This window comes from Vitis vinifera, chromosome 1, assembly GCF_030704535.1.
Source record: "Vitis vinifera cultivar Pinot Noir 40024 chromosome 1, ASM3070453v1".
Classification (NCBI taxonomy): domain Eukaryota; kingdom Viridiplantae; phylum Streptophyta; class Magnoliopsida; order Vitales; family Vitaceae; genus Vitis; species Vitis vinifera.
In genome coordinates, this window is record NC_081805.1 from 10455711 (window position 1) to 10516891 (window position 61181).

General features: G+C 32.5%; 4 protein-coding genes and 1 non-coding gene across 6 annotated transcripts in view; 4 read left to right on the forward strand and 1 right to left on the reverse strand.

Annotated features, from left to right (window-relative positions):
- The window catches only part of LOC100241580 (disease resistance protein RPV1), a 9404-nt gene extending 1091 nt beyond the window's left edge, over nt 1-8313 (forward strand). The window contains exons 2-5 of one of the 2 annotated variants that reach the window (XM_010654472.3): nt 705-1845; nt 2489-2890; nt 3937-5541; nt 7572-8313. In XM_010654472.3, the coding sequence (XP_010652774.1) occupies nt 705-1845; nt 2489-2890; nt 3937-5541; nt 7572-8093 (3670 nt within the window). In that variant the 3' untranslated portion in view covers nt 8094-8313. The remainder of the gene's footprint in view (nt 1-704; nt 1846-2488; nt 2891-3936; nt 5542-7571) is intronic. The other variant, XM_010654475.3, reaches the window with a different exon arrangement.
- Nucleotides 8314-18248: 9935 nt separating this feature from the next.
- Nucleotides 18249-26508, forward strand: LOC100263854 (disease resistance protein RPV1). The gene is made up of 5 exons (XM_010654467.3): nt 18249-18995; nt 19597-20713; nt 20870-21292; nt 23939-25555; nt 25660-26508. Exons 1-5 carry the CDS (start codon nt 18514-18516, stop codon nt 26356-26358), a joined length of 4338 nt encoding a protein of 1445 aa, XP_010652769.1. The 5' UTR covers nt 18249-18513; the 3' UTR covers nt 26359-26508.
- A 3947-nt stretch (nt 26509-30455) lies between these two features.
- Nucleotides 30456-30528, forward strand: TRNAA-UGC (transfer RNA alanine (anticodon UGC)). The gene has a single exon. It is a non-coding gene; the product is annotated as a tRNA-Ala (tRNA).
- A 46-nt stretch (nt 30529-30574) lies between these two features.
- On the forward strand, nt 30575-34063 carry LOC100243345 (protein SHORT HYPOCOTYL IN WHITE LIGHT 1). The gene is made up of 4 exons (XM_002272707.4): nt 30575-30852; nt 31296-31502; nt 32341-32406; nt 33816-34063. Exons 1-4 carry the CDS (start codon nt 30673-30675, stop codon nt 33957-33959), a joined length of 597 nt encoding a protein of 198 aa, XP_002272743.1. The 5' UTR covers nt 30575-30672; the 3' UTR covers nt 33960-34063.
- A 2369-nt stretch (nt 34064-36432) lies between these two features.
- On the reverse strand, nt 36433-40124 carry LOC100265665 (transcription factor BHLH089). The gene is made up of 6 exons (XM_002272740.4): nt 39276-40124; nt 38702-38896; nt 38406-38471; nt 38110-38178; nt 37945-38016; nt 36433-36793 (listed from the first exon to the last, which is right to left on the reverse strand). The coding sequence occupies exons 1-6, from the start codon at nt 39579-39581 to the stop codon at nt 36668-36670; spliced, it is 834 nt and encodes a 277-aa protein (XP_002272776.1). The 5' UTR covers nt 39582-40124; the 3' UTR covers nt 36433-36667.
- Nucleotides 40125-61181: the final 21057 nt, after the last annotated feature.

A 61181-nucleotide genomic window follows, 5' to 3' on the forward strand; every position in this document is an offset into this window, starting at 1 on the left:
CAGTGTTTATTGAAAAACAAGCCCTGAATTTGGCATTCAAAATAGAGGGAGCGGGAATGGTCCTCTATGGTTGAGATTCATTCTCTTTCAACTGTGTTTATTGTTTGAAAATTCCAAAGTTATCTTTAATATTTCTTTTGGGAAGAGGAATCAGTATGGCATTCGAAATATAAATATGACCCAGGAATCTTTGAAACTTCATATTAAATAAATTTGTCTTGAAAGATGCTCCCCTATGTGCACTTTGCTGCTCTTTAATGGCTCCTCAATTTTGTTCATCCATATTTGGAGTATTTTTAGTCTAAAGATAGCTTCCATCTATGTTAACTTCCTTAGTTGGGGGAGTTTTTTAGTCCCACTATCCTTATCATTTAGTATGCTTTATTAGAGAAATAATGTTCTTCTTTTATTTTTTTGTTTGATATTTTTTTGCTGGTTGTCAATATTTGTTATCAATTGATGTTACCTCCACCTGTATTTGACCAGGCTGTGTTCAAAGAAATTGAAAATGTGCAGTTAATTTAGGTAATAATGACCATTATCTAAATGACTGGTATAGATGAATGCCATGAAGTTTGTAGCATTTAGATGGCAATGCAAACATCTTATCTGAGTCATCATCATACTTGTGCCATTTGAGCAAAGTTATGTAATTCCCTTCCCTATGTCAATTTGAACTCTAATGAACTTATAATCATGTTCAGTGATGGCAGGTCCAGTGATGAAGAACCAAATTTGATCCAGACTTTAGTCAAAAGGGTTTTGGCTGAATTGAACAACACTCCATTGAGTGTGGCTGCATATACTGTTGGACTTGATTCTCGTATAGAAGAATTGTTGAATTTGTTAGACCTTAAATCCAACTGCACCAGAGTTTTGGGATTTCATGGAATGGGTGGGGTTGGGAAAACAACTCTTGCCAAGGCTCTTTATAATAAACTTGTTGCTCACTTTGAATGTCGCAGTTTCATTTCAAATGTTAAAGAAACTTTGGCTCAACAAGATGAAGATAGTTTACTCTCTCTCCATAACAAACTTATCAATGATCTTTCCATGAGTGAGGCTTCACCAGTCAGTGAGGTTAATGCTGGTCTTGTTGCAATCAGAAGGATAATGCATGAGAAGCGAGTTCTTCTTGTTATGGATGATGTTGATGATGCAAGTCAACTAGAGGTAGTAATTGGCAGAAGAAAATGGAGACAATTCTTTTATGGAGGAAGTCGAATTATTATCACCACAAGAGATAGAGGAGTCCTACGTGACCTTCATGAGAATGAGCTCTTTGAGGTGCAAGGTTTGAATTTCTCTGAGTCCCTACAACTTTTTAGTTATCATGCATTAAGGAGAGAGAAACCAACAGAGGACTTTTGGAATCTGTCAAATGAAATTGTGTCTCTTACGGGAGGACTACCTTTGGCATTGGAAGTTTTTGGCTCCTTTCTGTATGATAAAAGGATAATAAAGGAATGGGAAGATGCTTTGCAAAAATTAAAACAGATACGCCCAAGTAATCTTCAGGATGTGTTAAAGATAAGTTTTGATGGGCTAGATGAACAGGAGAAGGATATATTCCTTGACATTGCATGTTTTTTTGTTAAAATGCGATTGAAAAGAGAAGATGCAATCGACATATTGAAGGGCTGTGGTTTCAGGGCGGATATAACAATCAAGGTCCTTACAGAAAAATCTCTCATTAAGACATATGAGGATGGTATTCTGTGGATGCATGATCAGCTTAGGGACATGGGAAAACAGATTGTTCAACATGAAAACCCTTCAGATCCTGGAAGCCGTAGTAGACTGTGGGACCACAATGAAGTTATGAGTGTTTTGCAGGATCAGACGGTAAGAGTTGTATCATCATACCTCATCTTTTTATTTATATTTTTCTCCTGCAACTTTTACTTTTCTAGTCTATGCGAAGGTTTATAAATATGTCCAATAGGTGAAGTTTTGCTTCATTCCTGGAGATGCACTTTTTTATTGCTGTATAAGACCAATCACCCCCCACAGCCACACCCTCATCTATACCCACATCCACATGGCCCCAATAGATGGGGCACTAACTGCACCGTAATTTTTGCAGCATGCTCTCCTACAATGCTATCACAAATTAAAAAATGAAAAATCTGTTAAGGTATTTTGTATGTGCATGGTTTGGAATTTGGGATACATCAAGAGAAGGTGAGCTGGTGAAAACCTGATCTTTCAGGCTATATATAAGTTATCATAGATTGAAAAGAAAAAAAGAAAAAAAAAGGAAGGGCAGCATGTGTTCAGGCCTCCTTTCTTGCATTATAGGTTCAGGGAATGATTAATGAAACCTCTCTCTCATGAAACAGCATTGGTACATACATGCACATAGATGTACACATACAAACACTGAGACTTGTGTTTGGACAGGATGTCTAAAGTTGTCTTGTACTCTAAACTTTCCTTTCAATTGGCCCCATTTCAGCTTTTAAAATATTTTTCACATGACTAGTAGGGAACAAGAAGCATTCAAGGTATTGTCCCAGAATTTAAGAAGAAGGATGCTAGTCCTGAAAGTTCTTCTCAGAATAGCCTTCAAACAAAACACAAATTCACCAGGGCAATTTTGCCCCTGAAGAAAACAATCAAGGAACGTTTTCACCCCAAAGCAGACAAAGAGAGGGTAATGTTACTCTGCACAAAATCATTTCAACCCATGGTTACTCTAAGACTGCTTCAAATTAATCATGTTCAATTGGGAGGGAATTTCAAAAATATACCCTCTGAGCTGAAGTGGCTACAATGGAAGGGATGTCCTTTGAAAACTCTTCCTTCTACTTTCTGTCCTCGGAAACTTACTGTCCTTGATCTTTCAGAAAGTAAGATTGAACGAGTGTGGGGCTGCCACAATAAAAAGGTATGTTTCAGTAGTAAGGCTCATTTAAATTATTGTTTTGTTTGTTACTTTTCAATGGCATGACTCAGTATTGATTTGAAATTAATCATGTGAGGTTTTAAATTTTCTGCAACCATTGCAATCCCAGAATCACAGGGCAAAATCAAGTTTTCTGTGACTAAATTAGCCATACTTATAATCCATAAATACAAGTTGTAATGTGATTGGTGACTGCAATAGTTGTAGAAAAAGTAACCATAAATGACTTGACAGGGGCCAACCTGGTATCTTCTTTTGTAACATTGCGTGATGCTTGTCCTAAATCAGAATTCCAGGAAATTTTTATTGGGGCTTGTGTTCAATCACAAAGGGTTATGTTTTTCTTTAAGGTACTAACGGCAGCTATGAAGTCAATGTGAATGATTGAACCACCGCATATAGCTCAGTTTTTCCTTAACTGAAAATAAATTTTTTAATGGCAGCTATACTCCATCTCTTTAAATTTCGACAAATTTTTATTTAGAACTTTTAATACCTACTCTAATTATTGTAGTGATCCACAAAATGTCTAGTGATTTCGAAAAATTTTTGGGATTTCATTTTGATTCTGACCAGGAAGGAACCATGGTTGGTTATGTGAACCTTTATGTGAACCTTTCTTGAACCCTCCGTGTGCCTGAAAATACCTGTAACCATGATAGATGATGAGTCTAGGTACGTCAATGCGGGTTGATCACCACAGGAGAGTGCTGAAAGACCTGATTTTATCCTGTACTCATCACACTGCCCAGATCAGGTTAGAGGTCAATTATGCCATTTGCTTTTATGTTGACATATTTTCTTTTTCTCATACCTATAGTTGGTAACTGCAAGGATATGATAGTTGCTTGCTCACTATAAGTGATCTGTTTGGTCTGCCCTTTACAGCCAGATACTTTTTAATAATTTCCCTTCTATCGTGGTCTTTTCTTTTCATGTTTATCCAACTTCACAGAACTGCTTAGATTGCATTTTTTTTTCATTAATGATTCTTTTGTTTACCATAAGAAAATAATGTTCCTTGGCAGGTGGCTGAGAACTTGATGGTTATGAATCTCAGTGGATGCAATAGTCTGACTGATCTTCCTGATGTATCTGGTCATCAGACATTGGAAAAGTTGATTCTTGAGCGTTGTTTATCTCTGGTTACAATTCATAAATCAGTTGGAGACCTTAGGACATTGCTCCACTTGAATCTGATGGGCTGCTCGAACCTCCTGGAATTTCCAAGTGACGTTTCTGGATTGAGACATCTTGAGATCTTTAACCTCTCAGGTTGCACAAAACTGAAAGAATTACCAGAGGACATGAGCAGTATGACATCTTTGAGAGAGCTTCTTGTTGATAAAACAGCAATAGTGAATCTACCTGATTCAATCTTCCGTCTCAAGAAACTCGAAAAATTCAGTTTAGATTCTTGCTCATCATTGAAGCAACTACCTGATTGCATAGGGAGGCTAAGTTCCCTGAGAGAGCTTTCTCTTAATGGTTCTGGTTTAGAAGAACTACCTGATTCTATTGGCTCTCTGACAAACCTTGAGAGACTAAGTTTAATGAGGTGTAGATTGCTCTCTGCAATTCCTGATTCTGTTGGCAGGCTCAGATCATTAATAGAACTTTTTATTTGTAATAGTTCTATCAAAGAACTTCCAGCTTCAATTGGTTCACTATCCCAGTTGAGATACCTTTCATTAAGTCATTGTCGATCTCTGATCAAGTTGCCTGATTCCATTGAAGGGTTAGTGTCTTTGGCAAGGTTTCAGCTAGATGGGACGTTACTCACTGGAGTACCAGACCAGGTTGGCTCCTTGAACATGCTAGAGACACTTGAGATGCGGAATTGCGAAATTTTCAGTTCTTTTCCTGAGATCAATAATATGTCGAGTTTAACTACTTTGATCCTGGATAATTCTCTAATAACGGAGTTGCCGGAGTCTATAGGAAAGTTGGAAAGACTTAACATGTTAATGCTGAACAACTGCAAGCAGCTTCAGAGACTACCAGCTTCAATTAGAAAATTAAAAAATTTGTGCTCCTTGCTAATGACAAGAACTGCTGTGACAGAATTGCCTGAAAATTTTGGGATGCTCTCAAACTTAAGAACATTAAAGATGGCTAAACATCCAGATCCTGAAGCCACTGGAGAACATACGGAGCTGACAAATCTAATACTACAAGAGAACCCTAAGCCTGTTGTTCTTCTAATGTCTTTCTCAAATCTTTTCATGCTAAAAGAACTGGATGCTCGTGCTTGGAAAATATCTGGCAGTATTTCTGATTTTGAGAAGTTGTCTTCATTAGAAGATTTAAATCTTGGTCATAATAATTTTTGCAGCCTCCCATCTAGTTTGCAGGGCCTTTCAGTTCTCAAAAATCTGTTTTTACCCCACTGTAAGGAGATCAATTCTCTCCCTCCACTTCCCTCAAGTTTGATTAAGTTGAATGTTTCAAATTGTTGTGCATTGCAAAGTGTGTCGGACCTGTCAAATTTGAAGAGTTTAGAGGACCTGAACCTCACAAACTGCAAGAAAATAATGGATATTCCTGGCCTTCAATGCTTGAAGTCATTGAAAAGGTTTTATGCAAGTGGTTGCAATGCATGTCTTCCAGCGCTAAAGAGTAGGATCACTAAGGTATGTTCTTTCCTCCCTCCCTCCTCCTCCTCCATGCACACGCACATTGCATGTAATTGTATCTGGATTCTACTAAAAATGGTTTAGTTAATAGTCAAGTCTTGTAATAAGAAGGTTACTAATATCTCTATAATCCCTAAAACTTCTAGGATTTCCAATTTTCTTTACATATCATTGTAATATAAGTATGAAAAGTGGGGTTCCTTGTGTGTGTGTGTGTGTGTGTTTTGTTTTGACATGATGTAAGAGCAGTAGTAAGATCCTTCCCTTTGCTGCTGCCAAGACCCAGATTTCTCCCCTTCCTTCTCCTTAACTACTGTTGTACTCCTCTTCTCTGAGCCACGATCATACCCTCTTTCAGTGGTTACTGCAGTTTTCTGAGGTTGTGGTAGTTTTGTTTCTGCTATGATCAATCTGGATTTTGATTCGTTTCTCTTGGTGTGTGGCACTGATTTCAATTTGTGCTGTTTTGTAAGCCATGATCTCAATGTCATGGTGCTTGTCCATCTGTCTGAATTGCTGTGTGCTGAAATTAGTACCAAATGTTAAGATTACTGTTCTCTAACCCCCTTCAGTGTTAAAGTTCAGAATATGTTGTTTCATTATCTAGTTGGTGATTATGTCCACAATTGATGCAAACAAAACTGCAGGAACACAGCATTCCTGTTCAGATAACTTGCCCTAAAATTGAATGCCTTATCAATTTATTTTAGGCTACCGTTTTAATGGTGCACATTAGACCAATGGGAAAGTTGAATCACTTGTTAAAAGATCCCCCTGCACAAGAATCCGCATTAAGCGTGAATGTTATATTTCTAAAAACCGCACAGGAGGTTTAAGAGGCTGCTAAAGACACTTATTCACAAGATAAGAATATCTCTAAAGCTTATAATTTATTTGCGAAGATTTTTGAAAACAAACAAAACAGAAGGCCCTTGTATAAGTATTACAGTTCCTTAGCACCCTCCCTCACTTGCGGCTAGAGAGGTGGCTCGAACATGAGACCTCCTGCCAAATCAAACTCTAATACCATGTTGAATAACCAATTTTCCTAAAAGTTTAGACTTGCAAGATTTGGGTTCAATATACATATCATGCTCCTTAACATATATATATATATATATATATTAGATATTGTTTTTTTCCTGTTTCAAAGGGTCCAAGAGATACAAAGAAAGCCACACCTTATGTTCAATCTTCTGGATTCTTGTTAATTAGCTGTAGTTACATAGCTTTGTCAAACCTCTAGGAAAATCACATGGCATAGTCTTGAGATGCTAGATGTGAATCTGTTTACAAATGAGCTAGTGATACATCGGGAATGAATCCTTCTCTCTTTCATTAATGTTAAGATGTTCAATGTTTCCTTCTCTTCATCTTAATACTTGACACATGCCATTTGCATTGCATATTGGCTCACCCTATATTATCCGCCATCTTCAGTGGGAGCTTGAAACAGTGAAAGTGAAAAATCCACCATCTCGATCTTCTTTTCCACAGCATGAAGAGTTAATGGCTAATGGGATTTATGTGAGGGGCATGGTAATTGAGTTAGCCAAATTTGAATTTCCTGAATTACCCTTTGTTCTCATCAACTAAGAAAAGGTGGCATGAATATTTTGGGATCTTTCATGTTAAGCTAGTCATTTTGATAGGATACATGACGAGATAAGCCTATGATAGGGTGCCCTTTGTACACTCCCACAGAGTCTCATCTTAATACGTATATTCAAATAGCTAGTTCTTTTGCGTTTAGATACGTCTCTGGCTCGAAGTTCATTTCTCAGGCTCTAGTGTACGGGTTCCCCATTTTCATCTTCCTAATATCTCAACTCCGTTGGGATCTTCTATAGTGATTTTGCCCTGAAGCATGAGAAGATCAACCACGCATTATACTAGTTATGTTTCATTTTTCTAGCATTGTCATATATGCAAAGTAGTTCTTATGTTTGATATGTGTTGACAGAATCTTCTCCCGCGTGCACTTATAGAAAAGGTCATTTATTCATGGGTTTTCTTTGAAAATACAGGTTGCATTGAAGCATTTATACAATTTGAGCGTCCCAGGGAGTGAAATCCCAAATTGGTTTGTCCAAGAAATCCCTTGCTTTTCTAGTCACAGAAACCTTAAAGTTACAGGTGTGGTCATCGGTGTCGTGGTCTGTGTCTCTGTCAACCCTCAAATGCATAATGCTTACAGTGATAAGGTCCCAGTAATAGTGGATGTTCAAGCAAAGCTCTTCAGACGTAACGAGGACAAACCAGTACATTCTACTACACTGAAGTTAGAGGGAGTTGCTGACACAAATGAAGATCAGCTCTACTTGTGCCGTTTTCTGGACTTCAAATCACTAGTCCTTATGTTGAAAGATGGTGATAAGATACAAGTGGCTGTGCGAGACAAACCACGTTATAATGGACTTGTGCTGAAGAAGTATGGGATCCATCTGATTTTTGAAAATGACGATGATGAAGATGAAGATGAAGAAGGGTTGGATGAATCCCAACAATCGATATCAGAGAGACTAGTCAAATTTCTCAAAAACATGTGATGGTGGAGTTCATTCTGTTACTTATTCTCTACTGTCTTCAGAACTTTCAGTTATTTTTCCTTTTTCCTTTGCGTTCAGTGCATGATATACAATATCTAATAACCCAACATCATGCTCAATGCCACATGTATGCCGAACCATCCATATGCATTGAAGACATTAGCATGAATGATACTACAATAACATAACTAATAAACACAACCTTATAACTTTCATGAAGTAATCGAAACACATCTTAACAAAATAATACGAAATGATTCACATACCCCCCATTTGCCAAAATTGCAATTCAAATTTGATTTTAATTCCAATGACCAAGAGCCAAAGTACAGACTATGTAAATTACAATAAAATACCAAATATGATCACCAATCCAAGAAAATTCACCTACATGTTCCACAAGTTAAGAAATGAGCAAGTAATCTTCAAGCTTGAGTATTCTCTAAGTACATCTTCATTCTCTAAAGGAGAAGAGGGGGTGAGCATTTTGCACTGTCCTTGAACAGGAGTATTTTACCCAAGGAAAACCATATAAGAATAATTAATATATTCAGAAAACTTATATGATAGATACATGTATGTATAATACAAAATGTAGGAACACCATATAACTGCATAGTATTAGCAAGATACAAATCCAAAGCATCAACATTCATCAAAAAATATTTTTAAAACTTAAATAAGTCAAGCAATAGAAGAAGAAACATGAGATTTACAAAAGAACAAAACATGGGTTCTTGTTCTACTACTAAGAAGAAAGAAGATAGTAGGGTGCAAATAGGTCTTCTTTATTAAACATAAGGCAGATGGGAATATTGAAAGACGCAAAGCAAGACTTGTGGTGAAAGGTTATATACAAGTGTATGTCATGGACTATCGGAAGACTTTTTCACCAGTAGCAAAACTAAATACTGTTAGAGTTTGTTATCTCTTATAGCAAATTTAGATTGAACATTGCATCAGTTTGACGTTAAAGATGCCTTTCTCATGAAAATCTTGAGAAGAAAGTTTACATGGATATGCATCCTAAAAAACAGATGTTATATGCAAGTTGCAGTAGGCATTGTATAGGCTTAAAAAATCACCTCGTGCCTACTTTGGGCATTTTGGCATGGCTATGAAATTCAAGCAAAGCAACTTAGATCACTTTCTATTTTTGAAACATCGAATGGGAAAGGTGTCAATTTTAATAATCTATGTAGATGACATGATTATTACAAAGGATGACATACAAGAGATTGATAGACTCTAGGTGCAATTGGCGACTAAATTTGAAATGAAGAATTATTGGATAACAAGTAGTTTCAAATTTCAGGATTTATTCGAAATATTTAGTAACTTGATTTATAATAATGGGACAAATTTGTTATTTGTGTGCTTTATTCTTATTTGTCGGTTTGGTTGCTAAATTGACTCAATTTCCCCTTCGTGTATGGTTACCCGATGCAATGGAAGGGCCTACTCCTATTTCGGCTCTTATAAATGTTGCTACTATGGTAGCAACGGGAATATTTCTTGTAGCTCGCTTTTTTTCTCTTTTCATAGTCATACCTTACATGATGAATGTAATATCTCAAATATTTTCTAGGAATAGAGGTAGCTAGATCGAGAAAATAAATATTCTTTTCTCAAAGAAGATATGTGCTAGATTTGTTGTTAGAAGTGTGACTATTGGACTATAAGCCAATCAATACTCCAACTATTCAAAATCAAAAACTTAGAGAGCGTTCAAATCAGGTACCAACCAACAATGAGAGGTATCAAAGTTAGTTGGCAAGCTAATCTATTTATCCCATACTTGCCCCGATATTGCTTATGTTATAAGCATAGCAAGTCAATTTATGCATTATCCTAGTAAAGACCATATGAATATAGTAATTCGAATTCTTTATTATCTAAAGTATTCCCCTAAAAAAGGCTCATGTTTTCCAAGAATAATCACCTCAATATCAATGCCTATACCGATGTGGATTGGGTAGGAGATATTTCTAATAGAAAGTCCACATTAGGCAACTTTATCTTTGTGAGAGGTAACCTAGTCTCTTAGAGGAATAAGAAGCAAAAAGTAGTGAAATTGTCTAGCGTTGAAGCTAAGTTAAGAAGAATGGCTAAAGGTCTCTACGAGCTTCTATGGCTTAAGAGGTTACTAATCGAGATTGGTTTTGCTCCTAGCTTTAAGATGAACTTGCTTTGTGATAATAAAGCAACCATTAATATTTCCCATAACCCAATTAGCATGATTGTACTAAACATATTAAGGTAGATCGACACTTCATTAAGTAGAACCTAGAAGCCAAGATAATTTGATTCTCATTTGTTAAGTTGAAAGACCAATTGGCGAATATACTCATAAAGGTTTTTTCCAATAAAATCTTTTACCACTCGCTTGACAAGTTGGGCATAAAAGATATTTATGCACCAACTTGAGGGGGAATGTTGGTATGAGTTATACCTATGGGAGAAATTGTAGGATCGGTTTTTTCTTTATTTGTTATCAGATCCCTTCCTTCAAGGGTTAACCGAGATTTTAGTCTTAGAAAGTGTTTAGCATAATATAGTTTCAATATATATATATAGACACACACACACACACACTTATCATTCCTATAAAAAAATTGAATGAGAAAATGTTCTCATTTTATCACTATTGTACAACTTCGAATAAAATTCAATCCTAAGATAAAGTTATTGTTATGTTTTATTTGTGTACACCAAGTTTGAGGTAAATGATAATATGCCTAATTTATGTTTAATTTTAAAAATGTTATAAAAGCACCCTTAATAAAATATTTGCTAATAATAGGTGTATCATCCATTTGATTGCTAATACAAGGATTACTAAACTTGATTAAACAATAGTACAAATGTCCTCATTATATCTTCTTCTTCCTCTTTCTCTTCCTTTTCCGTTTCATCTTTTGTTACTTTTTTCTACTAGTACTATAAATAGTGGTATCATTGATGTATATTGGAGTTTGTATTTTGAATTGCATGTAGCCCATGGGTTTAATTTCCTCGTTTGTAAATATTGGTACTATAAATAGTGGTATCATTGATGGATATTGGAGTTTGTATTTTGAGTTTCATGTAGCCCATGGGTGGGTTGGATGCATAAGGCTTAAGTGAAAATCACGCATCAAATTGGTTTTTCAAATTTAGATATGAAGAAAATCATTTGTTTCTTTTAATTTTCATGCTTTAATTATTTTCAAAACTTTTTCCATTATATGATGCTTGTAAGTGAAAAAAGAGAGAAAAAAAAAAAACTATTTGAATGTAAGAAATGGCAATCTGGGGTCAAATTTTTTTATACCACAGGACTAATATTGATTTTGGTGCCAATTATGGAGAAATGAGGTTTTTTTATATATTGGATTTAGTATAGGATTAGGTATTGGAGACATGTTTGATGTTAGTTTTAGTGCCACATTTGAGATCAATCTTGGTACAATATCATATAAGGTATTATTCTATTGTTTTCTTTTGTTTATATGTTACATCGGGGGTTCTTTTCCTTTCTTGTGTGGTATCATATTGGACGTGAAATTTGTTGTCAGTTTCACCATAATATCGAATTGGGGGTTAAGTCTTGCTCCAACTAGTTCTCCCTTGCCTAATGTTGTATTTGTTAATGCTAAATTTGGCACTGATTTGTATGAGTTTGTATTTCACCTCCGTTTAGGCATCAAATCTTATATTTATTCTTCACTTTGGGTCATTATCAGATTTGTGTGTTGATGTTGGATTAGACATCATATTTGGTATGAGATTGCATCCAATTTCATATCTCATATCAAAGTTGACATCATTTGTATTCCAAAATGAAGCAATTTTAAACCTTGGCCCTAACAATCGCAAGAGAATAACAACATCCAAGTCATAATTCCACACTTCTTCAAATTAGTAAATAATTTATATCAATTAGGTGATACCTCCTTTGTAGATATATGTTTTGAAAATAATTATAAATCTTTCAACTAATTTAGCATGTCATCTAAACGTTAAATGCTTTTATTTATGGCATAATTGTAACACCCCAAAAATTTACTCTATGAGCAAAATAGTAAATTACAAGTAATTAATTAATTAATTAAACTCATTAAGGGTGAAAGAGTCTTTTTACAATTAATAATCATAGGTATAAATTAGATTTTCTTCTTGCCTTCTTCATTCAAAAAACCCTATCAACCAAAATTAGAGAATTGGAGATCGTAGGGTTTAAGAGTTAGAGGTTTAAAGTTTGAAGTTCAGATTTTCTAGGTAAGATTCTACTCTAAATTAATATATTATATTCGTTAGTTAATTTTGAACACACTAAATATTCTTTAAAAATTTTAAATTTAGATTAGGATTAGTTTTTTTTTTAATTCATTTTAATATTAAAATATTGGAAATTTAAAATTATGGGTTGATTCATTGTGGCAATTGGGAAATCTTAAGTTTTTAGGTGAAAAAAAAATTTATTTGGAAGATTTCGATTTAGGCTATGGTTAATCTATTTAAAAATTTTAGTTCAAAATATTGAAATTATGAATATAGGTTGTTCCATTAATGAAAATATGGAAATTCAAAATTTCTTAGATGAATAGATCTAAGTAATGAAATTTCAAAAATTAAATGAGTAAATAAATATATGATTATATGTGACTTAAGGGATTGGAAAATATTAAGAAGAAAAAAATTATAAGATTTCAATGTATTGGGTGATTTATAAAAGTATATAATAATAATAAACAAGTTTTGAGACAGTGTGTACAGTGGCCATAAAAAATAAAATAAATAAAAAGCGTGCGTGTGGAAGAATGAAGGATGATGAAAATACTAATATGAATAATAATAAGAGGCATGCACGTGGGGTGTGTGAGTGAGTGGATGAAAATAATAATATTAATAATAATAAGAGACATACACGTGGAGTATGTGAGTAGGTGGGTGAATGGTATATACATATTTATATATATTACATTGGTAATTGTATGAGTGTTATGGTAGTTGCGTTTGGAAAATATGATATTTATACATATTACATTGGTAGTTGTGTGAGTGGTATGGTAGTTGTGTTTGGAAATATGAAAGTGATAGAATAAATTATATATAAATAAACAAGGTAAAGTACAAATTAGTTAAATTTATAGTATTATAATTAGATTAATGACAAATATTAAGTTAATAAGTAGCATAAAATTTAATTAGTGAAATAAATTGTAGTTTAATTAAATTATATTGTGTCCCAAGAAATAAATTGAAAATAAAATTTAAGTTTTATATGAATTAGAAATTTATTAATTTGTCTAAAAATAGGAATAAATTAAATTATCTTTCATAATTAAAAACATTAATTTGAGTATATATATATATATATATATGTTGTTTAAAATGTGTAATTGTTAATTTTGTTTTTAAGCATGGATCAAATATATTTTTGTATGGAAAAATGTTTTATAACATTTGTTTTGTTTGTATCAAAATACTTGGGGATTTTCTGTTTTTGTAAGTTAGAATAAATAAAATAAAGAATTTGACTTTGATTTATTTGGTCTTGTTAACGAGATATAATAGTTGACTTTTTGACTTTTGTCAACATGATATAATAGTTGACTTTTACATTTTTGTTGTAGGAAATGTAATTGATTTGAACCTCAACCTCTAAGGGTTTGGTTAAAGGTTATTAGTACTAGTAGTGTTTGGTTTCGTCCACCTTCAAAGAAACATTTGAGGTTAGTCACCTATTTGTAAAGTCTCATTTAACTTAGCACTATTTGCTATTTGATAACTAGAGTGAAAACAATTTAAATGTATTTGATTTGTAATGGATATGAAATGATTTTTATATATATGAAAATGTTTGTTGAACTATTTAAATGCATTAACATGTTTGATTCAAAAGTTTTATAAATAGAGTATATGTTATATCTCCTATTTGTAAGTATAATTAAAAATATTTGATCCATAAAATTGTATTAATATTCCTTATTGGGCTTTGAACTCATCTTCCCTTTGTTGATAACTTTTCAGGTACCCTCAGTTCGGGTGAGGAGTGACGGTTAGGAGGGGAAATTAGCTTGTTAGAACTTTTGTCAAAACTCTATTTATTTTGAACATTATTTAGATGTTAAACTTTATTTTTCATTAGAATTATTTGAGTTTGGAGTTATTTGGACAATAACACTTGGTTTGATGTGTTAGTTTCAAAAATTGTTATATGGAGATTTTAGAATTTTTGTTCTACTACTCTGAACAAGAATTTGATAATCAGTAATTTTCCAGTTACAATACGAATGTTTGAATCGTTTTCACTTTGAACCTTTGGACTTGAGATGTGAAATGATCGTCATGCCCTTAAAGTGGATTTTAGAGCGTGATCTATGCAGATATGCAAGTCACCGTCTTTTGGATTAAGGTCAAACCTACGTTCGACCTTTGGTAGCATGACATTAACCTCTTACGTGTTCTTTGCATATACCACATACTCAAATTCCAAACAAGCAATAATGAGAAAAAAAACGTCCCACCTACTTGACGAGACAAGTTTTAACTAATAATGCATGATTAAAATCACAAACTACTACAATAGAACCTCAAAAATTCCTATTGTCTTCATTTTGGGTCCTTTTAATTAACCTATATGATAAACAAACAGAGGTGTATTTTTATATTTAGAACTTCAGGTGCTCCACTAGCCTCTTCACGTCAAAATTTTCACCACTTCCACCGTCTGTGATTGGGTTAAACACTTTATTCTCAATTTTTGGGTGGGGCTGGCCTAAAAAGATAGTGTTGCTTTGAACATGGTCCTTCTGCTGAAGCAGGTACAACGCCCATTCTACCCACGTTAACTTGTGCTCCTTGCTTTGTCCTGGGATAGAAACACGTTTTGCCATGTGGGAAGGCAAAAAAAAAAAAATACTGGAATAGAATATTTTTATCATGCCAATTACTTCAATAAAGAAAAATGGTATGGTGAATATTATTGAAGAATATGGTTAAATCTAAATATTGCCATCTGTATCGGCGGGAATGATTGTACAAACACGTCGGACACAGAAAAAATATCTGGAATACGAAGAAAAACAATACAGGATAAGGTGGTAATTTATGGTGGGATGGATGAATCCTGAAGAAAAAACCTTTCAGTAGCAAAAGTTTAGGGAAAATTCTAGGGTACCTCTTCGGTACCTATCAAAAAAGTTTTTCAAGCCATTGGATGTCCAAGATTACATATTGGCCATCTATTTTAAATTTGAAATAAAAAATTCCACTTAACCAGTTAAGGGAAGAATCGATTGTGGCATTCTTTCTTCCTCCATTCTCAACAATTTTGGGTTTAAATAAAATAAATATTAGATTAAAAATAGAATTGGAAAAAAATAAAAATAAAAATGATATAAAATTTGAAAACATATTTATTAACAAAAAAAAAATCATCATATATCATAATTACATTATTTTATTTTTAACAAATTATTAAACATTTAAATTCAACATAAAATTGAATATGGTAATATTTTAATATGAAATGAGTATTTTCATAAAAACTCAACATTTTGATAATCATATGTAAAGCTTAGGTAATTAGATCATCCTAATTTTTTTCCGTACTCTCCAAATTTTACATTTTTTTAATTTAAGGTTTTTAAAGTTAAATTACAATAAAATAAATTACTAATGCTCTTTTAAGTTACTAATGATAGTATTTTCGAAAATAAATTTGTAATTTCAAAAATTTTAAAACTAAAAATCAATATGAAAAATGTGATAAAAGTACCAAACATGTATTTATCAATTTTTCGTACTGTTTTCATATTTTTCGTGCCCTAAATTATTTATATTTTTAAAATTTTAGATTTACATTTTAACTTGAAATAACAATAACATAGTTTAATAATATTATTTTAAGTTATTATTGATAGAATTGTTTAAAAAAAAATAAGAATTAAAAAAATTTAAAATTGGAAATAATGCAAATTATCCTAAAAAATTAAAACACTAAAAAATTAGAGAGGATATGAAAAATGTGAGAAAAGGTATGAAGATTATGAGAAATCCTCACATTTTTCATACCTTACCTCACATTCTTCGTACCTTGAAATTTAACAATTTTTCAATTTTTTTTCCACTTAAAAATACAAATAATATTGTTTATTGATAATAATCAAGCTTAGAAATGATGAATATTATTTTTAAGAAAATTAAAAAATTAAAACACTAAGTAATTGTAGAAGGTACGAATAATGTGAGGAATGGTACAAAGAATGTGAGGAATCCTCACATTCTTAGCACCCTTCGTCACATTCTCTTTACCCTAAAAAATTTTACAAATTTTCAAACTTTTCAAATTTTTTTCCACATGGAAATACAATAATATTATTTATTGATACTAATTAAGCTTAGAAATGATGGAAATTACTCTTAAAAGAAATTAAAAAAATTAATCTTAAAGAAATGATGGAAGTTCGTACCTCCTTTCACAAAATTTGTACCATCTACTCTCTCTCACAAAGTTCGTACACTTTCTCACAAAGTTCGTACCATCTCTCACAAAATTCGTACCATCTCTTAGAAAGTTCGTATCGTCTCTTAAAAAGTTTGTATCCTCTCTTACAAAGTTCATACCCTCTAACCTCTCTTACAAAGTTTGTACCATCTCTTAGAAAGTTCGTACCATGTCTTAGAAAGTTCGTACCTTGTCTTAGAAAGTTCGTACTCTCTCTTATAAAGTTCGTACCCTCTCTTAGAAAATTCGTAAGTTTGTACCATCTCTTACAAAGTTTGTACCCTGTCTTAGAAAGCTCGTACTCTCTCTTAGAAAGCTCGTACCATCTCTTAGAAAGCTCGTACCATCTCTTAGAAAGTTCCTACCCTCTCTTAGAAAGCTCGTACCCTCTCATAGAAAGCTCGTACCCTCTCATAGAAAGTTCGTACCATGTTTTAGAAAGTTCATACCCTGTCTTAAAATGTTTGTACCCTCTCTTAGAAAGTTCGTAAGTTCGTACCTTGTTTTGGAAAATTCGTACCATGTCTTGGAAAGTTTGTATCATCTCTTAGAAAGTTTGTACCATCTCTTAGAAAGTTCGTACCATCTCTTAGAAAGTTCGTACCCTCTCTTACAAAGTTCGTACTCTCTCTTACAAAGTCCGTATCATCTCTTAGAAAGTCTGTACCATCTCTTAGAAAGTTCGTATCCTCTCTTAGAAAGTTCGTACCCTTTCTTAGAAAGTTCGTACCCTCTCTTATAAAATATTGATGATAATTTTATAACAAATGACTAAATGCTCTCAATTTGATTAATAATAATTGAGAAAAAAAATTAAAAAAAATATAGATGTTATAAATCATTACATATTTAAATGTCATTTAACATGACATTTCTACCTACAATAGTTATATGTAAATGGGAAAAAAAAAATCAAATATTACCTTTTAACACTTGTAATCACTTGACATCCTTCGAGACATATAAAGCTTCATCTTCAAATTTAATCTATGAACAAAAAAAAAAATTATATAAAAATATTAATAACAATTTGATAACAAAATTTTATAATAAACTCATAAAAAATTCTAAAATCGTTATTTAACATCACATTTCTTCCTACAACAATTATATTAGGATAAAACAAAATCAAATATTACCTTTGACACTTGAAATCACTTGAAATCCTTCATCTTCTTCATATAATACAAATTTTAATTTTTCTCTCTCAAAAAGTTTTAAACTTGATCTTGAAATTTGATTCATCAAAATACATCTTACATATTTTGTAATTTGGTAGTTGAAATTATTTAATTTTCATATTAAATTACTATCACTTTTTTTATGTATGAATAATGAGAGTATAAGAGTAGTTGGTAAGATTTTCTTTTTTTAGATAGAGTTAGGTAATGCATTAAATAACAAATTATATTTGATATTTAATAATAAATTATAAAAAAAAATTGTAATATTTAGATATATATGAAATGCATATGATTATTTCTCACCAACAAGTCATATTTACCGGTTTGATAAGTTTGTAAAATTTTTAATGATATGTATTTTACACATGTCATCTTTTTATTGGGTCAAATGTGGGTAGTATCACCAAAATGAAGAGTAGGTACTATAGAACAACCCAAAGTTTAGTTATATTAACGTCCAATGAATCAAATGTTGGCAGGAGAAAGAGCCTGACAGTAACTAAAGTTCGTTGTCATCTTTTTCTAGACGAATCAAACGTTAACGATGTTGGTCCACTGGCACAGTTGAAAATCGAAATTCAGCCTCAAGTTTTAGGTGGAATCAATCTTTTCCGTGGAAAACGCAGCGGCAAGAAAGGAACCTCCGCGGCTCCACCCACCGAGTACTCAAATACAAGCAAGCATTCATTTCTTAGGAAAGATCTATACCACTCTCGCGTTAGTACTGTTACCAAAGCCGAAGATGACGACCGACGCCGTTTCATCCACGCCGACAGCTTCAACTCCGGCAGTCAGACGCCGGTGGGACGTGTTCCTCAGTTTCAGAGGCGAAGACACTCGCGGCACCTTCACCGACTGTCTCTACACCCGTCTTCAGCATAAAGGCGTTCGAGCCTTTCGAGACAACGAAGGCTTGAACCGAGGTGATAAGATCGATCGTTGTCTACTCGACGCCATCGAGGACTCTGCGGCTTTCATTGCTATTATTTCACCCAATTACGCTAACTCTCGTTGGTGCCTGGAAGAACTCGCCAAGGTCTGCGAGTGCAACCGGCTCATTCTTCCCGTTTTCTACAACGTGGATCCTTCGCACGTCCGGGGACAGAGGGGGCCTTTCCTTCAACATTTTAAAGACCTGGAGGCACGGTTTGGTGAAGAGGATGTTTCGAAATGGAGAAAAGCTATGAAATATGTTGGCGGACTCGCCGGTTTTGTTGTCAATGGGTAACCCTTCCTCTTCTCTGTTTCAAACCTTTAGTTTAGAGAGAGAAACACGATTTCAATTCAAGAGATAAAAATCTAATCCTGGTTTTCAGATTCAGTTCTTAGAGAACAACCTCATCCGATTCAACCCTAATTCTGGTTTTGACAATACAGTTTAGAAAGAAACTAATCTGGGTTTTGTAATTATTTTCATTTTATATTCCTTACACGGATCTTGAGTTAGGTATTGACAAAACAGAAGATCTTTCACCTTCGCAATAGTTCATCGGAGCACAAGGTCCAAGACCAGAGGGAACAGCAACGGAACTCCTTTAGTAGAGATACCTCGCACCAATCTTAATAAATTAATTGATTCTGAAATACGTTTTCCCCATTCGCAATTTGCTATTCTTTAATGGGTTCTAAGTTTTGATCAATCATATTTGCGGAATTTTTTGAGTCTATACACAAGTGGGGGACAATTTTTATTATCTTCACTTCTTTTAACTATTATATATATTGCTGCGGAAATTTGTAATCAATTAATGCTACCTCCAACTCTCTCAGATCTCGGGCATCGTCTCAGAGTCATTTAATCATCAAAGTTCCTGTCTATTGGCAGGTTTGGCGACGAAGCAGATGTGATTCAAACTTTGTTGAATAATGTTTTGGCTGAATTGAGCAAGTGGAGCGGTGTGGCTGCCTTTACTGTTGGACTCGATTCTCGTGTAGAAGAAGTGTTGGAGTTGTTAGACCTTAAATCCAACAGCATCAGAGTCTTAGGACTTTATGGACCAGGTGGGGTTGGTAAATCAACCCTTGCCAAGGCTCTTTATAATAAACTTGTCGCTCACTTTGAAAACCGCAGTTTCATTTCAAATGTCAAAAAATATTTGGCACAAGAAAATGGTCTGCTATCTCTCCAAATCAAACTCATTGGGGATCTTTCCGGTATGGCTTCACATGTAAATGAAGTTAATGCTGGTCTTGTTGCCATCAAAAGCATAGTCCAAGAGAAGCGAGTACTTATTATTTTAGACGATGTTGATGATGCAAGCCAACTCACGGCAATTGCTGGCAGGAAAAAATGGAGAAAATGGTTTTATGAAGGAAGTAGAATCATTATCACTACTAGAGATAGAGAGGTTCTGCATGAGCTTCATGAGAACGAGCTCTATGAGGTGAAACAGTTGAATTCCCCTGAGTCGCTACAACTTTTTAGTCACTATGCATTAGGGAGAGTGAAACCCACCCCAGACTACCTTCCTCTGTCCAAACAAATTGTATCTCTTACAGGAGGACTGCCCTTGGCTCTGGAAGTATTTGGTTCTTCTTTGTATGATAAGAGGAAAATAGAGGAATGGGAAGATGCTCTGCAAAAGTTAAAACAGATAAGGCCCATGGATCTTCAGGGTGTGTTAAAGATAAGTTATGACGGGCTGGATGAACAGGAGAAGTGTGTATTCCTTGATATTGCATGTTTGTTTATTAAAATGGGAATGAAGAAAGAAGATGCCATTGATATATTGAAGGGTTGTGGTTTCCGGGCTGAGATAGGAATAAAGGTACTTGTTGACAAATCTCTCCTTAAGATTGCAGAGGACTATACTTTGTGGATGCATGACCAGCTTAGAGACATGGGAAGACAAATCGTTCTGCATGAAAACCATGAAGATCTTGGAATGCGTAGCAGGCTGTGGGATCGCAGTGAGATTTTGCGTGTCTTGCAGAATAACTTGGTATGATTCATAGCTAAGGCACCTTATCTTTTTTTTTTTTCCATTCTTTTTCAGCAGCAAGTTTTTTATAATATATTTATCCCGCTGATTATTTGTCCTCATCTTCACTTGGTTCAATTTCTGATTTTGTAATACTCTCTCTATGATTGGCATCAGGGATCAAGATGTATTCAAGGTATGGTCCTAGATTTTGTGAGTGATATCTTTATGAAGGATTCTGCTGCTGCTTGGGGTCGCTTTAGAGGAACACCCAATTTCACCACAGCAGTTACATGGCTAAAGGAAACATATAAGGAATATTTTCAACATGCAGCAGAGAAAGAGAGGGAATTGATACTTCAAACTAAGTCATTTGAATCCATGATTAACCTAAGACTGCTTCAAATCGATAATGTACAATTAGAAGGAGAATTCAAACTCATGCCTGCAGAACTGAAGTGGCTACAATGGAGAGGATGCCCTTTGAAAACTCTTCCTTCTGATTTCTGTCCTCAAGGACTTAGGGTCCTAGATCTTTCCGAAAGCAAGAATATTGAGCGACTGTGGGGCGGCAGATGGTGGAGCTGGCACAATAACAAGGTATGATCACTAGTAAGGCCCATTACAATTATTGTTTTGCTCACTTCTTTTTAATGGTCTGATTCTTATCCAAATTTTCTGCAATTATTGTAGTTCCAAAATCACAGTAGTGGAGAGTCATGGGTTTTAACATGAATACATGGCATATGAATACATAGCATATAATTGGAGTTTTGGGCCAGATGGTTAAATTAAAAGAAAAAAAAACAACCTGTAGATTAAACTCCCAAATAATTTTCAATCTTACATGCCAATGGTCATGCGAATAAATTGTTTTTATTTTACTTTTTGTCTAAGGTAAAACCATATTCTGCTTTTCTTTTTTAATTATCTCAATAATTCCAATTTCAATTTGGAGTTGTGGTTTTCTAATTATCTCCATATGTAACTACACTAGTGAGCTGCATTCTCAATCAATGTGGATGTTCTCTGAGTCTTCTGACCAAGATGGATTACATTAAGAATTTTTTTAATTCAAAATCATATTCATAGTTTTTCTTTCACAAAGTCCTTTAATGACCCAAAAGTCTTTTGGTAATGAGTGAGGTTCACAGCTGTCAGTCATGGACTGTCGAACTAAAATGGCAGAATTGCACCTTGTGATCATGAAGGTGAATATCCTAGGAAAGAATCTGTCGAGGCAGTTTGCTTTATGGTTCCTGGACTGCCGCAGTTGTATTAAAAGTGACAGTAGATGACTTCCGCCGGTGTGGCACTGGATGATGTAATTGCTCATCAGAATCCTAGGAAATTGTTATGTGATGTTGCCTTAATGATACTAGGGATGGTAATGGATGGGTTTAGGCTTAATGTGGAGTTTGAAATTAAAATAATAAGGGTAGTAGATTTGGGATTTTTTTTTTTTTCTAAAACATGAGAAAGGTTTGACTATTGCTTTATCTTACCCCATTATATACATAACTAATTTTAAAAAATAATTCAATTTAAATTTTTTATTTTCCTATTTTAACACATAAAATAATTATAAAATATATTTATTTTTAGTATAATTAAATTTTTAAAAAAATTAAATTTAAAAGAAAAAATTAAACAATACAAATGGATAGAGATAGGAAATTCTTATAGTAATCCCACCCAGCCTAATTCTATTTAATTTAAAAAAAACGAGAATGAAAATTACTTAAGCAAACAGAACGAGGTCAAAATCAGGTGATTTATCCCAAACCTGTCTTACTATCATCCCTAATTAAGCATAGGGTGATTTATCCTAAACCTATCTTACTATCATCCCTAATTAAGCATAAGAGAGGAGCGTATTATATTAATGTCTTTTTGTGTGTAGTAATTGAATTGTGGATGTTAAGGATGTAGCAAAGGAAAAGCACCAACCTTTTTCAAAGAAATTGATAAAATTTTAACTACAAGAACACTTCACTGCATTAACGTTTGTGAATTTGAATTTTAATGTCAACTGTGAGCTGCTTTGACGTACTTCAAATTTTGCCTTGTCATTTAGAATTTCCAATGTTATAAATGTTTGAGGTTTCATTTTTATTTCAATGGATGCAAAATCAATGGGTTTATTATTTGACAACGTTTTTTAAAATTGCTTTTGAAAATCAGTTTGAAACAATTTTTTGTTTCAGAATTTAAATATAAAAACTAATTTTTTAATTATTCACTATAAAGGTGATGTGTACTTATTATATATAATGTCAAAATTTTCAAAATATTTTATATTTTCAAACATATTTTTCATAATTTTAAAAACTATTTTGAGAAAGAAAAAAAATGTCAAACCGTTAGAAAACAGAAGTCCAAGGGCTTAAGCTTATAATGGGTCGTCATGGTTCTGACTTGGTCAAGTATTTTTTCACTTTGACAATCCTAATGGTCCCCTTCATGTGAACTTGAAGTAGTCACGACTCAGGACGACCCTCCGTGTGGTATAAAACACTGGTCACAGTGATAGATAAAGCTTTTATCATGTCCGTAGGAATTACTGATGTCCTCAGTCAAGGTTTTCAAACATATCCATCCATGTGATAGAAAGCATCTTTTAGGGTGTGTTTGTTATATTAGAATAGGGGAATGGGAATGAGAAATGAATTTATTTTTCATTTATTATGTTTGAATTATAGATTAAAAATAAGAATAAAAAAATGATTTTTATAGAAATTAAATTTTATTACGGTTCTTATTTCTTGACACTTGAGATGTATTTGGTAAGTGAAAATAGAAATGAAAATAAAGTGGGAATGAAGCTAAATTATAATATCATTTAGAAGAGTAGAATCAAAATATTAATAAGAGTGAGATTTGATTTCAATATTAATGAATTGTTTACTTTATTCGTATTCTAAATCATGATCCAAACACAATAATGAATGGAAAGGAATGGAATGGATTTCCCATTTCCATTCTCTATTGCAGTGTTACCAAACATGGTATTTTTCCCATATCAATCAGAGTGCCCCTGACCATGTATGAAGAACAAGTTCCGCTACTTGGATTTCATATCAGTCCATTGCTTCTTCCTTATCAGGATGTGGTAGATTGTGATTGGAAACTGCAAGAATGGATGCTTCCTTACAATTTTTCTGTTTTCAACTTATTTATTTCCATATCACACTAAAGTCTAAAGCTACTGATGGTGCTTCGTCTTATCCTTATTTTGTTTACCAGGTGGGTGAGAACTTGATGGTCATGAATCTCCATGGTTGCTGTAATTTAACTGCCATTCCAGATTTATCTGGAAATCAAGCCTTGGAAAAGTTGATTCTTCAGCATTGCCATGGCCTAGTTAAGATTCATAAGTCGATCGGGGACATCATTAGTTTACTTCATTTGGACCTGAGCGAATGTAAGAACCTTGTTGAATTTCCAAGTGATGTCTCTGGGCTGAAAAATCTCCAGACCCTTATCCTCTCTGGTTGCTCCAAACTGAAGGAATTACCAGAGAACATAAGCTACATGAAATCTTTAAGAGAACTCCTTCTTGATGGAACTGTTATAGAGAAGCTACCTGAATCTGTACTCCGTCTCACAAGACTTGAAAGGCTTAGTCTAAATAATTGCCAGTCATTAAAGCAATTACCTACATGCATAGGCAAGCTGGAATCCCTTAGAGAACTTTCATTTAATGATTCTGCTTTAGAAGAAATACCTGATTCCTTCGGATCTTTGACAAACCTTGAGAGACTAAGTTTGATGAGGTGTCAATCCATCTATGCAATTCCTGATTCTGTCCGCAATCTCAAATTGTTGACAGAATTTTTAATGAATGGTAGCCCAGTCAATGAATTGCCCGCTTCTATCGGTTCATTATCCAACCTGAAGGACTTATCAGTTGGTCATTGTAGATTTCTGAGCAAATTGCCTGCTTCAATTGAAGGATTAGCTTCAATGGTTGTGCTTCAGTTGGATGGGACATCAATCATGGACCTACCAGATCAGATTGGTGGATTGAAAACACTTAGGAGGCTTGAGATGAGGTTCTGTAAACGTCTTGAATCATTGCCAGAAGCAATTGGAAGCATGGGGTCTCTTAATACTTTGATCATTGTGGATGCCCCCATGACTGAGTTGCCAGAATCCATAGGGAAGTTAGAAAATCTCATCATGCTAAATTTGAACAAGTGTAAACGGCTACGCAGATTGCCAGGTTCAATCGGGAATTTGAAGTCATTGCATCACTTGAAAATGGAGGAAACTGCTGTTAGGCAACTACCTGAAAGTTTTGGGATGCTCACAAGCTTAATGAGATTGTTAATGGCAAAGCGGCCTCATCTTGAGCTGCCCCAAGCCCTTGGACCAACAGAGACAAAAGTCCTTGGTGCAGAAGAGAATTCGGAGCTCATTGTACTTCCAACTTCTTTCTCAAATCTCTCCTTGTTGTATGAATTGGATGCTCGCGCTTGGAAAATATCTGGTAAAATTCCTGATGATTTTGATAAGCTGTCATCGTTGGAGATTTTGAATCTTGGTCGTAATAACTTCAGCAGTCTTCCGTCTAGTCTGAGGGGCCTTTCCATTCTCAGAAAGCTTCTTTTGCCCCATTGTGAAGAGCTCAAGGCTCTCCCTCCACTTCCCTCAAGTTTGATGGAGGTGAATGCTGCAAACTGTTATGCTTTGGAAGTTATATCTGATCTGTCAAACTTGGAGAGTTTACAAGAGCTGAATCTTACAAACTGTAAGAAATTAGTGGATATTCCAGGCGTTGAATGCTTGAAGTCATTGAAAGGTTTCTTTATGAGTGGTTGCAGTTCATGCTCTTCCACGGTAAAGAGAAGACTCAGTAAGGTTGTACTTCTTTCCCTCTCTTTCTCTTTCTATTTCTTAATCTGCAAGCTCTTAGGTTTTGGAGAAAAACTGAAGGTTTCGTTTGTGACAATTACAAAATGCAGGTTGCTTTGAAGAATTTGCGCACTTTAAGTATTCCTGGAAGCAATATCCCAGACTGGTTTTCTCGCAATGTTGCCATTTTCTCAAAGCGCAAAAACCTTGTAATCAAAGCTGTGATTATAGGAGTTGTGGTCTCTCTCAGCCATCACATACAGGACGAATTAAGAGATCAACTTCCCTCAGTCCCAGGCATCGAAGCGAAGATCCTTAGAATGAACAGACAGGTATTTGGCACCATGCTGGACTTAACAGGAGTACCAAAGACGGATGAAGATCATCTATACTTGTGTAGATATCGTGAGTTTCACCCCATAGTCTCTATGCTGAAAGATGGCGATAAGATACAGGTGACAATGAGAAATCCACCGATGGTTAAAGGGGTAGAGCTGAAGAAATCTGGGATTCATCTGATTTTCGAAAATGATGATGATTACGATGAAGATGAGAGATCATTTGATGAAAACCTACAAACTGTATCAGAAAAAATAGCAAGATTTTTTGGTCCTTCTGAAGGAGGTAATAGCATCTCTGACTCCATAGATGAGGTCGAACGAGAAAAGCAGGAAATGGGAATGAAAGAGGAATGGAAGGAAGAGAAGAAGGGCCGTGATGGTAGCCATAGAAGTTCATTTCTTCTTTTCTTCTTCATTGCCCTTCCTTCCTTCTTTCTGTTGTTGAGTTGGTCGTGGACACGCGGCTAGTGTTGGTTTTCTTTCAAGTGCCTTGTTGGGTTCCCCACGTTTCCAAGACTGCTTGTCAGTGTAAATTATTTATAATATTTTATCACATTAATTTTCATACTAAAATTTTATGCTCTTTTATAAAACATTTTGTTATATTGTTTTATTAAATATATTAATATACTTTTTTATGTTTTTATATGCAAAATATTAATTATTTATGGATGAGAGTCAATTACTTAAAAGGATTAGAAGATGATCTCTCAAAAGTTCACATTCAAAGGTTTGACACCTTGATCCGACTCGTAGGGTTGTAGCATGCGCTCTATCAATTAGGTTGTTGGTCCAAAATATAGGAGTTGAGTTCAAATGTCATGAGATAGATGCATACATAGCCGACTTGGCTATTAGAACATTAAAATGACCTTCTTACTAAGACCCTATAAAAAAAAGTGTACCAATTATCATGACCAATGTAAACACCAAATATCCAAGTGTAAAGTTTTCCAAACAGTATGTTGGAATTGCATTCTAAACCTAATTTAAATTATTTACTTTTGATTTAGACTCCATATCAAATAGAGGAAAAAAATTATAATTTTATATATGTATAAACTCTTTTTAATCATATAGATATATTTTAAATTTTGGGTCAAAATGGACAGCATCTACATGGGAGATAACAGATCCTAACACAAAAAAACATTAGTTTAATTTGCAATTTTATATTATGAAAAAGAGAAAATAAAGAAAATAAGAAGGTCACAAATTATAGAGCATGTGTTGGGAACTGTTTCATAGACTCAAACACATATTTAGTAATTTTTTAAGAAAAAACAATTCTCTAATAACATTTTCTGAAAACAAGTGTTTTCTAAGAATATACCAGAATTATTTTCAATTGTTTTTTCTTATTTTTTAAAGAATGATTTTTTTAAAAAAATATTATACAAATTTGAAGAATTAATGATTGAAAATAATATATTAAAGATAAAAATTATTTCTAAAACACATTTGAAAACATAAAAAAAGATATTGAGGATATTTCATGTTCCCAAACATATTTTTGTTTTAGAAAACATAAGTGATTGTTTTTAAAAATTATTCTCAAAATAGTTGTCGAGAAATGTGTTATAAAACATTTCTAAAAAAAGCCCTTAAATTTTCAAAGACGTTGTATTTTTAATTTTATTAAAATGTAACTTTTAAAGTTAAATATATTTTACCTCAACAGTGATGTGGTTATAAGTCAACCAAGGCAAAAACTAATTAAACACATTGAAAATGCCAAACATAAATAAGAATTCATTTATAGCTATTCTTAAAGAATTGGAAAAAAGTTATTTTCTTTTTATAAAAATTAAATATTTAGAAAAATTTTAATCTAGAAAATAGCTTAACATGCATGGTTTTAAAATTAATATTTGGTAGATTTTCTTTTTTTTAAAACAATCAATTTTATTATTATAAAATGAAAATTTTTAGAATATTTTTAAATGCTCTAACTATTATAAAAGTGTTTTTGATAGAAATGTGAATGTTATACATCAAAATCGCTATACATTTAGGTAATATTTGGAACATTGGAAGAAAGAATGGCAGTCAAAAATCAATTTAATTCCCATTAATGTATTCGGATTATTTTTTTAAATGAGATTGAGAATCAAAATTTATTAGCACAGAAAATAAATCTTGCTCTCACTAGAATTTTATTCCTCTTCTACATAGTTCTATGATTCACCTTTTTTCTCATTCTATTTTCATTCCATTTCACATGTATCTTGTAAAGTGTCCCAAATTCTTAATTGGTATAGGTTTATATCTTTATAAATATTTTATTTCATAAAGAAGAAAAAGTTATGAAATAAAGATGAACATATAAAAACTATACAAGATAGATAGAGATAAGAGGAATTATAGACGACACCTGATGAGGAAAGCAGATTTATTGTTTAGGGTGTAGATATGAAAAGTAGGAAATATAGGGTCTTTGAGGAACCCATTAGTTGTAGATGTTTGAGAAACCTAATAGTTATATATGATTTTTGTCATCTATGATATTCTCTATGATATAGTAAAATGATTCATGATTCTCTTTCATTAGTCAACTAAACATATTTGATTGAACCATATTAAAATCTCTTATACTTTTATATAAATTGTTTTATCTTCAACATTATTTGCATTAAAAAGAATAAAATATTGAAGGAAAGCATATTGCATTTCAATGTTAAATATTTGTTTAAAATAAAAACTATATTGTATTACAATATTTGCTATTAAAAAAAGTATGAAATCTCTCTTATATTTAATATTATTTGGAAATCATTTGTAACAATATATATTACTAAGTAATTTTGTATTTTTTTTAATAATAATCATGATTAAAATATTTAAAATGTATAAATAAAAAAACTATATTATGTTGTTAATATATAAAAAAATTATATATGTCATATTAATTAATTGATATATTAGTATTAGTTTATAATATAGTTTATACATTTTTTAGTTTTTGTCGGGACTACAAATTTAATTTTTTTAATCAAAATTATTTATTTACAAAATGAGCAAATAAAAAGTTGAAAAAAACAAAATGAAGAAAATAAATGAGAAGGATAAATTAATAATTTATGATATATATAACCTAGGATTATTATATTCAATGTAGAAGGGAAATATATATATATATATATATATATATATATATATATATAAATAAATAAAAGATAATATATCTCACCATTTATTCTATCTCATGTTTGATTGGATATGAAACATAATAATGGATGGAATAACTCGTTTTATTCCATTGTCAATTAAATATGAGATAAAAATAAATTATCATATCTTTATATTTTATCTAATACTATATCCAACCAACCAAACATAAATTTAATGACTTAACTTAAATTGATATTTAACTTAAATATACCTTATGTACTTAAGTATCTAGAAAGACTAGAATTAAGTTTTAGCAATCATACTTTAAGATTAATACTACTTAAATAAAATGTTTAGAGATTAAACTAAGACATAGTGAAAAGATCATTATTATGATTCACTCAATAAAAGGTTGTAAATTTGTTTTCACTCTATCCTCATAAAAGAATAAAATGTAAAAAAATTATTTAGAGAAAAAATTTATATTTTTGTTGTAAAATAAAAGAATTAGAAAAAGAAATGAGAAAAGAATAAATTGGAATGCTTAGAGAAAAATGAATATATTTTTATTAGCAACTCTCTTCTTTTATAGGAGTTAGAAAAATATTTACATCAATATGAATGATTATCTACAAGTTCCATAAACACTCATATTTTATAATAATTTTCAAATTCTTTATATTCATTAAAGATTGAATTTTAAAAATACTCATCTTAAATTTATGTTACATTTTCTTTTTTTATTTTTCTTAAATTCTCTATGATTTAAAACTTGTCTCTATATTTGTAATTTTTTTATAATCTTTAAACAAAAAGAACTACTTGATATTCCACTAATCTTCCCAAAGAAAAAACAAAAAAGAAATGAGAAATTGAAATAAAACGGAATTCGAAACAATGAGATGGTATGAGGGGTTTTTATTGCTCAAATACATGTGTTTTTTTTTTAATGATAGTTATGAATCTATTCTCGAAAAAAGTTAACCACATTCACTTCCTATGAGATTTGAACTAAATATACATAACCTGTATTGATTTGAAATTTCATTAAATATCCCCTCTATTCTTTTCATTTGTTATTTTTAATCACTTTCCTTTTCACTTCAAATAGGAAAGATATTTGATGAAATTTCAAATTAATAAGAGTCTCGTGTACTTAGAAAAAACCCAAGGAGAAGTGAATGAAATGAACCTTTTTCAAAAATACAAACTATACATTCACATCAAAATTGTCTTTTAAAAGATAAATTTACCTTATAACTATATGTCAAAATCATTTTTTCAAAAGAAAATTTAAATAATGATATATTTTTCTAAATATTTTATAAAATGTTTGTAAATTTTTCTCCTATTAAAATCTCATTTTGAAAAGATGACTTTAAAAGTAATATATTTCGTATTTTATAAAATATTTTTTATAAATAATATTATTTAGATAAAACCTTTAATGACAAGGGGGTGTAGCTCAAATGGTAGAGCGCTCGCTTTGCATGCGAGAGGCACGGGGTTCGATCCCCCGCACCTCCAATTTTTTTTTTTCCCCTAATATCTTATATTAAGTAATATCAACAATGCCCTATCTTCATTAAATTAAGAAATGCCCCCACTCGTGTGGGTGGTGTGCGTGCTCTGTTTATTTTTCCATAAGAAAATCCACTCAGCTGTCAGCAGATGATGGCTGGAGTGGGAAGGTTATCGGGGTTGATCATAAATCTCAATCCAACAGCCACAACCAAGCTCAACCTCAACCTCACACCATCTCCAAATTTCGCATGTCCCCCGCAATCACTTCATCTCCGTCACCGCACTTCACCCACTGGAAACCCTACAACTCTCACCTCCCATGCCAGGGTCTCTTTTTCGCGCGCTCTCTCTTTCTCTCTCTCTCTCTCTCTCTCTCTCTCTCTCTCTACACACACACACACACACACACACACACACACACACACGCACGCACGCACGCACACGCGCGCACACACACATATATATATATATATGCTGTTATATATTCCAATTTTTCCGGGGCTCCGTTTGGCTACGGGGAAAATGCGGGAAAAAAAAAAAGGAACGTTTGGCTACGGGGAAAATGCGGGAAAAAAAAAAGGAAAAGAAAAGAGATTTTTAGTATTTGTTTTGTTTTTTCTTACAAATAAGCTATCCTTCTAGCTCAATTCTACTAGCGGTTCATTTGCTTTTATTTTCTTTCGTTTTCTCTGCAAGAAAAGAAAACAGAAAGTAATGATAAAATAGGTTGAAACTCGAAAGGAATTACCTAATGAGGTGTGTATTGCCAGTTAAGCGGTTCAGCGGGCGAAGCGCCAGAGGAGATTGATGAATCTTTCTTTGAGGATGAGGATTTAATTGAGAGTGATGAAGAGGATGAGACAGAGAGCAGTGCAGATTTGTTAATCGAATTCCTTCAAAGCATGTTTAAGAAGGCCTCAAAGCATGCCAAGAAGGCCTCACGCTCTGTATTACCGGCGGCAATTTCCCCTCAGTTGGTGTGTCTCCTTTTCTTCACTGCTCTCGCCTTTTTTTAAATTTTTTTCCTCATCACGCCTAGAATTTCATGAGAACGGACTCATTATAGTGGTTTTTTCTTCATATTTCTGGAGAAATCCATACTTTTGTACTTATTCGAGGATGCATTTGATTGTTGAACGCATATCAATACGGTCCATCTTGTTTTCCATTGCACTTAAGGTGAAAATTCATCTTCTTGCCATATCTATTATCTTCTGTCAAAGCCTGAATTTCATCATGGATTCCTGCGTTTTGAGTACCCCGTAAAACATGACGGGATTGAGAAAATTCCTAAAATCTCCAAAGGCCTTTAAGTACATAGGATCAACAAATAAGGACTGAAGAAACAAGCTGAAGCAATATTATGTAATACCTGATTTAGAGATTTGGGGGTTTTTGTAATTAATTTTAATGGAATTCTTTAAGGCAATTTTGGAAATAATATTGAGGTCCTCTAGATATATCTTGTGTAATTTATCTCATCCGATGCACTTCTGCTACAGGTTTTGTTTCTGTCTGTTCAGGATTCTTTGGTTGCTAATTTCATTTTTGGCTGGGAGGTTAATTTGACATCATGCTAGTTTTTGTTATGCTTCTGTTTGCTTATGTTGGGTTCTGTATAATGACTCTTTTGAACCGTGCTTCTTGTATTTGGTTTATGTGGAGAATCTGTTATTTTCCTATCAAATATCTCTGTTCTGTCATATTCTACTTCAAAATGTTACCACAAGTTAGTTTTGGATGCCTTTTTATCTTCCCAAGTAGCAGCTAGTTGTTTTCTATAAACCTTTTTTCCCCCTTGTCTGGGGTTTGCAGGTGTCCTTTGCAGTTGATGGGGTTCTTATTTTGGCGTCCCTTTCGATTATTAAAGCACTTCTTGAGGTACTGCTTTGTCATTACTAATTCCGACTAGTGTAGATGCTATCTACTGCCTCAAAATACAACTTTGGAGACATTTCACAAGCATATATCAGATCCAAGATCATCTAGGCCATAATTATAGCATTATTATGATCATCTGATCTTGTATATAAGTTATTGTTTTGCTTAGCTTTTAAATCTAATTGGGCTTTTTTTTTTTTAAGACACACAGAACCTTATGCTAAAAGGTTTGTGTTTGGTGAGGTCTATCAGATGGGCTTCCAGAAGAATTCTCCACTCTCCAAAGGTCCATCTTGAGAAGCAATGACAAAGGGAGCTTCTTGAAATGCATTTTGGAAGTCAAGATGAGGATGCAAAAAAATGAAATTAAATTTACCCTTAAAGACAACTATATCCTCTGTGTTTGCTACGAGGAGAAAATAACAAATCCTATTTTATTTCCAACAGTAACTGTAGGGGCTATTCTGATTTTTCTGAAGTCCTCATAGTCACAGGATATTTCAAAGTTCAAATTAATAATGATGACTAAAAAGACTGAAATTTGTGATTCACTTTCTTTAGGTTTTTAGAAGATGAAACACATACAGTAATTTCTTCCCAATATGAATAAAATCTCACTCTGAAGAGCAATGTACTTCTGTGGGATTCTGAAGCACAACTTTGTCATCCAACTCGGGTCTTTATTGCTTTTCGAGCTCTTACTGCTTTAGATTCATTCTCTAGATATTTTTGTTTTTTATTTTCTGTCACCTGTGTTTTGTTTGTTGTTATTTACATCTTTGGTAATTTTCTAATTAATTAATTGTGAGGTTATAGAACAGAAGACTGGTTCTGTTAGTAAGAGACTTGTTTTATTGTTTTGATGATAAGATAGACAGCTGCTGATGCCCATTTTTGAACTTACTGATGTTGGCTTCTCAAAACATTAACCTTCACTAAACACCTACTCTTTAACATGAATTATGAGAATGATTTTGCATGAAAACATTTTCATCAAGCACTTTTTAGCACAATAAGCTGTTCCAAATACAGTCCAAATCTTCCCACCAACAGAAAACAAACATTTGATGTGGTTCTCCAGTCAAACATGATTCCTGGAAAAATTTAGCTTGAAGTAAACAATGTTCAATGTAATGGGGCACTCTGAAATGGCTTGCTTTTCCAGCTGAGTTTTCTTTTTCTTTCACTATTGCATGGGAATAATGATTGTTGAAAAGCCTTGCCCAAGTGGTATCAGTTTTATTACTTGCAATCCGGTATTTGATAAAATTCTTAATATGATCTGTAACAAATGCAGTTCCTGGTAAATACTATTTGGAGCATTCTTGTTTATTTCATAATTGGACAGGAGGCAAGTGAGATAAAAGTGAGGTAACAACAACTGATCTGGTAGTGTATGTTGTTTGCAGGTGTTTTGCACCCTTGGAGGTACTGTATTTGTGGTAATCCTACTCCTACGTGTGATCTGGGCAACCGTTTCCTATTTCCAAACAAGTGGGAATGGTTTCAGCCAGGGCGGAACTTCCTTTGGTACAACACAACCAATAACATGATTTCATTATTGTTTAGAGACCTCTCCATTTTTTTTTTCTGTTTCCTCCTGTAATTAATTCTGGAACGCTTCATCTTAGTATTTTCTTCCATTTTCTTTGTGAAAGCATTGGCGTATTCTTTACTTCAAGCCACATACCACTGGATAATTTTGATCAAGTAAATTCCTTCCGGACATCAAAGAGAAATCATTGAAAGGTCTGATGTCTATAGACTCTTTTAAATACTTGTTTTTCCCTTGCTCCCTTGCTTTGCAATGCGCAACATCAATCGCCTGACTTGAAGGGTATTTTTTTTTTTATCAAAAAAAGTCCTATACAAAGACCTGGCGACATCCAGTGGTATTTGTGAAAGAAATGTCTATCTTAGAAGCGTAGGTAGGAATTATAGTTAGAAACTCCGTCCAGTAAGTGAATCTATGAAATCAAATTTGAGGTTGAACAGCTAATTAGGCACGCTCATCATTTTGTTTTTGGTTTTTCCCCTTCAATTTATTTGGTTATGTTTTATTTTTCCTGTTATTTTTAAAGAGACCTATTTTCAACTTTCCGTTCTACTGAAAGGCCACATCCAACCTGGTAAAGAGGCCGCTTTGGCATATGGTTCGGCCGTTGGACACTTGGACTTCACCTGCAGCACTATGACCTCTTACCTTAGAGTTTTATTTTTGTTTCAATGACTCAAATGCAGAATTTGGCAGTGAATTACAGGCAAAAAAAAAAAAGGGTGGGTGTCGGGGGAAGGCATGAAACCGACTAACCAAGTCTATTCTCATCTACTCAAATTTTCAATGAGAAACAAAAATGAAGACATCGTGTATCTGTTTGGAGTTGTTTTTAAAAGTACGTAGTTATCCAATGTTAAAAAACAGCTTTGACAAATGTTTTAAGCTAAAATAATTTTATGAGAAATTTTTATAAAAATAAGTTATTTTTTTCAAATAAACTTGAAGTACTTCTAGGTATTTTATAATATATTTTGAGAAAAATAAAATAAAATGATATTGTATGTTTGAGTTCTCCGTTAGAAAAACTAGGGAAAATCATGTTTTCTGCATGTATGTGATTAGTTAGCAATGGTAACGATTGGATCGGAGTGAGTGCAAGGGAAGAAACGTCCAATAACCCTAGTATTCAGGAGGGGTTTCCTCGTCGTGGCGGACATTGGGAAAAATCATCGGAGATTTCGGTTTTGAGGTTTGTACGGAAGATGGGAGGGAGTTGCTAAAATGGAAATTGACTCCACCTTTAATTGCAGAGTTAAAACTTGAAATTGGGTGCGGATAGAATCCTCCTCTTGAAGGGGTTTTAGCTTCTCTGGCAATGATGGGACAATCGAGGACAGCTGTTTTATGCAGAGTTGCCTTGTCTCCCAAGACGTGAGTTGGAAGCTATTTTAATAGGTTACCAGAAAAATAGTTAGCTAGCTTCCACTTCTGAGTTTTGATACTGTGCTTTGCGTGTATAGAAACGTACATTCGAATACCTGATTTTATGCCTAGTCGTAGCAGCGCCCTGGTCAGAGGATGCTCACCCTCATCCTCATCCTTATCCTAAAGGACGCATCTAGTTGTACATATTTGTGGTAACTTTGGCTTCTTAATTTAATATTACATAATAAAAAAGTTAGACAAAAATAAATAAATAAATAGTTCTGTGAGAGGTGGCAGTCAGAAGACTCAGAACTAACCCATGTGATTCCAATAGAAATTGCCATCCTGATGGAAGCCCTAGTGCGTGGTTAGTCGCTGTTCGCCCATGCAACCATTTAGACTAAAACCCCAGTGGCAGCATCACACCTTTTATAAGGCATTTTCAGTACTGTGTACTATATATTTATATTCCTTTGATACCGTCCTTGGAGATCTGGAAACAGCTTAAAGATGGCAAAGACGGGACATACATAGCTGTTTTACACTTGCTTGGGCATTTACTTTTATTTACTTTTTTTTTTTTTTTTTTTTTGGGAAAGTTTGAATGGACATGAGTTTACTTGAAATTTAAATAAAAATTAATGTAAAAATATAATTCACATCTAAAATTTAAAATAAAAGTTGTACCTTTTAACATTTTACATTTTAAATGCATATCTATATCTAAAAATAAAATTTAATGTAAAATCGAAGGATACATGAACATTTTAAACCTATCAAGACTTGGACAAAAAAAGAAAAAAATGCTTCAGAATGAACCCTTGGTGTCGTTCTTTTGGCAAGAGACTGGATGCTTCAATCCCACCAAGCAAATGCCTTTTATCGACTTATTAAGGGCTTTTAACTAACCATAGGGCTAAACTGGCATCGATTTCACTGAACGGACCTTCAGGTTCGTAGTAACCAACGCTAAACAAGGTTAACACCGGCTGGATTAAACTCTTTAAGAATTACAAACTCTGAACAAGCAGTAATCTTTTACAAGAACAATACCTACTCTGGGGGGTTCTGTTTGGATATTAGTACAAAGAAGAACATCAAGCTGCTGCAACATATTTTGAGATAAAAGAAATCATTTTCTAACACACAGAAATGGAGATGTCCAGATTTTAAATCAAAGAAGTCTTATAGACAGAAATTACACCTCCATGCCCAATGTCGAAAATGGAAATAGATCTCTCTTTAACTTAAAAACAACATGATAGTATTTGACAGTCACTGAAGGAGGAAGAACAGCTTCTTAATGCTCTTATTACCAAATTACTAGGATTATGTAAATTATGTTCGGTCAAAACCACCACCAACCTGCATATGCAACCATTCTGGCGATGAGGCCCGGCCATATTCTCTTGTTGCTTGTGAACTATATGCCACACCAGCAGCATCAAATGTTTGCTGACCAAACTGAAACACCAAATGACTTTTTGTAAGAATTCAACAGAAGCGAAATACAAGAGTAAATTCACTGTCTTTTTAAGTACATTTATTTTGTCACCTAACCATTAGCTCAGCCCCATGTCACTCTTATCCTTATTTAAGTACATATTTTTGTATGCATAAAGCAACCAATCCAACACCAAAGAAAATTTAGAGAAGTCACACGTCAAACAACAGTTGAAAGCTCCATTCAATTCATTCTTTCTGTGGCAAATATATATTTGAGAAAAACACATAGTCCCATACATCATGCAGAAAATCCTTTTATTTCTTGCATTTTTCAGTGTCTTTACAATGGGTTTTTTGTTTCTAATGGTAAACTGAGTGTGCTAGCACGGCTCCTTTTCTTTGTAATAGGATCAACTTCCTACAATAAACAATAGGTGAATATTGCATCAAAGAACAAGGAAGACAAACCCAAGTTTGAAGTTGTACGCAAGAAAAGGGAAAAAGGCCCCCTGAAACCAAAGAGACCATGCCAGCCATAACAAAATCATCCATGCCATACAAAAAAATCCCAAAGGAAAAAACCCACTAAATTAGATAAACCCAGAGTCATTGGGCATTGTTACAAATGAAAGCAAGGAAAATGTAAAATACATAAGTCAAATTGAATACTAAAACATATGCAGCGTAACAAAATTAACAGAGATGGTAAAGCAGAGCATGACTAATAGTCTCCCAGCATGGCTCTTGAATAAGGAACTAGAGAATCAAAATATGGTCCACCATCCTCGACAAACCTTATTCCAAGCCGTTCATTTGGTTTACCTCAACTGAAATGGATAAGTCCATCTTCTAACCATCTCACGCATGGTTATGAAATACTCAGGCAGTTTGGGTCCCTTTTCCTCTAATTTTAGGTTTACTAATTTTCAAAGAAGTTCACTCACTGAAAGGGCAAGGTTTGTAAAATGGTTTACAGCATATATGATGAACAGTTTCAACAAGGATATGAAACCCCACAAAATTTTTCAAAAGACAATAGGCACCATTAAGAAGAAGAAGAAAAAGGTGCATCCTTGATGGTATGCATACATTAAACAGAGAAAGACCAAAAAAAAAAAACTTTACAACTGCATACACTTTTGTTGGAAATTGGTAAAACTAAGACTTACATCCTTTGAAGGAAATCCTTCAATGCCAGAGTTCATTCTCGAATTGACAGCCTCAAGTTTCATTGACAGGAACTGCAAATCCAATGTATGACTCAAGTCTCAGCCTATAGAAGAAAGGTATAAATAAAACAGTGCTGCAATCTTGAATGGAATATTTTTGCATACCTCAACCTGACGCTGTAATGATTGGATGTAATTAATAATCTCATCAAGGACCAGCGCTTTGCCAATAACCTGAACTCAAAAAGAAAACAAATGATTTCAGAAAAGATTACCACGCTAAGAGGAAGCACAATATATCTCAACTGCAATGGTGCTGCATGTATGCTACCAAGTTTCAACTGGTTTTCTGACTAAGGCTATCAGTAAATAAATAGCTAACAACATAGAAGAGATCCAACATTTTTTTTAATTCTTTGCTACATAAGGTACACCAGACAAAATGGAACACTAATACTCACCTTATTACAACCAGGGACCAAGTCCTGGAGAATTTTCATCCTCTCGCTGATCTTTTCTCTTCTAGCCTGTCAGCCAAATGGTTTCCATAAGAAAAAGAAATTGTTGAAAATTTCCAGACGCACACTGTTTAGCTATCAATTTCCAACAGAATTCACAACCATAAATAAATAGACAAGATTAACATGATGGGTAGCAGGTTCTAAAATCCCAGCCTTTCCATTTATATCTCATTATAATCCAAACTCTTAGCAAAACTACTTCAAATTACAAGATTAAAAGGACGGAAGTAAATTACTCTTTCAGCTAGACTGTGGCTATCAGTAGCTTGACCCCTTCTTGCTCGTACATGAATAAAATCTTGCTTAGGTGGGTCAGCTGATTGAGGGTTTTGTTCCACAGGCTTGCCTGAACTGGTTTCTACCTCAGTTTTGGAATCACGGTTCTCATCTCTGGATCCCGAAGTTTTTAAACGCTTACCATCACAATCATTCTGTTCAATTGAAAACAGAAATCTTAGTCTAATGAATCCCAAACACATTTTATATTATGTATAAATTTATACAAAGGTGAAATTCACTCCATGATCCATCCAAATTAATATACAACGTCGTCCGCCTAAACAAAATTTCCTGTATACACATATTAAATTTATTTCGGCATCAACAAATCAGAATCTAAAGACGAAAAACAGAATTCAAATCATAAACTACAAGAAAACTTTCCTTCATCGATATTACAAAACTATCAAAAAAACAAAACCGATTTGAAAAGAAACACAAAAGCAAATGGAAGCAAGGAATTAAAACCCATCCACAATTCTACAATTCAATTTCAACCAGAGTTCCAAATTTAGTTAAATCAACAAATACCGCAACATTGCCGCCACCGCTGGTTGACACGGCCTTCCCCCCCTCATCCTCTGTCGCCGCATCACGCCGCTTCCTCCCTCCACTACGCTCCAAAACCATCGGATCATCACCACCACCAGAAGCTTCACGATTCGCACCTCCTACGCCAGCATTATCCCCAAAGTGCCCCAAATTCTGTCCAAGATGCCCTCCCCTCAGCTCCAAACCACCTCCAGCCTCCCCAGCGCCACCACCACTGATCGGATAGTTCCAGATCTCAGCCAAATGATAAGACGCCCCTTGGTTTATGAGCGTGGGAGGATCCATGTCACCACCACCAACTCCTCATCCAAACTAATCGCACATTCAAAATTGGAAACCCTAGCTGGACTAAATCGCCATAAACTCATCCGAAGCTTTTTACAGAATTGGTAACTCACTCGCTCTTAAGTAGCTTCGAAAAGGAAGGGAGTGAAAGTGACCATTAATGAAGTTGAACAAGGAAAGCGAGAGCTAGAGAGAGAGAGGAGTTCTCCTTTCTCTCTCTTTTGTTATCAGTGTGTGATCTCCCTGGACAGTGGAGGTTGGTGCGCACTGTGCCCACTGGCGCACGGTGCCCACCACCACTCGCTATTGAGAGACAGAGACCTCGGGAGTTGAAAAGAAGTGACTTCGAGTGAGGTTTTCTCGGAGGGTCCAGCGCTTCAACACTAGCTCACTCGCCCTCTATCCCGTGAGTACGTCTCCCTTCTTCTCCCACCCTTTGATCAACAGACAGCATTTGGTCAACGCGGTTAATGCGGAGTCTGAACGGGTCTTGATTGCAGGAGACGTAGCGCTTAGAGGGGCAGTGGCGTTTCTGAAGCCTTCGCTAGCGGAAGTACACATACAATGTCCAAAAGTAAGTGCATTTTATCGTTTGCCGGTATTTTGATAAATCGGGGTTTATAGCTTTTGTTTTGGTATTATGGGATTCATTTGTTAATGATTGTGATGATTATGATTATTAGGAAATGACTAATGAGATCCATTTATAGTAAAGTTAGAAAGAATGGTACCTTTTCTTGTTTCCATATGCAACTCCTCTTTACGTCCCACCCATTTTAATAAATACAGGGTTGAATTCTTTAAAATATCATCTAATCTATTGAACATATGTTTAGCTACATTTTCTTTCCTTTTTTTTTTTTCAACTTTTACCTAAAAATAAAACATTTCATAGAAAAAATAAATATTTTTTTATTTTTAAACTTAAATATTTCATTAAAAATATAAATTTGTTTTATGTCTTTAAAAATCATTTTTTAAATTTTTAAAATTTAAAATAATAAACCATTTTTAAAATCAATATATTTTTTTTAAAGTAAACTTCTAAAAGCTAGTATTATTTTTTTTATTTTAGAAATAGAAAACATATATATATATATATACACACTTAGTTATATATATATATATATATATATATATATATTATATTATCTTAATAAAATTAAAATTATTTGTATTGTTAATTTTAAAACATGATAACATTATGATCGGGAAATTTCTTTTAGAAAATATAATTTTCAATTATAAGTTGGGTGTTTGGTAAAATTTAATACTTATTATTTAATAACTTAAGTTTATTTAAGTTAAATTACGCTTAAATTATTAACTTAAAGTTTAATACTTAATTCTTATTTTAAGTATTAAACTTGTTTAATAAAATTAACTTAAAAGATATTTTAAAGCATTAAATTAACATATTTATCCTCATAAATTATAACTAAAGTAAAAAAAGTTAAATAACAATAAACGTCGTAAAATAATAATAAAAATTGTAGAGGTAGTTAGAGTAAATGAGGGTTAAAAGATAAAACAAAAATATGAACTTAAAAATAAATTAATTATTTTTATTTATTATTTAAAGTTACTTTATCAAATATATTTAATTTATTTAATGAATTAAATTAAATTATTAATTAAGTTATTAAATTGATTTACCAAACATCCATTATCATATTAGAAAGCTTTTACGACTAGGCATTGAAAATAAGGAAGATACAAGAAAAAGAGATATGTGCAAGTGACTTTTATGATACTACACAATTAATTTTTGTTATTTAAAAAAAAAAACTAAATCATTGTTTTAAATGCAAAGGCGTGGACGTGCTTAAAAGAAAAAAAGAAAAAATTAATTAATTAATTAATAATAAATATATATATACTTAGAATGTACTATAGAACTCAAAAAAGTGTATGATTAGGGAATAGGAGTGGAGTGGAAAGTTGAGAAAGATGCAAGTAGAAGAAACAAAACAGAGAGGAAGGGAAATCATTGCCCATGCAAATTCAGGAAAAGGAAAGCAATGATGTGATTTCATTTCAAAGACCATCACCCAAACCCAGCACGCTACTGCCCGTCTAAAGTGACTCCATCGCTCCATCACCACCACATTCTCGCAAAGCAAAGCACATACACATTGTCACGTACACGTCCAAAGCAACGGAGGAAGGAAGGCGTAGGCCCAACCCAACTCCATCAAGTCCTAGGGATTAAAAGCTTGTTTCCCACGTGCTTTAAAAAATTGCTCCATGCGGTCAGGTAACCTTGCTCTCTTTAATAAGGATATACTAGTAGCGTCTGGAGGCTAGCTACCAATGTAGCCTTTTTCATTTCGCCGAAGGCAAAGAGCTTTGAGTCAACCGGCATCGAGACATTTCATGTGACTACACCTTGATGGCGTTTGTTCAAAGAAAGGAAATATTAGACCGTGTGTGCTGATATTAGGGATTTGATGACATCACTCTCTTTGTTCAGTTGTTATTATTATCATCATCCTTTAAGTTTTTGGTGGGACAATGAGTTATTGTGGGATGACATTTGGTGGGCTTTCTAAATAAGGGATGAGTGTTTTTTTTTTTTTTTCTGAATTTATGTCTTAAAATAATGTTGTCTTAATGAAAAAAAAAATGAAAGTTTTTACCTTTTTTATCTTAATAGAAAAGTCATTTATTTTATTTTATTTTTTTAATTAAAAAACCTAAAGCTTGATTTCTCACATAAAATCGAATCAAACTCATTTTTGAAATTTTTGAATGATTATTTTATCGAAAACAAATCAAAGTATGTCAATTTTCTGCAACTTATAAATTAAGAAAGTTGGCAAGTAAAAAAAACTCAAAATGACTAAAATATGTTTTATTTTGTCGTTTAGCCTTTTATTATTTTTTAAGAATAATTTAATTTAATTTTTTTAATGAATTATTAATAAATAAAAAAAGGAAAATAATAATATAAAAATCACTTAATTTAAATAATAAATTAATCTAAAATAAATCTATAAACTTTCAAAACCAAACCAAAATATACTACATGTTACTATTATTTTTGCCTCATAACTCATTCAATTCTTAATAAAATTAAATTTTATAAATTTATATATGTTCCACGTTCAAAAATGAAAACAATGATACTAAAATCATAAAATTTAAATAAGAATTTAATTTATTACAAATTTTCAAAACTCAACCTTTTACTGTACACAAAATAAACTAAATATTGTTAATTTCAATGAATTTTTTAAATTAGAACTCTAATGAATTAATCTCGATAATATATATTTCAATTAAAAATTATAACTTTACACAAAAATTAGTGAATGATCATTGAAACTTAATTTTAAAATTTTGCAACATTTTCTTAGCAACAAATTATAATTCAAAACCTAAATTATTACCTAATTACCAATTTTATGTCTAATTAAATAAATCATTATAAAATTCTTATTATTATAGTAAATTATTGTATTTTGGGATCTTTGAAACTATGATAATTATTTTTTTTCTTCAAATTATTAGTATTTAAATATTTTATCTTATAAAATAAAAACTTAATATAATAACTAAATGGGTGTTTGGTAAACCAACATAATAAGTGGTTTAATAACTTAATTTAAGTCATTAAATACATTTGGTAAAATAATTTAATGTTATGAATTAAAAGTAAAAAACAACTTTAAGTAATAAGTAAAAATAATTAAATTATTCTTAAGTTTACATCTTTATTTTATTTTTTTACCATAATTTATCATAGTTACCTCTACGATGTCTTTTACTACTTTATGATCTTCATTGTTACTTGACCTCCTTTACCTTAATTATAATTTATGATAATAAATATATTAATTTAATTATTTAAAATAAATTTTAAATTAATTTTATCAAGCAATCTTAATACTTAAAAAATAAGAATTAAATAATAAATTTAAGTTAACAGTTTAAATATGATTTAACTTAAAGTTAATTTAAGCCATTAAATTTTATCAAACACTTTCTATGAAAGGGATTAAACTTTTTTTCAAGTCATAAAACTCTTTTATTAAATTGTAAGGTTTTTAAATAAAATTAGTTAAACATATAAAAAAACTCTTATTAAGCATAAAAAATTTGAGTCTTCTCGAAAGTCGAACCGATTAGACCTTATAATAATAAATTAAAAATTGAATAATAATGATAACATCTTCATCCTTACATTACCAACTTATGACTGGTGAAAGCCTAATCGAAGTTGCGACAAAGAGGTTGAACACACAATGAAAGGCATTTTTCACGTGTAGATTGAACAGTACTTTCAAACCTAAAGGACGTTACATTTCTGAGACTAGTCTTTCCTCCTTTCAAAGCCTTCCAACTTACACTAAACCACTTTAAAAGCATCAGTTGGTAGCTTTACCTACTTGGGTGTGCCACTAATAAATACAAGTAACATTTTGTCAAAGAGCGATGGAAAGGAGAGAGAGAGGGGAAAACAAAAAACAAAAAAAAACTGGTTTAGAAACAGGCCGTGCCGAACTTGCCTGCTGAATATCAAATTTAGTTAGACATATATGAGCAGTAGAAAGAGCAGTAACTCCATTCTCTGGACAATACTCAGACATGAAGTCACGCCAAATTTCATAATTCATCACATGTAGATAGCGATCGCGATCCGCTTGATGTGTCCGATTCAGTGCAATGCATAGTGGCGACCAGCAATGCAAGAAGATGAATATGATGGGTAGAATTGTGTACAGGGACAAACGCTCTTTGAAGGTGGCATCGGATGTTCCGGCCATGTGCCACTATTGCGCTGTCATCGTCACGGAGCCATGGTGGATCACTTCTTGTGGTAAAAAACCACGTGCAAAACACCTAACTTGTGGCCATTTTCTCACTGCAAGGTCGAGAATTATGGCAGTGCGGCATGCCATGTGGCCTAGTTACTAAAAATGATAGCGAGTCCAGTCGGATAAGGTTTGGAGTTGGGTTCAAACTGCGACTTCTGTTGTCATTTCATGCTAAATGCAATACAATTCTTAGGTTGAAAGAAACCTCTTTGGATGCTTTAGCTCATATTTGGGGTTTACTATAAAGCATGCCCGCAATTCCAATTACCGCATACTTAATGGTACAAAGGACTGAGAGGGTTTGCCCACCCATCACCCTTGTTAAATCAATTCAAAGTGATAGGGAAGGAGTAGAGGGATAGATGGACGGAGGTAAAAACACTTGGAAAATGTTTTATATATGGAACCAAAAGTACTATGTATGACTCATGATTATTACAACGAACTTAACTTGCTAATCATGAAAGCAGAAATTAAATACAGAGGTGTGTACGTACGTGCTTAATTTCTCACATGAAATGATGAGAAGGAGATTGGGAAGAGGCTGCCAGCTGCAATGATTGTGTTGAGGATGAAATGGAACTGATCAAGGCCTAACCTGAGCGCAATTTAAGCCTCATATATATATATATATGTACGTATATATGAACATGGCCAGAAGGCCCACTGCTTGAGTAATTGGAGGGCACTGCCCCCATGGATGGGCCCTCAGAAACCCATAATTATTGATCAAAAGTACAGAGCCTTCAATTATGAATTCATCAAACAATAGTGATTTACAATCTCCAATTGGGGTACAATCATATGGGGAACACAGCATAAGCCATAAGGATTGGCATTGCAAAGTGATTGTGACCTTGTGCTGGAATTCCTTGGACTACGAAAGAAAGTATTACGTTGTGGATGGTAGATATGAATCATGGCCACAGCCCACAGCTAGCTCTAGCTCTCTTCCACTCCCTCAACCACTTTCATAATAATTTGTGTGAGCAGCGGAGGCCAGCTATTGGCAATAACGAAAGATGACAGCAACCCCCCAAATAGTTGCCCTTTTTAAATGCGATTTACGCGCTTCTTCAGCTTTTCAGCTTTTCAGCTTTTCCTGGGATGTGACAAAATGCAGATTGTGAGCCACTCTTATCTTCTCATCATATAACTAACTGACTCTTTGATGTGATTGATGCCATCAAGTCCACCGCCATTTGTGTTTTGGTTTTACTCATCACCTCCGCCCTAACTAAACTTTTCTGCGTTGAGGGATAATCACATCTTGAAAATTCTACGGTTACCCAACACTAAATTTCAGTCTTTTACTCATTTTAAGCCTTTTCTTTTAGTGAAAAAAACAAAAGAGTTTATTTATTTATAATAGGAATTAAATGTAAAAATATTTTATAAATTAATAAATGAATTATTTTATTCAATTATGATATAATAATTTAAACAATTAAAATATCAAAAAATTAATTGATCACAAGTAATATGTGAGTATGAAAAGGTAAAATTATCTTGTATTTTATAAAATATAAAAATTTATGCAACTATTGGATGATCATCTATAGTGGTATAATTTTTTTTTTTTAAATTATCTATGAAAAGGAGATTGATATTATATCTTTATAAATATTCTCGTTTTTTCTTCTAATTCCCTTATTCTACAAATGTTATCATTACACTCTTAACTTTCATCATAATAATTTGTTTTTCAATTTCGTATTATATTATTCTTTATATTGTCGATTTCAAGTAAAGTATAAAGTACTCTTTCCTCATCTCAAATACAGCTCATACCCCGAGAAGATACATCACAAAAACTCTTTTCTCTATTTATATAATCATTTTAGTTAGAAGTTATATGAATTTATTATATAACTTAATAACTTTTAATTTATATAACTAGGAACTATATATAAAAGGTAATCTATTAATATTGATAGAGTTACAAAGGAAAAACAAATAAAGTTGTAAGAGAAAAAAAAACACACACAATGAAGGATGCTAATTTTCATTAATTGAACAACCTTTATATACGTAATCACGTCAATCACTAGTAAAGAAATGACTTATTTGGTTAAAGGGGTCAAAATAACCCCCCCCCCCCCCCCCCCCCCCCCCCCCCCCCCTCCCCTAATTGCAAATATAGGTTCTATTTTTTTTTTTTTTAGTCACTGTTGCTCATTCTCTGTGTTTTCCTACAGAGAACAAGTTTAACTTCTTACCATTGTTTCATCTATTTTTCATTTTTGGTCATGAAAATATGAAAAAATATGTAAGCAACCAACAATTTCTTTTTTATATTATCATTTTATTTCTTTCAGTTTCTTGAAAATTCAAAATCTCACTTCAACATTATAGGTAAAAAAATAGAGATTCCATTGTTAGTTCTGAAAAAGTGAAAAGTTCATTCAAAAGAAGTTGAAAAGATTTATCCATATGGCAAGGTCAAATGATGGTAAGCAATAAATCACATGCATGGAGAATTATTGCAGTTTTAGTATTGCTCGTATGATTAATACCCATTATAGTTATATATATTATTCATTTGGACATTTGATTTATGGAAAGTGTTGCATTACTGCATTGAACAACAAATTTTACTATTTGTCAGGTTTAACTTAACATAAGTTGAGTTTATGTGTTTCTATTCAAAGCAAAACTCTGTTTTTATATAACTGTACTGAAAACTGAGATTGAATTGTTGACATATTATTATGTAGTGAGTTGTTTAATAAAAATAAAAATATATGTTTTAAGATTCATTGCATAGTCTATAGTTGAAACTTAATAAAAGTGTATCCTATGTTGCACTATTTTGTTATTAACATGATAGTTTGAAATCTTTATTTTGTAGTCATTGATGAAGTAGGAATAATGCTTTTATATAAAAGGAATTGGGTACAAGATGGGAACACATACCACTTTAAAGGAAGTGAAGGTAAATGCACTATAGTTAAGAAGAATATATCATATCATGAATTAATGAGAGTTGTGTATTACATTCTTCAACTAGATCCAGTTGAGTGTTCAATTTTTAATGAAGTAAGCATTTAGTGGTAACATACTGACATCACCAATTCAGCTAAGAGATGATGAAAATGTTAAATTTTTCATTCGCTTAAATTGCACTAACAAGTTACCAACTCCATTATGCATCACCGTGGATAGAAGATTTGAAAATAATGCAAATTCAATGTTTATGCAAGGAAGTGGACATGTATACGATAGATCAATAGAATCTCTTAATGTCATTGGTGATGAAAGCATAACAAAATTCAACTGTGAGCCACTTGAGAGATCTAATGTTGTTGAATGGAACATGAATTTGTATGCTATTGATGATGACTATCATGTGTTGGATTCCAACTTGACCAGCAATGTCCAAGTGATTGAAAATAGGGATTCAAGCAACAAAACAACTCAAACAATGGAAATTCATAGCATCATGAATATAAAAGATGGTCTCATGCATGAATGATGTTCCTACCATGATTGAGAAGGTAAGCAATAATGACCAAGACATGAGTCAAATAGGTACTAGTGATTGTGGCACTAATGATGATCATATTGAAGAGAAGCAAATTTATTCTAGTAAGAAAGAACTGTAGAATAAATTGTACATTATTGCCTTGAAAGAGAAGTATGAGTTTAAAACGATAGAACCTACTACCAAGTTATTGGTGCTTCAATGTGTTGATAATGGATGCAAATGGCAATTTCATGCAACTAAGTTGGGAAGTTCTAATTTCTTTCAAGTAATGAAACACCATCCCACACACATTTGTAGGTTGGACATGATGTATCGGGATAATCATCATACAAGTAGTCGGTTGGTTGGTGAAAGCATGAGACAAACTTATCAAGTTGGTCGTCAATATCGTCCCAAAGACATTATAGGAGATATTCGATTCAAGTACAGTGTTTAGATTAGTTATGATAAGACATGGAGAGTAAAAGAATTTGCTCCTAACTCCATTAAGGGATCACCTAAAGAGTCTTATGGTGCTTTACCATCTTATTGTTATATGCTAGAGCAAAAGAATCCTGGAACAATAACTGATATTGTTACTGATGTTGATAATCAATTCAAGTATTTATTTATGACATTTGGTGCATGTATTTCTGGGTTTCGTACATCAATAGGGCCAATAATTACAGTTGATGGAACATTCTTGAAGTCAAAATATTTAGGGACTTTGTTTGTTGCAGCGAGCAAAGATGGTAACAATCAAATCTACCCATTGGCTTTTGGAATTGGTGATTCAGGAAATGATGCTTCTTGGGAGTGGTTTCTTACAAAATTATTTGATGTGATTGGACATGTAGATGATTTAGTGGTGGTTTCAAATTGTCATGGTAGCATTGAAAAAGTAGTATAAAAGTTGTTTCATCATGCAAGTCATAGCGTATGCACTTATCATTTAGGGCAAAACTTGAAAACAAAGTTCAAGAATGTTGTTATACATAAGTTGTTTCATGATGTTGCCCATGAATATCAAATGTCAGATTTTGATACTATATTTGGTTAGTTAGAGATGATTTCTCCAAGAAAAACCAAATATTTAGTGGATGTAGGAGTTGAGCGATGGGTTCGGTCGCACAGTAATGGAAAAAGATATAATATCATGATTATAGGGATCGTTAAGTGAATGAGTGCTATACTAAAAGATGAAAGAGATCTTCCGGTTGTGCAAATGGTTGAAGAGTTGAGAAACTTACTTCAGAAATGGTTTTCAAATCGCCAACAAACATTGTATATGAAAAGTGAGCTTACTACATGGGCTGACATGGAGTTGCGCTTAAGGTTTAATAAGTCATCAGGTTATAAGGTTGAGTCTATCAACTCTTGGGAGTTCAATGTCAAATATGTTGGGGTAAGTGATCAAGTTAATTTGCAAACCCTTTCATGCACATGTAGGATGTTTGATATTGACCAAGCATATTCCATGTGTACATGTTATTGCTGCATGTAGATATGGAAACATGTTGTGATATACTTTATGCTCTCAATACTATATGAAGAACTCTCTTATATCTTCATCCTCAAAGACTATATATCCTACTGGAAATAACAAAGATTGGGTCATTCCGAAAGACATTTGTTGTAGAGTTGTGCTACCACCAAAAAGTCGGCGACCAGCAGGAAGACCAAGAAATGAGAGAATTCGTTCAGGTGGAGAGGTTAAGCGCATACGATACTGTGGTAGATGTGATTATGGACATAATAGAAAAACATGCAAACGACCAACCCCATTATATCCTAGATATGAACATAGTTGTGTCAATATTGTTGAGAGCAATATCAACATTCAAGAATTCTCTTTACAACCAGTTCATTAGTCACTCTAATAATGTTACCACATAATTTATTTTTTTAGCGATGGTTTAGCTATGTATTTACACTTTTTTTTGTATAAGGCCATAAAGGAATTTGTGAGCCTATTTTTTTTGTATATGCTTAAAGCAATTTTTTTGAATAATGGATTGAAATTTTAAGTTAATGTTTTAATTTTATCATATAAATTACTTGGTTAAGTTTAACTATGGTTAAATTGATGATCATTTCATTAACATGAACTTAACTATGATTGAGTTGAATTAATAAAGAACTCAACCACAGTTAAATTCATGGTTATAATTTTCACTTGAACTTAATAGTGATTGAGTTGCATTAACAAATGACTTAACCACAGTTAAGTTGATAGTTAGAATTTTCACATGAACTTAACAATGGTTGAGTTGTATTAATAAAAAACTTAGTTATGGTTAAGTTCACAGTTAGAATTTTCACATGAACTTAACAATTGTTGAGTTGCATTAACAAATAACTTAACTATAGTTAAGTTGACAGTTATTGTTACATTACAAAAATTGTAACTTTGAACATCAAGTCAAATTTATTCAAAAGAAGAATCAACACTCAACAATATATAAACCTATTACATAATCAAAATGAAACCCACTATATGGGTAAAATTTTGAAGTAGAACAATTCAGTTGACATTTTCTCTCTAAACCAATCAATATGGGCACTGGTCAATGAGCTGAATGGATGATCATGCATTAAGTATTCTACATATTTAATTAGGAACATCCCACAATCACCATTCATGAAACACAAGTAATCAAAATTAAAAGGGCTAAAAAAAATTTACTATATAAGGCATAAAAGTGAAATGATAAGATGAAGTTTGGATATTTGTGTACTTACTCATACTCTTGTTGAGAAACATCATGCAACCGTTCAATGTTCCATTGTTCTTCACTCTTAGGATCACCGCTTTCCCCATAATATGATGCAACATGCAAAATATGCAGTAACACTTTAGCTAAAGGTATGATGACACATTTTAATCGATTATCATTATTAATGCTTATCAATGAGTCATACACAAAATATTCTCCTCTGAGCAAGGTGAACTTCTCCCATTACCCAATGCATACTTCAGACATTAATAGGGACATAGACGATGTCCACCTCAGACCATTTCATGGAAGGAATTGGGTGAAACCTATTGACATAGTCAACAAGAATACCATATGCTTGCATTTGGAATTGATTCCACTTTTTAGCATGTTTTTCCCACCTTACTTTCACATTTTTCTATATAAGAAAAGGTAAAAAAGAATAGTTAAACTACAATAATTTAGCTAGTATTATGAGGGTCAACAATAAAAAGAAACTATACATACCCAAAACATTGTATTTGTGGTGGTAAAATTTTGAGAAAATGCATAGGGCTTTTCTATTCTCCACTTAAAAAAAAAAGTAGAAAGCAACATCAATATGCTAGACAACATATAAAAATAATAATAATAATTAAAAAAAAACATTAGTTATACTATTTCATTATAGTAACAATATATTAATAAGGAAAAGCAAACACAATAAGAACATTTACAAATCGTTTTTTTGAGCCATGAACCATGTTGAACTAGTGACTCAAACCATTCTTTGTCCGCATGCAAGCAATCAATATCAGCCTTAAACCTTATTGTAATAATATATCAAAAAACCATGGTCAAGCAAAGAAGTTTCCAAAACGAAACTATTACAAGTTTAAAATAAAGATAAATTACCCTTGTTGAAGACTCAACCACTTGTGAAAGGCTTCTCTTGCTTCCTCATAAATAGATTGCAGAGTATTAAAGTCAGATGTTGTTTCCCCTTCCTTTCTAATTTCCCTTCTCTTTGTAGGGTCTTTGAAAAAAGACTGCAAAAAATAAGACTTTTTCAACTCATGTCTTCGCTTACATATAGTGGGGGGCAGTTGCTTTGGAAATACATAAACCAAAAAGTTGCCTGATACAATAAGGGTATCAAATAATTTGGCAATATCAACAACTAGATCAAAAATCACATCATCATCTTTCTTCATCTCTATTATGTGTTTTTCTGTAGCTATAATATCTGTTATTTCTTCTGTATTGGTTTTCACATCTATAGGGTCGTGGTTCTCATCATTTTTATCTTCCATCACACTTTCAAACTTGTCATCCAATGAATTAAAATCCATACCAATATATTTTTCTTTTGTACTAGATTTTGAAAATTTTGTATTATTTGTAGCACATGGTTCATTTTGCTCTTTCACCTAAAATAAGAATGCACTATGTAATAAGATAGCATAAATACAGAAATAAAATACATAATTTGATTGAATAAAATATAAAATTCAATAAATATATCACTAACATCCAATAAAAGTTGACTTAAGTCGTCAATCTTTATGTTCACTTCCTTTAGTTCTTTCTTCAAATAATTGAAATTTGATTCAGACTTTTCTATATGCTTCATGAACTCTATCCATAGATTTTGCACATGTTATAAACAAATGAAACTTTAATTCATCATACATCATTATACACCAAAATTACAGTCATAATTTAAAAAAAAAAAAATCGATGTGTACTTATGATAGTTATGTTACAATTATCAAAGTAACCTTGACTTGACTATAGTTAAGTTTCATTGATGATTACTTAACCGATGTTAAGTTTTCAATTTGAATTTTTGTTTGAACTTTGTATTACAATTGAAACATTAAAAATGACATTTATAAATGAATGTATGATAATGGAGTTACCTCAATTGAAGATGGGATAGAATAATCCTCTTTCTTCTTGTTTTCCATTATAGCAGCAACAACAACATATGCATTAGCTTCAACCGGGTGATCTTCATCTTTTAGGTAAGATATAGTATCATGTTATGGGGTTGTTGGTTGGCTTAAAATTTCTGGAGGAACACCATTCACTGACCCTAACTTATTCAAAAACTTGTAATAATCTTGTTGGCATTCCTCCGGAGTAGGTTTAAGCAGTGAACACAAAGATAACTATTGAATTCAAGTTAAGTAATTTAATCAACAAACATAGACATATACAAATATATAAGTGACAATACTATCAAAATATATGGTAAAAAAAATTACTTACATTGGAGTCCAAAAAGATTTGTTGGAGCTTGATGAACCTTGGTGTGGAAGTAGCACTCCAATTTAAAATTCGTAGGCAACTCTTAGCACCATGATTAACATATTTCATTCCGATAATCGAAATACTCTCATACACTTAAACTTGGAAAACATATGGAAATTCAACTAGACTATATGTCTCAAGGCTTATTGCAGCCTAGAAATTGTTTTTTCATAACAAATCCTACCCTATGGATACTTATTAAAAACTTCCAAACAATCAACAAGACCAATCCATTGCATGTCTATTAAAATTTTCCATTCTTTCACAAGTAGAACATGCTTAAGAAAGTACAATAAGGCTAATTTCACCACATCTTCATCTTTAAGATTATCAATATTTTTCTTTTGCATATTTTTTTGTTTTTCACTTTACCAAAAGAAAGAAAAACTTTCTCCAAATGATCATTATGCACTTTGTTTTCACTATTAAAGTAAGTATTCCTTATTCTCAATGATGTTTCATTATGCTGAGGAATGGGACCAAAACTTAAACCAATAATTAATCCAAACTCATCTTGACCAAATCTTAATCCCTTCAAATTTACTAAAAACCACATTTCATTATCCTTCTTTATAAGACATTGATGTAATAACATGTGGTGCACAATTTGAGCTGAAAATTTAAGTTCTAGCATAAGCAAAAAAATGTACAAAGCAAGAATCCTTGAACTTCTCCAATTTTTCCTTATTAAGCTTCTTTTTAATATCCTCTATTACAGTCAGGTGTAATAGACATGTAGCATTTGATGGGAAGTGCTCTTTTATGGGTATTTTAACTTTAAAGCATGTCGAGGGAGTAGTAGTTTATAAATTAAATAAAATCAAGTTAGTAAAGATTTAATACAAAATTATAAATATTATTCAGTAACTGATTAACACACTCCAGTAGTTCCCAAAATTTTAAAAACATTATTAACCAACAAATTTAACACTACTAAAATGTAATTATATAACATCCCTAAAAAGTTCAAAAATCTTAAAATTTCATAAATTCTTTAAAAACTTATCCTTAATCACATGTCATTGCATGAGATCATTATATATTTTTTATTCGTTTTATATACATAATTGACAATAATATATAACTAAAAAAATTATAAATATACCATTTGTTATTTTGAAATCAATTCTATAGTTCCTAAAATTTTAAAAGTATCAAGTAAAGAACATAGACCTACTCAAACACCATTGTATAATACCCCTAAATTTTTCAAAAATCCCTAAAATTTCATAAATTCTCTGCAACCTTATCCCTAATTAGATGTTATTACATTGAATATATTTAATTCACTCTAAACACATGATTGATAATAATACAAAAAAACTAAAACAATATTAATATGCAATTTATTATTTTTCAACACACTGTAATAGTTCCCAAATATTTTCAAACATCAGCTAACAAACCTAAATTTATTCACTCAAAATACATAACTGTTAACAATGAAGAACTAAAAAAAAATTATAAATATAACAATTTTATACTTTGAATATTATTCAATAAATCCTATTTTTTAAAAAACATTTAACTAAAACATGACTATACTCAAATATTATTGTATAACATCTCTAAAAATTTCAATAATTTATCAAATGTGAAGACTACACTCACTAGTTTAGCAAAATCACTTGTCTCTTCTGTTGGTAATTGGGATTTTTGCTCAGTGGCTTCGTTTTCCTCTGTTTCACATCTTCTTCTGTTCGCAATTGACATTTTTCCTTTTTCGCCACCATTTTTGGTCTTTTGCTCTTATCACTTTTCAATGAACTCATTTTTTTCTTTGTGCTTGAAGATATAGTATGAGATAACTTGATAAAAATAGCATAACAATTTTTTCAAGGATTCGGAATGAAATAGAGGATAAGATGATAGACGAGAAATTTTTTAGGGTTTTTGAAGGAAAAATGGGATTTTTGTTCTATGCATCAAATGAAGAGAATGAAATAGAAGAAAATGATGAAAGATGAGGAGTCGTTCTATAAATGAAGTAGAAAAGGAGATGAGCTTTTCATTATATGCACCAAAGGAATATAATGAATTAAAAGAAGATGATAAGAGAATTTTTTTGGAAAATATGAGGAGTCGTTCTATAAATGAAGCAGAAGATGAGAAGTTGAAAGTTTTGAAAGGAAAAAAAAAAGGCATTTTTATCTCAATCAACAATTTTGTTTTGCTTTTTGACCGATGAGTTACATTTGCAAATAGGAGGGTTATTTTGACCACTTTAACCAAATAAGCCTAAAAAAATAATAGCAAATCAAGACCATTATATTGACCACTACCTAAAGTGCTCCTATAACTAGATAGGTACTAGAACAAGAAAAAAAAACTACTTTTCTGGACAATAGAAATAAAAATACTAACAAGAGTTTGCATCACTTCTATGCCAAGAAAATAATGCATCATATTCCAAGATCGGACATATCAAATTCAAACATCATGGATTACTTGAATTTTTCAAACATGACATTATCATTTCTAGAGTAAACCTAATCATTCACATATAAGCAAACAATAAGCATTTTTCCTCCATCTCCAATTTTTTTAAAAGTGTATGCTCATATGAATATTTTTTGAAATCCTTTGTAGAAAAATAAGCTTCTATATGACTATACCAAACTCTTAGAGTTTGTTTTAATCCATATAGTGTTTTTTTTATATTTAATTTATGCACCTTATGTTCATCTCCAAACTTTACATAACTAGGAGGTTGATCAATAAATATACATGTTCTTTTAACTCTCCATGTAGAAATGTCGACTTCACATCCAACTGAAAAATAGGTCATGAGTTTTGTGCAGCTAATGAAACTATTAATTTGATTGTGTCATGCCTTGAAACTAAAATAAAGGCTTTTTTTCAATTGATATCAAACTCTTGCTTGTATCCTTTAGTGACTAAGCATGCCTTGTATTTATCTACTTCATCATTCTCCTTCAATTTTGTCTTATAGACCTACTTCACACCAATGGTCTTTATCATTTTGGAAGGTCAATTAACTCTCAAGTGTGGTTTCTTTCTATGGTTGTAATTTCATTATCCATAACCTTTTGTCACTTTAATTTTTTGATAACATCCTTAAAAACTACAGGATCACCATTTGAAAAAAAAGAGCAAAATGTGTAAGTAGGTCTTTAGATAGGCAATCTCAATTACCTCATAATTTGTCATCCTTGCAAGTCTTCTTCTAATTCATTAAGGTCGTAACTCACCATTAGATTCAACTATTAGAATGCTTTGATTGATTAGTGGTTGTTGCTCATTCTCCATGGATTGCACATTCTCCAAAGGTTAATACCTTCTATTTTCATTATTTTCCACATTCTCCAAAGGTTGATACCTTTTATCTTCATTTTTTCCATCAAAATCAGCTCGTATTTGTTGTTCAACATTGTTTTCATCCCATTTCTAGAACATTTCTTCATTAAAAATCACATCACAACTAAATACAATTTTCTTGGTGATAGGATTGTATAATTTGTATGTTTTTTACTACTCACTAATACCAAGAAGAATGCATTAATATTTTTCTTCTTTGTCATAAAGTTTTCTCATTTTTTTTGTTATAGAATATGAGCATATGCAATGCATCTAAAAATTCCAAAGTGTTTGACAATTGGTCTTCGTCCATTCCATGTTTCTTCAAGTGTCACATTTTGATCAACAAGAAGTGTGGGACTTCTTTTGAATGCATAGATGCTCCAATTGATAGTTTCACGCTACAAATTTCTTAGGATCCCACTTCTTGCCAAAATAGTTCTCACCATGATCAAGGTTGTGTAATTTTTTCGCTCTAAGACATCATTCTACTACTATGTATAAGTTATTATAAGTTGTTTTTGGATTTTATGAGCTTCACAAAAATTTACAAATTCTTATGAGTTGTATTCTCCACCATGATCACTATGAAGAGTCTTTATAGGCTTACTTACTTCTTTTTCAACCAATGCCTTGAAACTTTTGAAAGTTGAAAATGTTTCAAACTTCTCTTGCAAAAAAAATAAACTTAAAATTTTCAACTATAATCATTAATGAATGTTATAAGATAACATTTATGACTATTTGATGTCAAATTAATGGGCTATATATATATCATAATGAACCAACACCAACACTTTTTTTGCTCTCCATGATTTTCCTTTTGAAAAATGAGTTCAATATTGTTTTCCAACAACACATTCTTCACAAATTTGAGAAGAAATTTGAATTTTCAAAAAGTCTATCATCATGTTCTTCTATTATAACATTTTTAGACCACCAAAATTCAAATGCTCATAGTGAAAAACTGTAGCTATGCCTCATTCTTCAATTTCAAAGAAAAACATTACTAAGTAGTGTTGTTAAGATACAATAGAAACATCTGGTTTGTTATCATGTTGACTTGAGTAATTAAGCCCAATTTTTCATTTTGAATACAACATATTTTATTTTTTTATAGAAATCGCATATCCTTTCTCTTGGAGCTAACCAATACTAAGAAAACTAGTTTTCAAATCTAGAACAAATAAAACATTAAAAATAATCTGATCATTGTTTTCTTGTGTGAATTTTTACATTTCCTCTGCTCATAACCAAAACTGTAGAGTTGTTGCCAAACATTACAATGTTATGAAACGATTCATCCAAGACTGAAAAAACTAACTTATCTTTTCACATATGATTGTTGCACTCCAATGTCTAAATACCACAAATTTTAGTGAAATTTTTTCTTCACATGACAAGCCATCAAGAGAGAAACATTTTTTTTTTTTTGGGAAAATTTGACTTTACACCATGATCTTTGTTTATAATGGCCATACCTATGACACCTAAAACTTTTGATATTCGACTTGTCTACAGGCTTCAATTTGTGACTATTTGAATGGTGATTGTCACAACAGTTTTCTTTCCATTTAAAGTTAGCAACATGATCCTCATTTGATTTGTGATATATATTTTTGTAATTTCATTTCCTTTTTCCATGACCAAAACCTATTGGATAAGTTGTTCCCTGCTAAGCTTGTTTCTCGTTGTCATGTTGGATGACTTTTTGTTCATGAACCAGCAAAGAACATTACAATTCATTAATTGAAGAAGCATTAAGATATTTAGATTCCTTTATAAAACAAACAAAAAAAATTAAATTTTAATATTGTCAATAGAAGAATATTCTTGATGATGGTGACATCTTCTATATTCTTGTCATGAATTCACATCTTGTTAGTGACTGTCATTGTTCTTGATAAGTAATTGATAATTGATTCACCTGACTTCATGTGTAAATTCTCAAATTCATTTTGAAGTATTTGGAGTTGCATACACTCTTTGCCTTCTTGATCCCTTGATACTTTTTCTTCATGGCATCCCAAATATGTTTGGATGTGTCTTTGTAAAAAATTGTCTCTAAGGTTGATCAATCAATAGCTTGAAAAAGGTAGTTCTTAGCCTTGAGATCCTTTAGCTTTAAGGTTTCCAATTCTTCTCCCTATGTATCTGTCAACATGACTCCAACTATTGGTTTTGTTACACTGGATTCTACAACTTGCTAGTACTCCTTGGATCTCAGGAAATTCTCTATCAGCAAAGCATGGGATAGTTGGTTGCACAAAATTTTCGGAGGCCATTGTTCTTCACTACTATTGCAAAAAAGAAAAACAAGTGAAATAGAAAAAGTTACATCCATAGACTACTATCTCATTCCATTTTTCTCTTAACCATAACCTTCTTTTTTACTCTTTTAGCATTTTTTTTACTATTTGTCACTCCATTTTTCAAGCTCTAATACCATTGTTACAAAGTTACAAAGAAAAAACAAATAAAGTTGTAAGAGAAAAAAAAAACACAATAAAGAAAAAAGTTTTTTTGCTGCTAATTTTTATTAATTGAACAACGTGTAAATAGGCAATTACACTAATCACTAGTAAAGAAATAACAACAAATCAATACCACTATATTGACCACTATCTAAAGTACTCCTATAATTAGACACATACTAGAACAAGAAAAAAACTACTCTGCTAAACAAGATATCACCACTACTCCACTTAACAACATGCAAAAAAACATACTCTCCTAAAAAATAGGCTTAACAACAACTCATGTTATTGACCATGGCTCATCATTTCTCTCTCTACTTTTCTTTTTCTTTTTTCTCTTCAAACCTCATCACCTTACTTCTACTCTCTGAAATTTAGTTTTTTTTTTCTTCTTTTTCTTTGATATTTCATTTCTCTCACATTCTCATACTCTTTCATTCTCATTATTCTCACCACCCATCCATCATCCATCCTTCATCACCTCTCTATTTCTCTATCTGTTCACAACACCGTCACTCCCTTCCATATCTCGTCACTCATCTTCACCACACACCACCCACCCACAACCTCCACGTGCCACTAGATTTGCATCATCTCCAACCAAGGACGTATCAAGCTAATTCCACTCCTTAATTGCTACTATTTCAACAACCTTCTCATCCCATGTCATCTACCACTTTTTCATATAATCATCATCCATTTTCTTAAGGTTTCTAGATTGGGTAAGTTTTTCTTTATTTTATTTTTATCTGTTTTGTTGTTTATTTGTTTTTTTATCTTAATTTCTATAGTAGTTTGTTTGTCTTGATTTAGGTTTGGGTATTAGATTTATTTGAGCCTTTGAATCTTATTGGGTTTTAAATTATGGCCTTTTGTATTGGGTTATTTAAGTTGGGCTAGAGATATTATTTCATTTGAGCTCGATTATCAGATATCATATTAGGTCTCTTAGATTTTATTTATTCATTTGGATTTCATTTCTTGTGTATGGGTATTGGCTGAGGTGATTATTGGAAGAAATTGTGGATACATGATGCATGGAAGAATGGAATATCTGGAGATTGTATTTAAGGGCATGGAACCCTAGGCAACGAAAGCGGAGAGGAATACAACTTTCATTTTTGTCTCTAGGATTTTCTTTTTCACTTTTCTAGATTTTTTTATTGTTTGATTTTTGGTGAGAGAGTGAATTGCATTATTTATTATTTTTGGAGCTTCACCATGGTTTTAAAAATCGAACCGAACCAGCCGGTCCGACAGTCAACCGGTCACGGTTCCGGTCCAATCCGCTCAATTGGACCAAAAAGTGGTCGGACCGAAATTGGACCGGCTAAACCAATGGTTCGACCGGCGAATCAGAGGGAACCGTTCGATTCAATTTTTTTTCCCTCCCACTGTCATTGTCCCCGTTGGCGAGACCCCCACGACCCCGCTAGAACCCCCCACCCCCCGCGCTCCCCTCCCCCTGCTGGAACCCCGTGTTGGAAAATAAAAAACATATATATGTATAAAACAGAGAAATAGCTAGATTACTTGATGGGGTCGCCTGAAATGGATTGGTGATGAGCGATTTGTTGAGCTTTGATGGATTCGAAGATGGCTATGCGCTTGGGAATGACGCAACTAAGATATTCGTCATCCTTAGGGTGAGAGTGGGAAGACTTTGATTTTGGATCAGATACGCCTCCCATGGATGACGTCGGCGGTGGTAGAGGAGTGGCAAAGGGAAGAGGAAGATTCAAGCAGAAATTTATGCTATTTTTTAGGCATCCAAACTCCTTCCCTGACAACTGCAGCTACCTTAAGAAGCATCAAACTTTAAGGCTAGTCAAACCCTGGCTTTGGAAGTTGGGAGTTTTTAGTCCCTTGCAGTTTAGGGTTTTTATTTTCTTCTATCTTATTTATGTTTTAATTCCACTTTGCATTCACAAAAACTCCCAGATTTTACCACGTTTTTTTTATATACTTGGTTTTAAAATTATTTTTATGTTAAAAGAATTTTTTTAAGAAAAAGAAAAAAAAATAAAAAAAGATCAATTTTTTATGTTAAAAGAATTTCAAAAAAAATAAAATTATTTTTTAATTTTAAAATTTTGTGAAATTTTGAAAAAAATATTTTTTAAAAATTATTTCCTATCTTACTTTGTTTTTATGAAATATTTTCATATAACAATTATTTTTATTTTTATAATTATTTTAAACTTTAATAATTTATAAATTATTATTTATGATGTCACCGGTTCGATCGCCGGTTCAACCAGTGAATCGGTAACTTTTTCAGTTCAATGACCGGTCCGATTTTAAAAACATTGAGCTTCACTAAGAAGTTGTGAGGTGCATTCATCATATTTGGGAGCACTTTCTTTCTCTTAGTTTTTTATTTTATTTTCATTTTTGTTGTTTAGGTTGTTCATGATGTCAACTTATTGTATTTTTTTAGGTGTATATTCTGCTAGTTGTTCTTTTTTGTTTTCTCTTGTTGGTCTTGTAAATATTCAATTCATATT

Coding starts and splice junctions, on each gene's coding strand:
- LOC100263854 (XM_010654467.3), top strand. CDS start 18,514: ATGACGACCGACGCCGTTTCATCCACGCCGACAGCTTCAACTCCGGCA. Junction 18,996..19,596: donor GCCGGTTTTGTTGTCAATGG/GTAACCCTTCCT, acceptor GTCTATTGGCAG/GTTTGGCGACGAAGCAGATG. Junction 21,293..23,938: donor GGAGCTGGCACAATAACAAG/GTATGATCACTA, acceptor TTTGTTTACCAG/GTGGGTGAGAACTTGATGGT.
- LOC100243345 (XM_002272707.4), top strand. CDS start 30,673: ATGATGGCTGGAGTGGGAAGGTTATCGGGGTTGATCATAAATCTCAAT. Junction 30,853..31,295: donor CTCTCACCTCCCATGCCAGG/GTCTCTTTTTCG, acceptor GTGTATTGCCAG/TTAAGCGGTTCAGCGGGCGA. Junction 32,407..33,815: donor TTATTAAAGCACTTCTTGAG/GTACTGCTTTGT, acceptor TGTTGTTTGCAG/GTGTTTTGCACCCTTGGAGG.
- LOC100265665 (XM_002272740.4), bottom strand. CDS start 39,581: ATGGATCCTCCCACGCTCATAAACCAAGGGGCGTCTTATCATTTGGCT. Junction 38,897..39,275: donor GCGGTGGCGGCAATGTTGCG/GTATTTGTTGAT, acceptor TCAATTGAACAG/AATGATTGTGATGGTAAGCG. Junction 38,472..38,701: donor GCCACAGTCTAGCTGAAAGA/GTAATTTACTTC, acceptor TTTGGCTGACAG/GCTAGAAGAGAAAAGATCAG.